The 63,851-nt window shown below is 39.7% G+C and overlaps 1 protein-coding gene across 3 annotated transcripts; it reads right to left on the bottom strand.

Moving 5' to 3' along the window:
• Positions 1-20,949: 20,949 nt before the first annotated feature.
• On the bottom strand, positions 20,950-63,071 carry CSNK1E (casein kinase 1 epsilon). 3 transcript variants are annotated; one of them, XM_026694882.2, is made up of 11 exons: positions 62,825-63,071; positions 59,331-59,418; positions 41,068-41,178; positions 40,771-40,919; positions 40,064-40,292; positions 29,529-29,699; positions 27,905-28,053; positions 26,794-26,986; positions 26,148-26,287; positions 23,930-23,995; positions 20,950-22,461 (listed from the first exon to the last, which is right to left on the bottom strand). In XM_026694882.2, exons 2-10 carry the CDS (start codon positions 59,404-59,406, stop codon positions 23,963-23,965), a joined length of 1,251 nt encoding a protein of 416 aa, XP_026550667.1. In that variant the 5' UTR covers positions 59,407-59,418; positions 62,825-63,071; the 3' UTR covers positions 20,950-22,461; positions 23,930-23,962. The 3 variants fall into 3 exon arrangements, with proteins under 3 accessions (XP_026550667.1, XP_087824439.1, XP_087824440.1); XM_087968313.1 differs by lacking the exon at positions 62,825-63,071 and adding an exon at positions 60,175-60,298; XM_087968314.1 differs by lacking the exon at positions 23,930-23,995 and having other exon boundaries at positions 22,147-22,361; positions 62,825-63,031.
• Positions 63,072-63,851: the final 780 nt, after the last annotated feature.

Below are 63,851 nucleotides of genomic sequence, written 5' to 3'. Positions count from 1 at the left end.
AAATGAATATAGAGTTAAAGACATTAAGCTTGTCAGCTGGAAAGCTAACAACCTGGGTTCAAGGCCCAAGCATTGCATAATGGGGTGAGCTCCCATTATGTGCTGCAGTTCTTGCCAATCTAGCTTTTTGAAATCATGCAAATGCAAGTAGATAAATAGGTATCACTTTGGTGGGAAGGTAACAGTGTTCCACTTGCATGAACATATAGTCGTACAGTCCATATGACTATGGAAGTGGCTTTGGACAACGCTGGCTCCCTCAGCTAAGAAATGGAGATGAACACCATCCCGAAGGACACAACTGGACAGTAGAAACCTTTACCTATATATTTAATCCTCTCTATAACAATATGAGCTATTTACAATCAAAGCAAACTGGCGGTAGTTAAAAGTCAATGGAATTCAAGATGAGCTGAATATAAGTCTCTTGTGGGTGCGAAGGGATTCAAGACTAATGATATGTTTGACTCCTCCCTTGGGTGCAGCCTGGTCATCTCCTACAGCCTCCTTCTTAGGGCTGAGAGACAGTGACTGGCCCAAAGTCACCCAGCTGGCTTTCATGGCTAGAACTCCTACTTTCCCGGTTCTGGTACCATAACCACTTCATAAAACTGGCTCTCCATTAGATGATTTAGTAAATCATATTCTGGTCACAAAATATAAAGAAAACATACTAAAAATTAGCTTGATCAATGATAACAAAATGAATCTGCCACATTGTTATTTAATAAGAGCTTCTACTCTCTGATTAAGTTATTTTAAAAATAGGATTCAGGTATTTATATACACTCTATTATTCTTGTCCTGGGGACATACAGCTGGGCACTGAAACTTCCTCCCCAGCATGTTCCATATCCTGAATGCTCTACCTGATACTCAGTTGCCGCAATTTGGGAGTCTATAATTTACAAAATACTGTTATATATCACTTCTCATAAGTATATTTATATGTGATTTATCAGTTTATTGTCACTTCTGCTATATTATGAACATTATATCTGCAAAAATATTGTACTCTATTAAAAGGAGAAACTTATAAAAAGGATAAAAAGACTGATTTACACTCATATTCAGCTGTTATACAACATATTTTTCACTGTTAGTCTCCTCTTATCAAATAAGAACAGCCACTGTTACTGTGAAGACGAACAAAATTAAGTTTTGAGGAGCACCTTGCAAGTTGTAAATTATATAAATAGAATTTGTGAATAACAGATATTTGGCATTAAAGCTGTTAAAGTCTAGTAGATAATCAAATTCAATATCAACAAATATGATATTGTTTTTGCTACTTCAGGCAAACATTTGCAGCCCACAAATAATCCTCTGAATATACGTAAGTGTTTTTTTCATACCTTTTAGAATAAAATTCCATTTTGCTCTGCAGACACAGACGTAAGCAGATTTAGCTGCTTTGAATCATTTTATAGAAATAGGCAAGATAAACAAGGAACAACTTCCGTGCAAATGTTTGAAAGTGAATCTCTTCTGCTTTTCTATTAAAAACTATCCAGGATGATCACATTCTTAAGCAGTCCTATTCTCAGTGCAGATCTCTGAAGAACTCCACTCCTACTTCCACTGGGTAAATTTTTCACCAGTGTAAATTTATTGGCAAATAACTTGATATGCATTTTGGAAATGCAGCATTAAATATCTCGTATATCAATACTCCAGCCTTTCACAAGGGCTACACCTGCCAGGTTTCCTCTGAAGCTGTATAAATTGGATTGGGTGGCTATAAGAAACAAAGAAACAAATACATATATACATAAATATTCCTTCTCATAGTTCTCCTTTTCCCTACATCTTAATCAGGGGTGTCAAACTCATGTCGTCACAGCAGCATCACATGACATATCACAACTTTTTTCCCCTTCGCTAAACTGGGTGTGGGTGTGGCCAGCACATGACACATCTGGTCTATAGGCCATGAGTTTGATCTAAATGGACCTTTTCTTCTCACATGCTACTGTCCCTTGAACAGCTTCTTTCTCTCAGTTCTCAGGTTTCCTCTGAAGCTATATAAATTGGAGTTGGGTGGTTATAACAAATTTATAAATAAATACATAAAAATAAATATTCCTTCTCATAGTCCTCTTTTTTCTCTTTCCCTAATGGACCTTTTCCCCTCCTCATATGCTACAGTCTCTTGAACATTTTTCTCTCAGTTCTACACTTAGGCTTAAAAATAAGCTTCCATTCATATGAATAATGTCTTTTTTTTTCTATCCCACGCTTATTTTTTGTATGACACAGATGAAGAGCTGATGCTGCAGACTGGAATCAAAGATTCCATAGGCCATGTTTCATTTCTGAGCAAGAGTTTCCCACACTATAACGTAACCATTTTGGCTTTCAGATCTTTTTTCTACATATTGACATTAGACAACAGGTCTATAATTATTTAGGATAATTTTTTTAAAAGTTGTAGATAAGGTTATCTACTTCCTGGTTTTCCAGTAAAGAGAATGCTTTCATATGGTAAGCATTTTTGGTACTACAAAACTTAGTAGTTCAATAATTCATTCAGATTCATCATTCATGTTAATTTATTCTTTAAGAATTCTTCAGTACTATTGTTCAGACTGGTGGGTTGTTTTTCATATTTCATAGAAATTTTAACCTCTATCCAGCCAGCTTCAGTATTATACATGTGGAGTCCTTGGTGTTCTCTGAGCTTGGTTATTTGCTTGCAGACATTTCAGTACCTAACTAGATAACATTATCAGTGCTTGTGAGTATGAGGTTTGCTTCCTGTTTATACACAGTAGTTTGCTCTGCTGTGGGGAAGTGGTTTTTTCTGTGGTAGTTCTTAGATTAGGGTATTGTTTTTACTTGATTGCTTGTCTGGTGTTAATTATCTGGGTGTCAGTTGCTGGAGAGGATGTGTTCTGGTGTTCTTGTTTCCATTTTCTTATCTTTTTGCGGTAATGAAAATTGACAAGGGTTTCCTCAATTTACACCACTTTGAAGGGGGTTAGTGGGCACAGAGGAGGGCAGGCTGCTTGGGTTTTTAAAAAGTTGTTTTCTTTCCCTTTTGTGTGGAGTTGAAAATTCCTTACTCCAATGGAATGGAAACATTATAAGTGAGTGATTTCCAATCCCTACATCCTAAGAAATATGTATTTTGGTTACATCTCTGAATCCTTTCCCTCACTTGAGGCACTGTCTATGACCATGGTCAGAGGCTTTGAGAAAAGCATCTAATTTCAGAGTAGGTGACTGAATTTCATGCTACCTTAATCATGCTTAATAGAATTTCTATTACAATCGAATAGTGGTTCAATAGCTGGGTAGCTGCATCTTGTAACAAATGCTCAGGTTTTTAATCTTTTTTTTCTGTGTTGTGGGGTAAACAATACAACTTTAATTTCTTCAAGGCCACTACTGCTTATGAGAAGTGCAATTCTGGATGAATTCTTCATTGCCACATGGAAACAATCATAATACCATTCCAATAGTTTTCTTGACATGCTTTACCTGCAAGTAAAGCTTTCTTTCTTTTTCTTTTTATTGGTTTTGTTTAATAATTTAAAATCATATGCTACTCAATCTTTGAACAATACTATTTAAAAATGTGTTAGCGGTGTGGATATGTTATATGTAAAATTTTAATAAAACAGCCAGAATACTTCTGATAATGCACATGAGGAATATTCTGCCAGCTATAGTAATTTACATATAGACAAATTGAAAAGATAATTACAAACACGCTCAGGCATGTCTCACGCACACAAGAGCCTCTTCCATGCTGGATTATCTGAGCCATATCTTCCTGCTTCCTCTGAGAAATATGTCATCAAGCTTAGCAGGTTAAGAATGTTTGTGTGCTTTTTAAATGCAAACCAGGGGTGGGATTCTACCAGTTTCCACCTATTTGCTAGAACAGGTGGTTAACATTCTAAGCAGTTTGGAGAACCAGTTAGAAGAAATTACTGGCCTAATCCTGTAAGGAAGGCAGGAAGGAAACATTCTGGTGTTGCTTACAGAAACTGCCTCTCCGTTAACCCTTATTACATTCTTGTCAGGACTAGACTTCCTGTCTCAGGAACATCTGTGGAGTTTTTTCCCCCTCCTTTGCTGGTACTTTGCTTGTGTGGAGTGACCATTTAAAATTACAATGGCACTGAAAAAAGTGACTTATGACCATTTTTCACGCTTATGACTGCTGCAGCACCCCCACAGTCATGAGAGGCCAGGCAAGGAGATGCATGCCTCGATGTGAGTGATATTGAATTGGCCACGCCCAGCCAATAACATGACCTTGTCCACCCAGTCACATGACCACCAAGCCATGACCACCACCTAAGCCATGCCCACAGAATTGGTTGTTAAAAATTTTGAATCCCACCCCTGATGCAAACCTCTTTCGTGTCTGATTAGAGAAGTCTGTATTCTTAAAGAAGGGCTCCACAAAACTCTTTGTCAGAGATATGTAAACTATGGTTAGTGAATATCTTTCATACAGCCCCTGTATGTGTTGCCTCTCCTTTTGCTTCTTCTTCTAATGCTTCCCATGCAAGTGACTGTTGTCATAAATGTCCTTCTGTTCTGCCAGGCTTAACCATGAGGCAGCCACTTCAGGGAGTGTAGAAAGTTGGTGTGACTTTTCACAGTCTATGTGAGACATAACAGCTGTGCTGATATTGCTGTGGGTCATGGTTTGTGAGATAGATCAAAATGAGCTGGGCCAACACAAAGTGCTAAGTCAAACTCAGATAAAGAATATTAGGAGTGTAGTGTGAACACAACCAGTTCTGCCAATTAAATAAACTTGGAAAAGGCTGGATTCTCACACCAAGACTTATAACATTGAGACTCATTCACAGCCTGTTCAAACATTCATTTCTGAATCCCTGAAGAGATCTACTGAGGATTAAAATGTATTCAGGTGAATGTTATTTCTGTTGTAAACAATACTGGCTGTGAATTGTTAGACCAGCACAATTAGAAAATGCCAAGCTGAAGAAGGATATTCTCAGGTTTAGCTCTTCACTTGAATAGAAGAACTAGATTTAAATCTTCAGTTGCAGCAATCATTTCCCCAAGAGAATGCTGGCTTGATGCCATTGCATTTGGTAGGATGACTGAGACAACGTATAAAAAGTTGAATATACTGGCTCATAGTTTGGACATCAGATCCTTTTCACATATACTATTGCCAAACTGGATCTCTTTTCATGTGCCTTTAATTTTTTTACCCAATATGGGACATTAATTTCTCCCTGTTAAATTCCTTTCAGTCCACTTTTTAAAGTTTCCTAGATCTTTTTTATTCTTCTCTTTGTTGAAGTACAAGCCATTCCTTCCAGCTTTGTTTCATCTGCACATTCCTTCATTTTTATCAGATCATTGATACAATGAAGGTCCCTGAGGCATTCTACTCAATACTTCTCTTCAGGTTAAAGTAGATTGTTCATCTAATTATTAGAGGGAGATAAGCTGTTTAGGATGGTGTAGCCCTATCTCTATGCCCTATGCCAGGGGTGTCAAACTCACAACCTGTGGGCTGGATGCATCGCGTGCTGGCCACGCCCCTGCCCGGAGGAAAAAAGTCCAGATACATCACAGGATGCTGCTGTGACAACTTGACTTTGACAACCCTGCCCTATGCTTTTTCTTGATCTACTAAGTAGTAATTATCAAAGAAGATGAGGTTAGTCTGGCAATAATTTGTATATGACAAACCCATGCTGACACCTGGCATGCTTAGCCAATCACATTGCTTAAATCTGTTTGAGGATATCCAGAGGTGGTATTCAGCAGGTTCTGACCAGTTCTGGAGAACTGGTAGCGGAAATTTTGAGTAGTTCAGAGAACCAGAAAATACCACTTCTGACTGGAGATTTTACAGTATCCTTCCCCTGCCACTCCCTCCAAGCCACGCCCACAGAACCGCTAGTAAAAATATTTGAATCCCATCTTGCCATCTATAAAGGTGAAGTTGAGAGATCTATAGATCCAGGTCCTCCTCCTTCTTGAAGATGGGGACAGTATTTGCTTCTTCGCTCTTGTGCAATTTTAAGTAAACCTCTGTAATAAGCTGGGATCTTTTTTTCCCCAAGTTAAAAATAGGATATCATATTGTCATTTAAAAACATTTATTAAAAATTGTTATTAACTTTCCAACTCCTGTGAAAAGCCAGGATATAAATGGCACTTTTTTGATGCAACCAATATATGGATGCTTTAAACTAAATCTGTTCCCATTGGCCAGAGCCAAATACCATTTGAGATGCTCTACCAGCAGGATGAGGTGGAAGATTTCCTGGTATACAATCCATCAGGTTGTACCATTGGAATAGGTGAACAAAATGCCTTTGTAATTGCTGTATTGGTAGAGCTCAGAGTTGATGTCATTCTTAGTCAAAGGTTTGCCAGAATGCGGATCTTGCCAATGTAGTTGTTCCAGCATCATCTTGTAATAGTGAGTGAGACCTATATTTTCCACTTAATAAAAGAAATACCATTGAAATGAATGTACGTATAATAATCACATGAATGTAAGGTTGTGTAGGTGTAAATATTAAATCAGTTTGAGAATAATTAAAATTGGGAAATACTCAGCTGGCAACAGCCTACCTCTACCCCTTTGTCCTTGGTGGGCATGCCCAGTTCAAGGTAATACAGCCTCCCTAATCAATTTGTATTCTCACCACAACTTTAGTCATCTAAATCTTTTGTTATTTATTGTATTTATTGTATTTCAGTATTTATACATTGTTTTATCAAAAAACAATCCCATGCAGTGAACATCTTTGATAAATAGCAACCCACACAGAATTATTTGGCTGAAACTGTTGACAGAATTACTGTATCTGGTTGCTATCCGGAAGCAGCATTATAAACATTCAGTTTTATGTAAGCCTCTTGCTCCAATCTCCTTTGCATGGGATCAAGTCAACATTTACTTTTATTTGAATGCTGGCAGCATATTTCTGAGTCCCTGTTCTCAGTCTCTTTCTTGTCCCTGCATCATTTTTTCATGTAAAGCTCAGTGTTGAGGATTTGCTCAAAGTTTAAGAATTTATCATACTATTTTGTTCAACTGAAGTTGATTTTTACTGTTATATTTTACACCATTGCCATAGCTGAAAGAGTAGACTGAAATACACACACACACACACACACACACACACACACACACACACACACACTTATCACTAAAGCATACTGTTGTGGATGCATACCATGGTGACAAACTGAGGCAGAGCACAGAGATGCCAATTCTTTGGAAAAGTGTTTTTATTATAAAAATATGCTGTTGTGTTACCTTTATTTAAAAAGGCCACCCATTGCTTTCAAATTTACAATGAACTTCTATAAGCTGTCAATCTTCTAAGATCTATTCAAAACTTCCGATTTATTTCACTGTTTCCTGTCTTATTATTTTTCTCTTTTATGCTTATTCCATTTATTTGATCGCTTTATCTTTCTAGCTACCTGTCTCCTGTTCTTATCCACCTGTTTCTATAGTTTACTAGAGTCTTCCCTTAGAGTTCCTTTTCTTACATTCGTATATTCATGTGTTATATTGTATTCAGCTAGCTCAGAGCCATTTTAATTCTACCCCATGTCTGGCCAGAAGAGTTGCCTGGCAATCAGCAGCCACCTCAAGAAGTCCTCTCTGGAGACAAGTGGTGGCAGATGAGTTGTCAACATGGGCTCAACTACTGTGGCATAGCACCACAAAAATAAGTGCCAAAGAGCTAAAAATGGAGGGAAAGCTGAAGCAAGGGGACAAGGAGAGGAGTGGTAAGGAGAGGAGAGCTCACCTGAGGTCAGTGATGACAATGTTCAGTCGTCTGCAGGATTTAGTGGCAAGACGTAAAGAGCTTCAGGGAGACTCTTGGTAAATCAAGTAGCTGCAGAGTTTGGATGCAGGCATCCTTGCCTAGAGTAGAAGATAAGTGTCCATAATGGATTCCCACATTAGGCTAAATAATATGACCATCTTCATGTTTTTGGTTTAGCACTACAGTGCCTCTTAAAATACCTTGTAAATTAATCCCCATTTTGAGAGGCCTGAATAGACAGAATTCATCTTTTGTTCCTAAAAAAAAATATCTTTCTATATGAACCTGATATAGGAGAAGGACTGGCGAGCCAGGGGGAGGGATAAAAAGATGGATCAACCTAGAATCATTGCATAGTCACCAATGAACTAAGTCCACTCTCCACTTTGATTGCCATTCACAGAAGATTCCTGCGCTTAGGTTTTTAGCAATAAATTAGTTAAATTGGACCTGATGCCTTTTTAATATAAGGTTCAAACAGTGAAGACTGATTGGTGCCTTTATCATTTCAATAATGGTTATTAGAAAGGCAGATTCAGTCACTGATAATTTTCTGATTTAATAGGTTTGCCAATAACATCAGAGATGGAATATCACTGAACCAATAACAATCAATATTACAAATGTGGCAGGTGATGATTTTCTTCCACTTTGTATAAACTGAGACTAAAAACAGAGGAAGCGAGTGAGTGACAGACTGTGGTGAACGAAGAGTGCGAGTGAAAGAATTTGCGATCCTGATTGAGCGTTGAATATTGGAGAACCTTAGTCGGAGCGAAGCCCGAAAACAGCGGGCAAAGCAGATACGAGTGGCGGTGAAAGCAAAAGGGCTCGTGAGATGAAAGAGGGTAAGGACGCGAGTGATCGGATAGAGAAGATAAGAGAATTGAAGGGACCTGAGTGACTGACAATAATTGGGGGGGGGGGAAAGAAAGAAAGAACAACAAATTTAATTTAAGGGAACTTCAAGAGATTTGAACTGTGGATTTTGGGGGAAATTGGAAGGACGAACTTGAGATCGGGGGAGATCTGAAGTAAGGAATTAAATAGTCTTATTACAACTTTAAATATTCCACGGACAAAACTGAATAATTTACTGGACTCTTTTTGGATTATTGGACTGGAGCTGTAGTAAGTGGAGAAGATTTATTAAAGAAAGAGACTATATGAATTTAAAGATTGATTTAAAAGATTTTTAAACAAAAGGAGAAACAGCTACAGTGGAAAGTGAGGTGAGACGGTGAAACCAGAGACATTACTTAGCAAGTCTGTGCTTCCAGTGTGCTTGGTGAAGGAATTTTGATTTAGAGACAAAGAACTGAACAACTACATTAAGACACTTTAAGCTTTTAAACTTTGCAGATTGTAATAATTATTTCTTGACACCAACTTAACCGACTTTCAAATGTGGTAAATGTAATTTATATATGATTTAATTGATACATTAGTAAATATTGAAGTTTGTATTTGGTTATAACACACACAAAAAAGGAGGTGATAATTAATTAATTGTTTAGGTATTGATACTTGATTATAGGTGTTGATTATATTGAATTAAATAATTAATTGTGACTAATTGTGATTACTACAGATTAACTAATTAATTATTGTATAGCAAGGTTGATATATTTTCATTTAGATTTGTAAGTATTTGAAATATTATCTTATAACACTATTTTGAGATTAGGGATCTTATAGCATTTATAGATATACAAATTAATAGTACTTAAATTTAAATAGAGGAATTTGATATATTATTAAGATCTACAAATCCAGGTATTTGATTTAGAAAATAGCTCTAAAATTGTTCTGGAGAATATATATATTGACAAAAGAGGTTAACCCTGTAACATATCATATTAATTAGAGTAGTGGCCATATATAGCTGATACTTCTCAATAGTGAATGCTAATTTGGGACAACATGTTTAGTATAATACAAAAACAAAAACAAATTTTACAAGTAATGACCTCTATGACTAACAACGCTTAAAACTGGAAAGAAGACCTCTTCAATACAAACAACTGTGATGCCATCACCCTTGGTGATGGCACAAAAGACAATTGAAGAAACTCTCCCTGGAGAGAAACAACCTGTCATCACGAATGCCAATATCCAATCGAACCTTCTTACTTTACAAGAATCCATGCTGAAACGTCAGGAAATAATGGTGAAAAATCATACTGAAACAAGAGCTGACACAAATGAATTAAAAGAAGAGATGGGGAACTTAAAGGCAGAAATGAAATTAGACATCTTAAAGCTGGATCAAAAAAATGTAAACAATACAGCAAGCACTAGAAAGGAATGAATCAACAACAAAGGAGGTTGAGAAAAGGAGGGAACAAATGGAAAAGAAGCTGGAAATGGTTGGTGAGCAATTAAGAAATGTGCGTAAAGAAATGGACAATTCCTTGGTATATCTGGAAATGGACAAGGCTGCAGCATATTTGAGATTCCAAAATATAACGGAATCTAAAGAAGAGGATTTGGAACAAGTGATGGGAGGAATATTAGCAGACCTATTGGAAAAAGATAAGGATGATATCCTGAAAGAGCTAGACGAAGTATACAGAGTGAGCACAAATTATGCAAGACGACATAAATATCCAAAAGAGGTCCACGTGAGATTTGCCAGAAGAAAAGTTCAGGATGTTATATATAAAATTTCTAGAGAAGAAACAATTACATATAAAGGAAAAGAAATCTTGGTGCTTAAACAAACCCCAAGAAGAGTGAGAGAGCAGAGGCGAGATTATAAATTCTTGGCGAACCAGTTAAACCAAAAAGGCATCATATTCAGATGGCTAATCCCAGAGGAAATGCTAATCACATGGGAAGAAAGAAAAATTAAAGTAGACTCCGTGGAAAAAGCCCAAGAATTCTTTTTTGGGCAGATCACAATCCGATTCAGATAGTGTGGAAAGGTAGGAAAAAACCAAGGAAAAGGTGGACTTTAAATACACAGCTAATTAAACAGAAAAAATTTATGAATAGACTTAAGGAGGAATTAGACTATTTCTTAAAAGAAAATAACAATGAGGCAACTATGAAACAGAATATTTGGGATACAATGAAGGCAATAATAAGAGGCACAACGATATCATACACCGCTAAAAGAAATAAAGAAAAATATGCCCAACAAAATACATTAGAACAAAGAATCAAAGAATTAGAAACTCAGCTACAATACACCCCAAAAGATTGTAAATTGAAAAATCAGATGATAATAACTAAACATAAATTAGATTTAATCGAACAAGAGGGAATGGTTTCAAAGTTGAATACAGCTAGACAGATATTCTTTGAACAGGCCAATAAACCAGGAAGGTAGTTGGCCTACAAACTTAAAAAAGAAAAACAAAAAAGATTGATCTACCAACTAATAGATGAAAATGGGGATGCCCAACAACGAATAGAACAGAAAAAAGAAATTGCATGTAAATTTTTTGAAGATCTTTATAAAAAGAAGGAGGTAAACGAGGACATGATAAGAAATTATTTGGGTATTACTAAAGATAAAATAATCAAGGAGGAGATGAAGGAAATGTTAACTAGAGACATTACGTGCCCCGAGTTAAAAACAGCAATAGAAAACCAAAAGAACAATAAAACCCCAGGACCTGATGGGATACCAGGGGAACCTTATAAGAAAATAGGAGAACAAATAGGACATCTCATGATGGAAGTATATAATGAGGTCCTACTTGCAGCAAGAATGCCGGATTCATGGAAGGAGACACTGATATTGTTGATCCCGAAAGAAGACTCAGACTTATGACTTATACAAAATTATGGACCAATTTCCCTGTTAAATACTGATTATAAAATATTTACCACAATTATAGCAAATAGATTAAAAAAATATTGAATGAATAAAGATATTGAATGAATAAAGATCAAAGATTCCTTCCCAATAGACAAATTAGGAATAATTTAAGAATAGTACTAAATGTTTTGGAATACTACGAAGCCCACCCGGAAAAACAAATAGCCCTTGTATTCTTGGATGCACAGAAGGCCTTTGACAACCTAAATTGGCAATTCCTAATCCAACAAGTTTACAATATGAATTTAGGCACTAAATTTGAAAACATTGTGACTACAATTTACAATTCACAAAAGGCGAATATTATAATTAATGGAGAGTACACGCGCTCAATAAAAACAGAGGAAGGAGTTAGGCAGGGATGTCCATTATCTCCCCTGCTCTTCATATTATCTTTGGAAACATTGCTTACATGAATTAGACAGAACCCAGGAATAAAAGGACTAAAAATTAAGAAAGAAGAATATAAACTCCAGTCATTTGCGGACAATATGGTTTTTTTCATAGAGGAACCAATTGAAACAGGTCAAGAACTATTGAAAGAGTTAGATCAATTTGGGAAAGTTGCGGGACTTAAAATCAATAGGGAAAAATGAAATTAATAACTAAAAATTTAACAGAAAAACAGAAATTAAAATTGGAAAGGATAATGGGATTATAAATAGTTTAAAAAGTTAAATACTTAGGAATTTGGTTGACAGCTCAATGCAAAACCCTAATGGAAAATAATTATAATAAACTACTACAGCAAGTCAAAAAAGATTTAGAGATATGGATCAAATTGCAAATCTCCTTACTAGGGAGGATTGCCACTATAAAAATGAACATTCTGCCCAAATTTATTTACTTATTCCAAACAATACCAATAAAAATACATAAAAATTACTTTGTAGAACTTAACAAGATAATCACCAAATTTATTTGGCAAGGGAAAAAACCGAGGATAAACCTAAAGGCAATGCAAGATATGAAGAGCAGGGGAGATATGGCACTCCCAAATTGGGAAATATACTATAGTGCAGCCTCCTTACTTTGGTTGAAAGAGTGGGTAAACCTATTGAATAAAAGAATCTTATTTCTAGAAGGCCATGACTTACAGAGGGGGTGGCATGCATTTTTATGGGACACTGGAAAAATCAAACAGAACTATTTCCACAGACATATAATTAGAGATTCCTTATTGGCTAATTGGAATAAAATAAAATAAAAACATTATTTAAAAATCCCAATCTGGATCTCAACGATGGAGGCGATGATACATCCAAATAATCTAGATCTTAACAAAATGATAAAATACAAAGACCTTCTTGATGTGCAAGGAACTTTAAAATCATGGCAAGATCTCCAAGAACAAGGGCTACAAGTAGACCAGTGGGCTTACCTGCAAATTCAAAATAGATATAGTCAGGATAAGAAAATTTTTGGAATTTATGCTAAGCCACAACAATTAGATAAAATCCTATTAGGCCCAGATAAAAAAATATTTAACTAAATTTTATAATTATTTATTAGAGATAGAATTAGAAGAGGAAGTAGTCAAAGGCAACATGATAGCTTGGAGTAGAAACATAGGACGTAGCATTACATTATTAGAATGGGAAAAGGTCTGGACAAGGAACAATAAAATCACAGAAACAGCAACATATAAAGAAAATGCCTATAAAATGTTTTATAGATGGCATCTCACCCTCAAGAATAGCGAAGATGTCTCCTAACATGAATCCAAATTGCTGGAAATGTAAAAAGAAACACGGAACATTCTTTCACATGTGATGGTCCTGCACTGAAACTCAAAGATACTGGCACAGAATAAAAAAAATGGTTAGAGGAAATAACGGCGGAGCAAATTGAATTAAAACCAGAATTCTTCTTACTGGGGATATTTAATAGACAAGTTTCTAAAAAAAGTCAAATATATAATACTGCACATTCTTACTGCAGCCAGAATAACCTTTGCACAGTGTTGGAAACAAGCAGATATTCCAACAGAGGAAATGATCATTCAGAAAATAACAGCCTGTGCAGAGATGGATAAATTAACCTTAGCACTTAAGGAAAAAGAAACATCAGAATATTATAGAAGCTGGGAATGCTGGTATGACTGGATAGAACAAAAATAGAAAATATATTAGTAAACACCGTAAAATGTAAAAGAGGTACCGTGTTTCTCACATAATAAGGCCGGGCCTTATTTTTTTTTGACCCCCGAAAAAACGGCTAGGACGTCTTTTTGGGGGTGACTTAATTTCCCCCCCCCTTGCATCCTCGGGTGGGTGGGCGGGCGGCGACAGCTTGGATATTCGGGAGACCTTCGGGTTCGGGCCACCGTTGCTTTCCCTTCTCCCTTGCTGCCGCGGCATTAGAGCAAAGCCGCGGCGTTTGGCGCAGCCACGTGCGGCCAGTCAGGGCTCCTCCCTGCAACCGGAGCCCTGAGGAGACACTTGGTTTCAGGCGCTCCCGTCTTCCCTTTGCTTTCGAAGGTAAAGCGAATTATTTTACAAAGCCTCCCCTGCCCGAGAGGGCAGCCCAACCCACTTGGGAGGCTAATTTCCGGGGCCTCTTCCGTTCCTCCCCGACCTCCCTACACTGCGCGCCTCTGATGCGCCGGTCCCTTCAGCCCAGCGAGCTGTTCCACCTCAAAGAAAGGCCAGGCGGGCTGCTGCAGAGCAGCGGGTCTGAGCCGCTCGCAGCGGAAACAGCCACCACCCTTAGCCCGCGCGGGAGAACGAGCGAGGTTAGCGCCCGCCAGCCCGTCCTTCCTGCCTTTGGAGGCACCTGCACCGGCGCCTCCGCGCTCGGTTTCCCCTCGGGCCCTCCTTTCGTGCGGAGGGCTGCGGGGAATGCGCTCGCCCGAGAGGATCTCTCCTCTCTCTTCCCGCAAGGTCAACGTCTGCGCTGCAGAGGAGAGGGCTGCAGCCGGTTTCTCCTGCTTGCTGAGAGGTGAGGAAGCTGCGGCTCGCCGGGTGAGATTTGAGAACGAGGGGCAGGAAGAGGCACACACACACCCGCGGCTCGCTTTCCCAGCTCTGCCCAGCATTTACGGCTCTGGCGCGGCCCTGGCAGGATGAGCGGAGGGTCCGGCGGGGAGGCGCTTGCTGCCCGCCAGGGCTGCTCCAGAGCCGTAAATGCTGGGCAGAGCTGGGAAAGCGAGCCACGGGTGTGTGTGTGCCTCTTCCTGCCCCTCATTCTCAAATCTCACCCAGGCGAGCCGCGGCTTCCTCACCTCTCAGCAAGCAGGAGGAACCGGCTGCAGCCCTCTCCTCTGCAGCGCAGACATTGACCTTGCGGGAAGAGAGAGGGAGAGATCCTCTCGGGCGAGCGCATTCCCCGCAGCCCTCCGCACGAAAGGAGGGCCCGCCGGTAGGGGAAACCGAGCCGCGGAGGGGCTCGGTGCAGGTGCCTCCAAAGGCAGGAAGGACGGGCTGGCGGGCGCTAACCTCGCTCGTTCTCCCCGCGTCGGGCTAAGGGTGGTGGCTGTTTCCGCTGCGAGCGGCTCAGACCCGCTGCTGTTGCTCTGCAGCAGCCCGCCTGGCCTTTCTTTGAGGTGGAAGAGCTCGCTGGGCTGAAGGGACCGGCGCGTCAGAGGCGCGCAGTGTAGGGAGGTCGGGGAGGAACGGAAGAGGCCCCGGAAATTAGCCTCCCACGTGGGTGGGCTGCCCTCTCGGGCAGGGGAGGCTTTGTAAAATAATTCGCTTTACCTTTGAAAGCAAAGGGAAGACGGGAGCGCCTGAAGCCAAGTGTCTCCTCAGGACTCGGTTGCAGGGAGGAGCCCTGACTGGCCGCACGTGGCTGCTCTAACGCCGCGGCAGCAAGGGAGAAGGGGCAGCAAGGGAGAAGGAAGAAGCAACGGTGGGAGGTCTCCCGATATGAAGTGCCCCACCAACGCAGGTAGCACCATATCCGGGCATGCAACAAAAGTACTTCCTAACGGCAAGCCCCCCCCCGCTTCCCCCCCCATTTCGCATGTTTAATATGGGGCTTAATTTGGGGGGAGGGGCTTAATTTGATTTTATGCCAATAAAACATGGTGGGGCTTCCTATTGGTGGAGGCCGTATTGTTGGAGAAACACGGTAGTAATTATATATTCGCAATAAGATGTATTTGTAAATATGTCACCAATATTGATAACAAACAAGGAACCATAGACTGTCAATAATAGAATTGCTAGTTTTTTTAATCGTTTTTTTTTCTTTTTCTTTCTGTGTGTTGTGTATGTGTTTGTTTGACATTTTAGTTGTATAATTAATAAGTTTAAAAAAAAAAAAAAGCTGGTTCTTCCCACAATTACTGGGATGAAGTGAGGCTAGAGTTCAGTGGTTGTCTGTAATTGTTAGGGTGTCAGGATTTGGGTTTGACTATTGGTTTTATTATGATTTTGTGAGTTGCCCAAATAATGACAAAGAGAATTCTTTTGAATGAATGAATGAGATAAACAATTTGTGATCCAGCTGTCCCAGTTTATAGTACATCACTAACAGAAAGGGAAGAAATTAATATCAATGTGTATTTTTTGCATGCCTAAAGCTATGCTAGATATTAATTAATTCAATGGGAATTCCATTACAAAGCTTTATTACATCAAAATATCTGCTGGTTTATGACCAAATAAAGATTGATTGCTATACAAACCACAAAAAGAACAGGCAAAATTACATTTTTAGAATACTACTAACATGATTTTCCTGCTACACTTTAAATTTAAGACGATTATCCTCAAAAAAGATTAGACACCCCCCCCACCCCCCCAAAAAGTTTTATCTATATTTCTATTCTCAGCAGCAAGAAACTATTTAAAAATAAATTATTGGAACAAACTACTTAAGCTTTTATTTTGGATAAATAATAGTGAAAAAGTGTGTGTGTACACATGCTTCTATGTATACAGGACTTTTGAATGAAAGGGTTTTCACTACAGACTACAGATTTTCTTATAAATATGGTATAGGAAATAGATTCTTCCTTGCCTTTTCATCCTTCCTTTTAAAGCCGTGGAGATTGTTCTCAGAAACCAACTCCAGCCCCAGGAAACTCTCTCCCCTCCTGCACATTCATATTCCAAGTCCCAATTTAGACGAGATGAGCTAGCAATAAAGGCACTGCTATTCCTCCACCAGCTGATCTGATGATGGCAGTTGGGAGTCTACAATAGGAGGGCATTGACTGTCTGTGCCACTTAAGTACAACCAGTGCTGATCCTTCTCTGCAGAGGCTCCATCTGACTAAGAGTAGCTGATTCAGGTTGGCTTCTGTGCCAATAATTGTTTTTCTTGCTATAGATTGGCAACAATGAAATCTGTACCTATAACAAGTCTTTTTTTCTCTTTTAAGAGAAAATAGTGAATTATTCTTATACTTGAAACTGGGGGATTGTTTTGCATTTTATGTGGACCAATTGTGGTCGATAAATTACTGTCCATGGTATAGCATGGAGTAAATGAATGGAGATTTATTCAAATCATAATGAAGTAATTAATAATTAAAACAAATAATAAAGTAGACTGGACTTTAATGTGATGCATGAAGCAGATTTGTTCTGTTCCAGGTCAGCTGAGCAAGAATATTTGAGGAATTCAATGGCTTGTGTATTTAACCTCTTCTAATTATTTATATAACCCAGTCCCTGTTGCAGTTTTTAAGATTGTTTTATTTTGAATCAAGTTCAATTTTCTATTTCATTACTGTGCCAATATTACATTGTACTTTCAAATTCACATAGTGATAGGTCTTAGTTTGGGTGATTTTTTAATATGCATCTTAATGTACATATAAGCATATTAATCAATTCTGTAACCCAGTAGTATAAAATGGTAAAGCACAGGGTGCCCACCGAGACAGCACTTTTCTGGTGGTCCACGTGCCCAATTAAGATCCAACCATCACAACTGCCCAGTTATCATTGGCAGAAGCAGCTGCAGCAGCTTCTTTGTAGTTTAGAATATTCACTATTGGAAGCCAGCCTCCCTTTTCAAGGAAGACCCTTTGTAGAGTCAACAGTAGCGTTACATTCAAAGTAACAGTTCTGTGGTGGGAAACAGTGGTGCAATTCTACCAGTTCGGGCCAGTTCTGGTGTACCAGTAGTGCCGAAGATTAGCGGAAAACGAACCGGTTCTGAGGAGCTTCCCACCTGGGCTTTCATACTGACCTTTATTCCCTGCTTTTGAAGCGCAGCTGCTTTGCGCGGCACAGCAGATTGCCGCGCTTCAGCTGCTGAAGTGACAGGGAGAGTGCAAGATTGCAGGAGAGTCAGAAAGCTTCGGCATGTGCGCAAAGTGTGTGCGTGTGTGCCAAGCGCACCCAAGCCACGCCCTCCAAACCGGTGGTAAACTATTTTGAAACGCACCACTGGTGGAAAAGACTGAGGGGAGGGGTTGTTTTTTTTGCTTGATTCTACCATTGTTAAGCGGCAATGACACCACTGAGGGATTGAACTGAAACATCAGATCTCAACTAGGCTCCTGCAGGAAACAACTGAACAGAGTGAAGAAATCTGGTACAGCTTTCTCAAATGTAGGAGCAACATATTGAGGCAGAAGCGGAGAAGATAGATAACCAAGGGAAGCATTATGGCCCAACAGGGTATGAAGTACCCCTCTTTCCCCCCCCTCCCAATTTAAATGGGCTACTGTGGAAGACATGGGGATTGCAGGCAGAGTGCAGCTACAGGAAAAGAACATCAATGCAGAACATTCATTTGACAATGCTATGGCCAGGGGTGGGATTCAAATTTTTAACAACCGGTTCTGTGGGCGTGGCTTAGGTGGTGGGCGTGGCTCAGTGGTCATGTGACTGGGTGGACATGGCTTGGTGGTCATGTTATTGGCTGGGCGTGGCCAACTCAATATCACTCACATCGAGGCATGCATCTCCTCGCCTGGTCTTTCATGACTGTGGGGATGCTGCAACAGTCATAAGTGTGAAAAATGGTCATAAGTCACTTTTTTCAGTGCCATTGTAACTTTGGTCACTTCACACAAGCAAAGTACCAGCAAAGGAGGAAAAAAAACTCCAGAGATGTTCCTGAGACAGGAAGTCTAGTCCTGACAAGAATGTAATAAGGGTTAACGGAGAGGCAGTTTCTATAAGCAGCACCAGAATGTTTCCTTCCTGCCTTCCTTACAGGATTAGGCCAGTAATTTCTTCTAACAACCGGTTCTCCGAACTGCTTAGAATGTTAATAACCAGTTCTAGAAAATAGGTGCGAACTGGTAGAATCCTACCCGTCTGCAATGCCTTTCATATATTAGGCCAGGGGCCTTCAAACTTGACAGCTTTAAGACTTCCTCCTCCAATCATGTTAGCTCAGGACCTCTGGGAGTTGAAGTCCACAAGTCTTAAACTTGCCAAGTTTGAAGACTCTAGTCAGAGTGAAAGACAAAGCTGCACTTAACCATGTGATATGAAGCAGGCTGAAAAGATAATCACTATTAACCGGATCTGATTGCCATGGCTGGGTGTTATTGGCCTATATTTATATAGGGTTATAAGGGAAACGACAAGTTTGTGCTGAATATTGCAGCATCTTGTTCAGACACAAGGCAGACTTTTGATCACTGGAATGTATGGTTGGTATGCTGGGATTCTTCATATGAAAATTGTCAGATACAATATGAATAGAACATTAAAAAGTGCTTTTATTCATAGGAATTAAGTATCATAGGGAGACAGGCATACATTATTTAAAATAGCCCCAATATTCCAGGCTGGAATATATTTGCGGGTTGATTTGGCTCTGCTGTATTTTTTTTTTTTAGCCTTTAGAGTAGGCAAGGTCAGGACTCAGAAGCAGAAAAAATTCCAAGAATACTTTTTATTGTTGCAGAATGGGATGAAAACATCTTGAAAGTCTGTCAAGATCCCCAAAGTGCTTTTTCAGGAGGCAATTGGCCTTTTTTTTGAAGACGTTTATCCAAGAAGCTTCTTCAGCTCTGACAGGATAGTGGGGAATGGAAGGATTTATAGAAGCTTCTTGGATGAGAAGCGAAACATTTTCAAAGAAAAAAAACAAGAAAGTCCAGTTTCCTCCTGAAAAAGCACCTTTGGGGTAACCATGACCTGGATGACTGAGAATCTCTACAGACTTTAAGCCTATCAAGAGTTTCCTCTGCCTCATTTTACATCATACAAAATCAAGGAGGGATTGATTTGCAGTATCACTCAAAGTGGGATTGATTTGAAAGTAAGTGTTGCACTACAAAGCAGTTTTCACACAAGGTACTTCTGAGCAGAGAAACCAGATGGCATTTCTGCTCGATGAAAGTCATGGCTGGTCAGTGAGAGCATGTTTTGGTGGGTGTCACATGCACCTGTGAAATTTTGAACCTTTGAATCCCTCTGAATTTCTTAACCACTTTTTAACTTTTGCTCCAATTTATTGGTTGGAGCAATGTACCTTTCGGAAGCAGATTCATTCATTCATTCATTCAACCAACCAACTAATGGAACAGCTTGCCTTCAGAAGTTGTGGGTGCCCCATCACCGGAAGTTTTGAAGAGATTGGGCAACGATTTGTCCAGAATGGTCTACTGCTTGAGGAGTGGGTTAAACTAAATGACCTCCGAGGTCCTTTCCAACTCTTTCTCTGTATTTTGAGTTCCTTTCTCACACTTTCTATTTTCTCGTGTCCTTTAATGTTTCAATGCTCTATTCTCCCTTCCGAAGATGAAATCTACATTCTTTCACGTTACTTTGCTTTTAAACTTACATTAGCTACCCAGAATCACCATTTGGGTGATCTTATAATTTAAAGTAAAAATTAACCAAAAACAAACATAACATACCAGAATTTTGGGGAAGTATATCAGAGGCAATGATTTTTTCTTACATAAACGACAGGGAGCAATTAATGCATTATTCCTAAATTACATACAATGGAATTCTGTTAGTTTAAAAATGATGCATACTCTACTGCTGAAATTCCAAAAGGTATTTTTATTTTTTATTATTTAAATTCTAAAAAGATCCCTGGCTAATGCATTCTTGGAAATATTGATTTTGAGTTAATTTGGATTGGCTTTAATGTAATCTGAAAAGAAATTTCAATTTCCAGAACCTGTGTGGTTTAGGTCCAAAACAAAGATTGCATAGTTTGAAGCATGTACAATTTGCTTTTCTCTTATTATATCAGAATCAATTAAGAAAGTGAAAGCTATATCTGCTTTATTTTTAGGTGAGCAAATGATGTACATACTCTTCTTGAGTCAATATTTTTCCTGGAACTTGGAAACAGAGCAACAGATGAGGTTGCACGTAAAATGATACTTCTTGCCTATATCACAAGGTTGACTGAAGAGAAGAGGGGAAAAAAAGGCAGAAACTTCTATCACTTTATCATTTTCTACTTTATTACTTCAAATTAACAACCACAATAAAGCTCAAAAAAGTCCAATATTTACACAGGAAAAAAGTACAAAATTCCCACCCCCCCAAAGTTCAATTTTTTGTTTTTTTTTTGTTTTTGTTTTAAAATTACAAAGTAATAAAAAGGTTTTTTTACTTAATTAAAAAAAGGAGAGAGACACAGTAAGCAGGGTAAATAAATTAGGGGAAAACAACAACAAAAAACCTGTGTTAAATAGAAGAATTAAAAAAAACAAACCCAAAAACGCCAAGGCTGTTCCACTTCCAAACATTCCAGACTGCCCAACGTTTAAAAAAAAAAAAAAAAAAACCAAGCCAAGGGCTGGAGGACAGTTGTTGATGGCTGTGATGCAGAACTAAAGACAGATTTTCTTGAATAAAACCTAAAAATTTAAAAACAAGAATGGGGCAAAAAAGTAGAAGAAATCTTCTTACTGAGGAGGGAAGATGCGTTTGTCCTTCAAAATCGATGGTACAAGGAGTAACCTCTGCAATCACTGTGGCTTCTCCTCCCGCCCCCATCATTCACATATCCCTCCCTTTCCCTCAGCTCCATCCCCTGACTCCTGCAGGAAAATAACAAAAACAAAATAATAATAATAATAAAAATAATAATAAAACTAAACACATCCAAACTGGTTGCTTGAGAGAGAGAAAGAGAGAGAGAGAGAGAGAGAGACTGCCATCCCTTGCACTAGAATCAGGGTACGTTTCTACACCCTTCACATTTGTTGCTGTCTTGCACAGCAGATATTGCTACCCACATCCACACCCTTAACACACAACTGCTGCCGTGCCAGTCCTGTTCACCTTATTGGTATGCCTATAGCATCCCACACGAATGCACACACAGGGGCAGTGGTGTCCCCAAAAGAAAGAATGCCTGAATACAAATAGCAGCCTTCGTCCACTGAGTCTCCCCTGGAGGCAGTGCCAGCTTACTAGTGCAGCCAAATTTGAAATGAATGTTAAACCACCTCCTCAAGCTCCTTGGAGCTGGAATTTTTAAAGTCTCCTGTAAACATCCTCCTCCCCACCCAAGAACCACAGAACAAAGATGTGATTAAAATTACGTTGGAAACCTTCTTTTCTTAACTAACTGGACTTGCAAAACAATATCGAATAAGGCTTCTCTTTTTTTTGTGAACGATACATATAGATCGGAAAGGGGAGCAGAAAGATCTGGGTGGTGGCCACAGCTTGCTGGCATGAGACGGGCAAGGCCTATGGAGAGGAAGCTGCACAACAGCAGCAAAGGTGTTCCTGCAAGGCTCCTGCATGAGTGACTTGTCAAAGGCAATTTGGTTCGGGAACACAGCCGATGATCTCAGGAAAGACAAGAATGCCAGCACAGGGCAGATCCTCTCCTTGTTGCTGGCGGGGGAAAAAAAAAGGTTGGCTTTTTTTGTTTGTTTTTTCCTTTTAATTTGTTTTTGTTGTTTTGTTTTTTAAAAGAAAAAATACAGTGAAGACACTAGAAAAAGAAGAAGAAAAGAACAGAGCATTAAAAAGTGGTTTCGTCTCAGAAATTCAAACACTGGATTTTCTTCTGATACATTGGCTTAGCCCTTAAATAAGTTACCCCTTATTTCATGAAGGATTCCCCATGCCCATCAATCTTTGGAGCTTTTAAGGACTAGAAACTGCACTGAAAGAAGAAAAGTAAACAGGGAAAATAATCTCACATCTGCCCTCGTGTGTTTTTCAAGCTATACACCAATCAGAATTTATGCAATATTATTTTATTTGCAAGGAGTGCAAAGTTATCTCTGAAGCTTTAAGGTATTTTCATGTTTGATTACGTTGCTTTTAAGAATCTTTTTTTACCAATTCACAGTGAATAAAGAACCAAACTGAAACCTCAGAGACAAAAGAGAAACACAAAATTGTCTAAAGTACTGTATTTACTTTGTGTGTACTAGCTATGTTTCCGGCTTCCATGATGTGAAACCCACAGCTGCATAGATCTAGATCTGCTTTTCAAAGAAAAGAACATCAAATTCTAATGTATTGGCAGTAAAATTAAATAATGGCAATTCTCCTGAGTCTATGGTGTTTTTTCTCAACCTCAGCAACTTTAAGATTCATGGACGTCTCCTAGCAGGCTAGCTGGGGAATTCTGGGAATTGAAGTCCACATATCTTAAAGATGCTGAAATTGAGAAAAACTGATCTATCCCCTGGACAAATATTCACTATCATATAAATCCTTAAAAACAAAAGTAATATTTTATTCTATTAAATCTGTACCTGATTTTCTTTCAGGAACTTGAAACAATAATATAAATTGCTCCCCCCATCAAATGACAGACCTAGTGTTATAATTTAGCCATAATCAAATGGGAATGTGGAACTCATAACCCTATCTCTAGTCCAACACCATAAACACTACAGTACAGCTCTTCAAGAAATGTTACATCGTAATTCTTCAGATTCAGGCTTTCAAGAATGTCTCTGGTGAAACAATGCCAATAGCCTGCTACTCAGGACTGAAACCTAGCGCTCACTTGGCCAGTGGGGATCAATACTTCTGTGAAATCTTATATGACTACACTTGCCCAATTCCACAGTAGTAAATTACCGTGTCACCCCATCTAACACACACTAATTGAAAGAACTGGCTGTATTATTATTGTTGTTGTTGTATTATTGTTATTATTATTATTATTATTATTATTATTATTATTATTATTATTATTATTATTATTATTATTATTATTATTATTATTATTAAAGTGTAGAACATTATGTCCCTTATTGCCAGGACAGAAAAAAACAGTCCAGTTTTCTCGTCATGGGATGAGACGACTATAAACACGACTATCCCATTTCCATTCCATTGAGATTTAAGCAGAAAATAGGTGGGCCCTGCATGAGCTACCATTCACTTGATCACATAATAATGCTGTCGTCACAGAACAGGCTGGCAAGGCAGACACTCACCTGAGCAAACACTGGTCTGGTGGAACCCATTCTTTATTTCCCCAGGTGATCAAATGGCACACTGGTCTGCAAATAAACAAGAACTGAATCGGCTGCAGAAAAGGACCATAGGAAAGGTACAGAGGGACTGCCATAGTTTCTTTTTCTCCCTTCTGAAGAGGTGATCCCATTATATTCCTTCTCCCAAAATGGATCCCTCTGTCCTCACCCTGAGAAAGATTTTCATCGATATATTAAGTTACATGGCCTGCACATGACGCATCTGACCCGAGAGCCCCCCGTTTGATATCCCTGCATTAAGTGGACAACAGGGTGAATGCATTTTTAAAAAAAATGTAGATGACTGATATTCTTGAATCTACTGGAAATCTACTTCATACTTGTGACAAGTATGATAAACACTAATCCACAAAAATAGATTATGACACCAATTCAGATACTCCTTGAGTTACAAAGGCAATTGGAATCATAATTTCTGCCGCTAAGCAATACAGTCATAAAGTGCAACATCATGGGACTGACTGTATGTCAATGAAGATTCCCAGTCATCCAGACAGAGTTGTTTGGAAGTTGAGTCATGGCAACTGGACTTCTTGTTGGTTCAAAACATTTCACTGCTTATCCAAATAGCTTCTTCAGCCTGAACAAGTTGGTTCGAAAGATCCCATATATGTCCTCCAGGGAGGTTTCATTTCTCATCTAATCTGCATAGGCTTGTTAGGTGAGTAGGCAGAGAGTTATTGGGATGTAAATGTTCCAACTGCTAAATCCTCTACCCTACTTGGGTCATTATAAGTGGCCTCCCTGGTGAACCTGTGAACTGGCCTCAATCTTAGAGATTGATGAAAGAGCAGCATAAAAAAACCCCAATGGACAAACTGTGTCTGAGGCCTCCATCTCTACTGAGGGAAGGATTTCCCATTCTGGCCTAGATGGGACTCCTTCACTCCTCTCTCAAACCATCCATCTTCCCTATCTAAAAGAGTGTTCTTTTTTTTCTAAATGAAGGTGTGCGGTTGATTCTGGTCCTGTAGTGTTGCTTTCCCTGTGCTGGGCCACCCTCTTGTGTAGAGGCTGCTTGGTTTCTCCAATTTAGAATTCTGAACACTCCTCACTGCACTGGGTGGCATACACAACATTACCCTTAGCTTTTGGTATCTGCTATTTAGGGTTGACAAGCCTCTCTCTTAGTGTGTTGGTGCATTTGAAGAACACAGATATGAGGCATTTTCCAAATATCCGTTTTAGTTTCTCCACTAAATCAGCGGTGTAAGAAATGACCAGGTTCTTCTGTCTCAGCTCTGTCTGCAATTCTTTTGTTGGATCCAGATGCTGATTTAATAAAAGCCCAATTTGGATACACACCGGTTTTAAGAATCACCAGATGCCTGTTTTTCTTTTTTCGGGCATCCCTGATGGTGGAGATGTTTTCTGTCCTGTGATGTAGTGTCCTGATGATTCCTACTTTGTGCTGAAATGGATGGTGGGAGTCAAACAGCAGATACTGGACTCTATGTATGGGTTTCCTATAGATCTCTATTTCTAGATTGCCAATGGTCCCAATCAGAACTTCGGTCTAGGAATGCCAACCTGTTGCCCTTGATGTCTTACCAAGAGTTGGTGTTACTTGATATTTGAATCCACAGTGTTTGTATGGTCTGTGAAAGCCTGCACTTCCTGGACCTTGCTTTCTACGCAGGTGACTGCACTGCTTTAATGACAGAAATCTCTGCAGTTCCTATTGAGCAAGCACCTCCTTGCAAGTTCCTGCCAGCTTCCAACAATCAAAGTCAGCAGGGAAGCTGGCAGGAAGCAAGCCGACCAGCACAAAGGTAAATGGCTGCTGCCAGATGGAAGAGTGTGTGTGAGTGATGGGGGAGGCATAGTGTGAGTGTAGGAGGTCTGCTGTGATGTCCAGAACTTGAAAGAGCCACCGTAACTACATTGTAAATTCAAATAATCACTGAATAAGTGACTGTAAACCAAGGACTACCTGTAGATACTTCTCAGAATCCAAGGAAGTTGAGGTATCACATATCAATAATATTTATTCTCCCTTTGCCTGATCAGATGAATAGTCCAGTGGGTTAGGATGGGATATACTTAAGCTTTTATTGCTGGTCTTATTGTAATAAGATATTGCTCGGATTATTTTTATCAGAAAAGATAGTACAGAAATATTTTTTTCAATGAAATAGGATCATCAAAAGAAACTCACCTGTGATGCTGAAATCCGTGACACTTCTTGCCGTCCTGTGAGGTCAGAAGAGGAGATGTTGGCAGGGGCTCCTCGGTGTAACCTCATGCTGACCTTGCGTTCCCTGTCTACCCGTGAAATTGCCCTGGGAGATGTGTTTCCTGGCAAGAAGGGAATAATTATTTATAACATTGATATTTTGAAGTTATACAAACAAGACGAAGTTGAGAGAAGAAAGAAGGAAGGAAGAAAAGAAAAAGGAAGGAAAAGTTATAGGGTGGGAACAGGGAAATGTCCATGGCATACTAAGGTCTATCGGCCCTGCGATGGTGGGCTTATTGGATTTGTACTCTGAAAAGAAGGAGAGCTCCTGCTTCTAATACTGGAAGAGAGATTGACTTGTTCTTCAACAGGTTCCATAATTGGGATTAATCTGTTCAAGTTTTGAAACTGAAATAGATTTACTCTTTATTGGCTTTAATAAGAGATTCCTTTAAAAAAATTTAAAACTTATTTATCAGAGGGATAAATTTTCCAAAATAGAAGATAGGGTCGACCAGTCAGGATTTGGGATGAAAAGAAAGTGCGGAAGTGCGGAAGAGATCAGCATGGCTGGCCATAATTCTGCTACCACTAAAGTTGTGCATGCCATTTTCTGTCCACTCACCAGACTGCTGGATGCGGGAAGTGGGTGTGGAGGCCATGGGTTCAGCGACATTGCGGAGGCGGTTAGCAGTGGCCCCAGCAGGAGGGCCAGGAGGCAGTGCCCGCGTAGCAGAACCCCGGAGCTGCCCCATCCTTTCCTCTCGTTCATGCTCTCGCCTCTCCCGGTCCATATCCTCAGGATTCCGGGCTGCTCCCTGAAACATTTAATGGCCCACAATGCTTTAATAACCGCTAAGAGGTATCAATCACTTTATGCACATGCATGAACAACTGCAACAGCAGCTGAGAAAAAAAACTAAGAAGCAAAACTCCCCAATTTCTGCCTACTGAGTCAGAGTCTATTTTGCAGAGCTTTCCCAACTTCCTCCACTTCTTAGTGGGACAAGAAGTGTGTGTCAGCCTGTAGCCATCAAGCTCTTTGCTTACAAATTCAGCTTTTGCTGCACATTAGTATTTATTCTTTCAGTTTTGCTGTCCTAAGGGAAAAGAAATCTGGGCAAGCAATATTCCGACTGAAGATTCAGAAAAATATCAGAATCCATTACTGTAGTTGTAAAACATAAAGGAGAACAGATGCACTGTTGGAATGTAACATATAGAAAATTAAACTTGTTTTGCTGTAGTAGCTATCTACTTAGAAAGCAGTAAAACGTGGGCACAGAGCTTGTGGCTAAGGGTAAATAAGAAAATATACAGGACCTTGATCTGTCTTCGGCTGTCTTTGGAGTTCCTATGCACTTAGATCTTGATGCTACTTTTTAGGCAACCACTACAGAAGCCATTATAACCAGCCCATTGAAAAGTTTATTTCACAAGGAAATCTTCTCAATTTAGAACCCCATAAATACAATACAGGATTTCATCCCATTCCCCCCACCTCCTACTAGTTGGATATTACAGGAACCAAAGTTGAACAGATTGGAGGGAATCAGGTTGAAAATACTGGCAAATATACACTACAGGGACCCCAAAACATAATCCAGCATTAAAGAGAAAAAGGCTTTATAGGCATCCTTAGCTTTCAGCCCCTCCCATCTACGTGCAGCTCCCTGGTACGCAAATAATTCTACTATACCAATCACCACCCTTTTGAAAAAATTATGGTTACTTACAAATTTGAGCATATTCCAGTCAAATACATAGTCATAGGAGAAACCCTGACGGTGGAAAAGATTGCGGAACAGCTGCCTCAGATAAGAGTAATCTGGTTTGTCATCAAACCGCAGTGAACGGCAGAAGTTGAGGTATGTAGAGAACTCAGCTGGGGCAGAAATGAGAGACGGCAACAAGGAATAATTAGCAAGAACAATTTTATTCCTCTCTGGGCCCTGTTATTTCACCACCCCCACCCTGCCTATATATAGTTTCATGCTATAGATCCCAACAGCACTAGTCCTGTTCAGAGGGCAGTGAAAGCCTTCTGTCTGCAATGCACACATTAATCCTGAGGAGTGAAGGGGGTCATCTTAGTCATCTAGATAAAATAGGAGCCTCCAAACATTTGGAGACAGAGGAAAAATTTGGAATTCTGAAAGCCCAGTGGGGACATTCCTCAAAATGGCTGCCATGATGGATGTGGCCAGTCACAAAATAACTGTTTTTAACAGCACTTAGCAATAGCACTTAGACTTATATACCACTTCACCGTGCTTTACAGCCCCCTCTAAGCAGTTTACAGAGTTAGCATATTGTCCCCAACAATCTGGGTCCTCATTTTACTGATCTCAGAAGGATGGAAGGCTGAGTCAACCTTAAGCTGGTGAGAATCAAACTGCTGAACTGCTGGCAGTTGGCAATCAGCAGAATTAGCCTGCAATACTGCATTCTAACCACTGCACCACCACGGCTTATATTAAAAGACAAACTTGGGGAGACCTGCTCTCAATTGTCCTTTCTAACCATCTCCAAATCATTTGCCTTTTTCGTAAACAGGTGGATCCCCAAACTGAGCTATAGATCCCTACAATTGTTTTTCTGTTTAGAAAAAAAAACTGGTATATGCCAGTTTGTATGTACCAGGGGTTTTAGAAAAACCTCTAGTACATACACAGACTACTGAAATATTCTTGGAATATTTGCAGTTCTCAATTGTGCTAGCTACAAAAATAGAAAAAATATGCCAGGCAAACATCAAGACATCAATGGCACATTGAGGTTTGCAGATATCATGCTAAAGGCCCAAACGATGAAACTTCATTCTGCCTTTTGATTCTTTTAAAGTTAAAATTAAGCTGGATATGCTGAAGACAGGATTAATCTATTCCAACTATTAAAATCCTCCCTGGAGTTCCCCTTTGACTCCTTGTCACTAAAAGAGGATCTAGCTATTTTGGCCATGGCTTTCTGGATCTTTTCCAAAGCTGAACCTAATTCTGTCCTCCCGCCCCCCAACCCTGCTCAAGTAATCACATTATTTATTCACGCTAATCCTTGGTCCTGTTTTCATCTTTTTCCTCCAATCCACTTATAGAGCCATCTAAACATGCAACCTTCCCTTCTAAATTCAGACAAGCTACATATAATCTGCATACCGTCTTTCTAACAGCTATTGTCCTCTATGGTTTTTTATTTCAAAAATGTACTGCTGTCCAGTGTTTTGCAAACAGAATAAAGAACTTCCACCTAAATTGATAAGATGGGCTACAAAAAACTAGACTAGGGTTGTTAAATTGGGCGTGCCTACGCACACACCACTAAAAAAAAGAACCTATAACTTGAAAATAAGGGAAATCTTACAAGGATAGCCTTTGCAGAGTACTTCGATGGGTGTCGACATCTTCTTTTCACTGATGCGCTCGTATTTCTGTCGCTTTGTGGCAGCTTTTAGACCTTGCCAAGGCAATGAGCCAAGATTGAAGTACATCAGTACGTAGCCCAAGCTCTCCAAATCATCACGACGACTTTGTTCTGGAAAAAGACAGATGCAAATACAGGCATAGCTAAAGATGTTCCAGCAACAACTCAAAACAAAGGAAAATTATTGTCATCTTGCAACAGCTCAAAACAACACTAGGGAAAGAGAAAAAGACAAACTGAAAGCTACATAATCTGCTATTTGGTGGAATTTGCCAGGAATCCAGGCATTTATTTATGCTTGCATTTAAAATGCATGTTAAATGTTCCATTGCTTCTTATGAAGTCCTGAAAAACTATGCAGGAAGTTATAAGGAAGCCTCTGAAGTTGTATCCCTTAACAGCCCAGTGTCCATAAAAAAAAACAGAAAACTAATTAAATCCTTATGAAAGATATTAAAAATATATGTGCAACATCTAGTAAAGCTGCTACAGTTTTGTAATGTCAATGTTTGTTTCCCCACAACAGAAGCTGAATTAATGATATAAACACTAATGTTTAAAAATCCAGCAGTACCCTATTGATTTCAGAGCCAGATTGCACAACATAAGTATTTAGAGTTGGTCTTATATTTTTACTTTCCACTTTAAATTCTCTCCAACATCCAGATAATGACTTTAATCATGATTACTATCCTCAAAGTAGAGACACAACGAAATACATGTTATTTCACCCTCATACATTTTGAACTTCTAACCTTTTTCATAGAGTAACCATTTTTCCATTATGTCTTCTAAAACTAAGAAATGGACCTCTAATTTAAAAGAAAATAATTATTTTATATTTAAATTGTGGGATGTGAGATGGGGTTAAAAGTAGAAATAGGGGGAAACTGATAATTAAGCAGTCAAATTCAATGAACATTTGGTCAACTATGGTGGGTTTTGACTAAAATTTAGCCCATGGGCAAAAAAAGAAAAAGAGTCTATTTTGTCAAAAAAGAAAAAAAATCTGTTTTATAATCCTGAATTTTTGGTTTGTCTGTATATTATGCCATTTTCTTATTGGGATTACATCCAGAACAGTGGAAGAAATATTCTTTAAAAATATGAGATTGTTTTCATTAATGATCATATTCTCCACAATCTGAAAAAAGGGAGATTTGTACATATGTACGCTTTTCTTTTTTTACCCACACTGTCTACTAAAAAAAATCTACTTAATGAGATTTCAATATATTTTATAACTGGACATATTTTATCCAGTTTTATTCCTATTATATGTTGGAAAGCCCACAGCCCAAGTAAGTTTTTAAATTAGTCAGTCGGGGACACTGTAATAGTATCTTTGCATCAGTGCTGAATGAGGTACTAGGATATTCTAGTTCAGGATATACCCTCTGGGTAATGTTGGGTCAGTCATTCTCAGGCTGGCTTACCATTTAAGAGTTGCTGCAAGAACAAACTGGAATAAGGAGAAAGAACCAACACATCATTCTAAGCTCCCCAGAAGAAGTTCCCCATATAAATGTTAATCCTCGACATATGGACACAAGTAAGCCCCAAATCTCCACTGCTATGCAAGGCAGTTGTTAAGTGAATCACTACAGTTGTTAAATAAATCCAGCTTTCCCAATTGACCTTGCTTGTCGGAAGCTTGCTGGAAAGATTACAAATGGCGATCACATGACCCCAGGACAACAGTGCTACTGTCATAAATACATGCTCCCTGCCTACTGCCCAAATTCTGATCACATGACCATGGGCATGCTGCAATGGTTTTAAGTCTGAAAAATAGTGCTGTCACTTTTTCCAGTGCCGTTGTAACTTCAAACGGTCACTAAATGAGTGGTTCCCAGTTAAGGACTATCTGTATATGTATTACCCAAAGCCACTATCCTAAGTGACTGTATCACAACACAAGATGCTACAAGGCAATGCCACAGGCTAAGAGGGCTATGTATTACTTAAAAATGCTTCTAAGCGCAAAGAGGCACACACAAGGATCGCTTTGTAATTCATGAAACGAAACTTGCCTTTTCCTAAGACTATGCTGCAATCCCAAGAAAAGACACTAATGCTGCCTTAAAGGAGCTGCAAACAGGTGAGATGTCAGCATCTTTCTGTGTTGAACTCTGAGCTCCTGTTTGGCCTTAATATCAAACAGATCTCTCAAACTGTCTATTTTAAAGACAGAAAAGAGGACCCAAACATTGTCTCATGCAAAATCCCAGAGGCAGAGCCATGTTTTATATTTTATTTCACATTTAACTGAATACCTTCCTGAACCCTATTTAACAAACACAGAATAAAAAGGTGACATCTATCAGAATTAGGTGTGCTGGGACAAATAGGATTTCTTAAAGCAACTCTGTCACCTCTATATAAAGGTAGGATACTGGCAATCCGTTTTAAGAGAAGGGACATCTGTGTGTTTTTTTCCACCCACCTTTGCACATTGATATGAATGCATTTTATTTGTTTGTTTGTTTATTCACTCAATTTCTGTGTTCACTCATCTCAGTCAATGACTCTGGGCGGCTTACAATTCAGAAAATAAATTATGCTTAAACATCTAAAAACATTTTAAAACAATAAAAACCACAAAACCAGTAAGTAATATTTTAAAAAATTCCATTCAACACATACAAGAGCAGGATATTGGGCCAAGAAATACAGACGCAATGTAGCCAGGAAACGCAATATAGCCAGGAAACGGGGTTATTGGTACATTCAGCGCCCCAGGCTCAGAAACATAGCAGTTTTTTAGGGTCTTACAAAGGCTACAGAGTTTGTTCCACAGAGATGGGATCACTACAGAAAAAGCTTACCTTTCCCCGCCAAAGATAAAGTAAATTAGTTTAAAATGTTCCATGTATCGTCATTTCAATGTACATTTTTCCTTTAATGTACACATCTTTGTACAAATCAAAATTCAGGTAATACAAACGGTTAATGTATCAGAGTTTTCACATTCATACTAGCGGGGCAAAGATTAACCTTTTTTCACTTGTCTGTGCTTTGGACTTTGAAGTCTCTCCTGACCTCTAACATACTTCAGGCAGATCTGCATTTTAAATTCTCTGCCATTATCTATTTGGCACTGTACTGTTACAAATAGCAAGGTCCCTGTGGTACATTAAAATAAACTAATGCATTAATTGCAGCACAATTCAGTCACAAGGTTATTTCAGTTTAATCAATGTGTTTAACAATCTGTTGATTCTGCTCTGTGAAAACAATTTCATAAAGCACAGAGCAAAATTGCAAAACTCCTTGTTTAAAAGGCAAAAAACAAAAATAAAAAATGCTAATTTCCTGAAAGATTTATGAGTATTCACACAGCTTCTGTCACTGACTTTGTCACAGCTTTATAATGAACCCAGATACAAAGCCAACCAAGAACCCATTTTTTACTGCTTCCCTCAATGCTGGAAGCCATTTTACATCATTAATAGGAACAAAACGTAGGACTGCCATCCTTATCCTTCTAGTGTTCTCCCTCATACCTGCCATCTTCTTATGCTGTGAAGACACCCAGCTCTTTGATATTTTTTTCTTTCCTTAGTCTGGATGAATGAGACAATGAAATCTGACACAAGCAGATAGCTGTCTTCCAACGTAAGTTGCCATCAAAAGGTTGGGGGATGATTTATTGCCAAGGAATAGCAGTGAGCAAAGTCTCTTATCCACAGCTTTTACGCCCATCTTTTGACTCTGTTTTCCCTAGCTTAAATCAGGCTACAAGCAAAGTGATTTGCATTTGAAGATATGAATCTGCTGTGACACTTTAGTTTTAATTCCCTGCTATCATGCCCACATTTTACTAATTCAGGGGGAAAAGCCACATATTGAGCTTCCTACAAGCTCAAGATTTTCCTGCCATCAAATGAATTCTGATCCTCAGGTTCGCCTCATCTGTTGTTCTGATCGTGCCCCTGGACATCTGTGTATTGACCCAAATGGCTCTTGCACAAAGCTACTATGTGGGCAGGCCATCAACATGACTGGGGGGGAGAGGTGTTTCACTGCAGAGTGGCAGGAGGAACAGCTCAGCTCTTGTCACTGTGAGCCTCTTCGTCATGTGTGTAAGCTGTTATTAATAACAACATACAAACATAAAGGGGACTATGCAAACATTTGCATGGCTATAACTAAGGGACTAAATCCACAGCTGCTAAAACCAAACTTTACTGCATTTTACGTTTCTCTCCCTAGCTCCCACATTCAATTCCTTTTATGAAATCTATGAAACTTATGAAAGTTCACATGGAAAGTGATTTATTTCAGCATGAAGTCCCTTATGGGTCCTGGAAAAAAATGACCAGCAGATTTAGAAAGATCCTAGCCCTCTGCTGTACAATTCAATACTGGGGGAAGTGAACAAAAGTTCTAAAAAGCAAGAAAGGAGAAATTACTAGCGTATTTTTATCCTCTTCCAGCTATTTAGACACGGCCCTGTTACAGGCCCTTTTTCTGGGCACCTTGGAGTGTGCATTTCAGATATCTTGAGCTTTGAAAGGGGCAGGGATATGCAGGAAGTCATCTTCTGAGCATGTGAAAATTGACTGGAATGTATGATTCAAGAGATGCCTTTTCATGTTGCTCCTCCCAATTCTAAAGTCTCTGGCTGAAATTCCCCTTCCAACTTTGTGCTCTAATCTTCTATCCCAGCAGATTTGATTATACTCACTCCCCGACTCTTTTCCAGACCTTAAACTTGTTGTAGGAATTCAAATAAAGTGGGGATTTTGGGTGCACAATTCAGAAAAGCAGAGACAAATACATAAAATTGCAGTCCATCCTTCTCCTCTCCCTAAAATCTTATTTTAAAACAACAGGGCAAAAGCAAAAGGAAATCCAAAGGAGTGAAAAACCAAGCACAGGTTTATCCCACATTTAGGAAGAGCAGAACGTGGCATTTTAGAAGTCTAGAATTTCATCTTCAAACATTTTTTTCCATTTTTGTCAGTGGCCTGAATAACAATATTTTGAGACATTATAGTTAATGCCTTCACTTCTTGCAAGAGTTCCTATTATTCTCTGAGGATTTATCCTCCCCAAAAGTCTCAAGACAATTTTCTTTAGGATGTTCCAATAGTATAGAATTGATCTCTACATGCAGGTCAGCTCAGGAAGACATGGGTTCTAAAGCATGACACAAATAATGTATGATTAATATGCTACATTTATCCAGGGGCTATGAAGCTGGCAGGCTATGGCAAAATGTTTTTAAAGAAGAATTTTCTAACTGATATATTTATTGTGTTTTAGACTATCAAGATCTACCACCTCCTTTCAATCGATTAAAAAATTTTTTTAAAAAAAATACTGACATTTACCTAGTCTTAGAACCTTTAATTCAAAGATTTGCCTTTCACCATTCACCAAATTCAACCCTGTGATTTTATTCCTCATCTTAGTTTGGTTTGAACAGGACAAGGTTTTTATAAAGAAAATTTGATCAGCTTATGTTAATTTTTGTTGATAGAAGAAATAAATGACATAATCTATGGATCTGAAGATTAAGAAACATGTAGGTTAAGTGAGGAACTAAATGGACGTGTAGAAAATCTAAGTTGGAAGGACAATAAGTTTGTAATTATCTATTGGAAAGAAGATTGGAAGTCACTTATATATTTCTTAAGTTTCCTTTTTTCATTTTTTTTTGGTTGGTTTGGTTCTTTCTTATGGAAACTTTTTGGTTTCTTTCTTTTTGGTTTGTCTTTTATTCTAGGGATTTTTTAAAATAAAAATAAATAACCACACTTGCCAATTACCAATCTTTAATTTAGATCTTTGGCTATAAATTTAATATAATAATTTAACAAAAAACCCAACTCTATTCCTGTATGCTAAAAATGCATTTGTTGATAATTGCTAAAGTGTTTCAAGTAAAGAAAGAATATTTATGTGTAATGAGATGAAAGACAATTTGCAACTACCAGTGTGCCGAATATTTTAAACTCAAGCTCTACAGGTAGAAAAACTGGCTGTTCTGACTTTGCTGGAAGTCTTCTGACCCCATTTCAACCTTACCAGAAATATTCTAGCCCTAAAATTGAAATGAAGGCTTGAACTGAATTGTTTCACGTTTGAGACATTTTGCACACTTATTGGTAGCCACTTTTGCCAAAAATTAGGAATAGACTCACAAATCTTACTAAGTCACAATTTGTTTTAACTATGGTATGAACAAGTCACAGGGACTAGGTTTAATAAACAGGCTAATCCAAAACTAAACATGATTTAAAAGCACACGATGTCAGCTTAATCACAGAGAAAAGAACCACATGTTAATTATGATGTTTCTCATGTTCATCTTTCTAGGCTAAAATTTTCCAAGGCTGGTGTTTCCTTAAGGATCCAGAAAGGTGGATGACAGCTTTAACTTCAACTTTTACAACTGTAACCCCCGATTTGTGTCAAAAGCAATTTTCATCTTTCCTAAGCCCAGATATCCCTATCTTGGGGCTTTTTAAATGCAAATATATTTTTCTGCCAAGTACGGCCATTGAAATCAGTTTTAAGTGTTATACTTTTTAAAACACCCCTTAGCCATTCGGAGCTCTGGATAAGTAAACAGCTGTAAAAGATGACATTATAAATTTATTAATGTGCTATATCAATCACTTGAATCCTAGATGTTCTAGATGGCTTACAATTTACAATTTAAAACAAAATACAAAATCAGTGTTAAAATGAATTGATTAAAAACAATAACCTAATTTACAGTTCTAATACTGAGAATATTAACTACAATTTGACATTATATATGGCCCATTGATTGCAACTGATCCCTAATGATCCCCTTTTCACTAGCTTCTCGAAAGTCAAAAGAATGGGTACCTTTGGAAGGCATTCTCAGTTGTTCCAGTTGTGTAGTCAGAAACTACTGGGAAAGGCTATCTAATGGATATCCAGGCCCTGCACCATGGATTATAAGTAAGTTAATATAATTCTCCTGTGGAACGATATAGCCAGGATTGCTGAAACTTAAGAACTACATCCCAAAACATCTGCAGAACACCAAGCTAGGGAAACAGCCCATAACAAAGATTTTAAAATCTGTCAGTCTAACTACATTCTTAGGAACCAAGGGCTCCCTGGAAAATATTTATGAGAAACAAATTAAAACCTAGTTTAATTTGGGTTTAATATAATATGTGAATCCATTCATTATGTTTAGTCAACCACATTTTCTTTTTGGGGATGGATTTATGTCATCCTCATAACAGATACCCAACATTATGGTGTAGTGCTGGAACCAAGCCAGGAGTTCCTTGTAGTAAAGTGTGGATTGCCCCTCTTACTAATCATCCTCCCACTGCATGCTGCCTAAGGGAGAACAGTGAACACATTTGAAGATTATATAGCTTAGGTTGCACAGAGAACAGATAAATCAAGGAGACAAGTTTGAATTCTGAGCAAATCACTTGCATTCAGGTAATGCATACTTTTTTTCCTAAGAAATTTTTTGGGGAAGCAGATCCTTGGGAAAGGAGTTTTTTTGAAGTTGGAACATCCCAGTCAAGCCCAACAATGACAACTGCAAATCTCAATCAACCTACTCTTCCCCACCTCTCCCTCCCTTCCTCTCTCTCTCTCTCAAAATATATTATGCTATCATATTTATTTATTTATATCCTATCTTTATTATTTTTATAAATAACTCAGACTTATTTATCTGATACTTCCTCCTCTTATTTTAACCACAACAACCACCCTTTGAAGTAAATAGTCCAAAGTCACCCAGCTGGCTTTCATGACTAAGAGGGCACTAGAACTCGCAGTCTCCTAGTTTCTCGCCATGACCAAACTACTAGACCAAACCGGCTTTTATTTGTGAAATCAGGCATTAAGAAAAATCAGACTAAATGTTATCACAAATGTTGGAGTGAAATGAATATTTCATTCAATTCAGTTGTAGTTAATTATAAATGCAGGGAAAAATCTAGCAGCTGGTCACTCCTGCTGCTCAGAACTTTCCAGGCAAATGAAAGTGTGTCTTAAAAATGTAATTATTTGAGATAAAGAGTGTGAAGCCCATCTCTCACACTTCTAGCCAGCTAAAAACAGAAACTTATGAGGGAAGTGCAACCTAGTATTTCTGGGCAATGTTCAAAATGCAGAGCATGTAGAACACTCACCGTCTCTCCATCCCCTCATCTATGTGTGACGTGGATAGGGTTTACAACACCCCCACCTCCCAATTCTCCAAGTAGCAACATTTCTTTTATCAGTTTCAGCACAGTCAAGTAAAGACAATTCTGTCAACTATAAGTTTTTCTGCAGCTGCAAAAAACTATTTCCGTATCCAAACTCCCAAAAAGCAACACCACATCATGTCTGTTTGTGGAATGTGGGATCAATTTTGCATGCTTTTGAAGCCATAATGGTTCCTTCTTTGATCATGCCAGTGGCCAATGCAAGTAACAATTTTATTTATTTTTATCCCAGGTTTATTATTTTTAGCAATAACTTAAAGCGGTAAACATACCTAATGTTCCTTCCCCCTCCTATTTTTAGTTATGTAGTTATTTGTTTTTTTTCCACATTCTGAAATGACCATTTCCCACAACAAAAACCCTCTGAGGTACATTGGGCTGAGAGAGAGTGACGGGCCCAAAGTCATCCAACTAGTTTTCATGCTTCAGGCGGGGCTAGAAGTCACGTCTCCCAGTTTCTAGCCTGGTGCCTTAACCACTAGACCAAACTGGTTCTCAATCTACAGTCCAGTATTACACAGTGCACAAGGTTGGTTAAAATTTGACATCTAATCATTCACCAGTCAGAACAGGAACTCTAATAATATACTGTATCATTGGTTCATATTCTGCAGTGATGTGATGAAGAATCAAGAAAAGTGATTTGGAACCTGCCTACAATTTTCACTAGATCCAGAAACTGTCTTGCTGCCTCATGGCCTAAATCAATTCAGTCCCCTTCATCTCCTAGTGGAGAGCGAAGTTTCATGGTAAGCTACCGCGCAAAGAAAATATATTTAGTTGTTGCAAGCATATTGCATCTGAACCTAGAGGTTTTTGGTTGCCATTGAAACATTCGCACATTTGTCCAATGCTTTAAAAATATCAATTCAAACAATGGGTCCTAAAATACCTAAATACACATTCACATGTTTGAATAATAAATGATTATCAGTGTTGGGTTTGTTATTTAGATCCCTTTTTACAAACCAGACAAAGGGACCTGAACTTCAGAACTCTGGAATAGAGTCAACTAACTTAAATTAATCATTCTATCAGTCTCTCTTATCTCCTAAAATTAAAGAGCCCAAACACCTGATTTTTTTTCCTTGTAAAGGCATTGTTGCATTTTATCCTCTTCTCTACATTCTTTAGCTTTTTAATCTTCATTAGGAGCAGTCAGTAAGAGTATAGAGACTATGCTGGCTGGTTTTTGAATATTAAGACTACAGTGGTAGGATGGGAATAGAAAAAAATTCTTTGATTTGCCAGCATGTTCAATTAAAATTTTAACCAGAAATTGTAATGCGTCCCTGAATAACTGGTGTTGGCGAAAAACACCTTTACAACGAAAGACAAGCCAATGAACAACTTGCCACAGTCAAATTTAATTCAAGGGACATATTCCCAAATAGCAGCCGATTCAATACAGATATGACTAAACTGTTGCCTTCTTTAAAATGCATTTAAAAAGTACTTCTGAAATGCTTCAAATAGCAAATTTGTATTTGTATAGCTTTACATATGGTGGCTGGGTTCATATACATGTAGTCCTCAATTTACAACCACTGAAAAAAGTGACTGCCGGAGACCACGAGTTCAAGTCCTGCATTCGTCATGAAATCAAACTGGATGACTTTGGGCCAGGCATACTCTCTCAGCCCAACCCACCTCACAGGGATGTTGTGGGGGGGGGGGGAAGAGGAGGAAGAGGGTGTGTTGGATAAATTAGCTGCCTCATTTGCAAAAATAATAAAGGTAGGATATAAACAAATTAACAAATAAATTCAATGGGGAAGCCAGATTCACTTAACAATCATGTTAGTAACTTAACAACTGCAATGATTCATTTAATAAAAAAATTTGGGGCTCAACTGTGGTCATAAGTTTAGGACTACCTATTACACATTACAAAGCAGCAAGATGCATTTTGCTTTGCTTCATAAATTCTGTCTCAGAAATACAACCTGAAGGAAGCCTAAGTTTCTCAAGTTGACTCTTCTTTACAATTTCTACAGAATATTTAATCAATTTCTACACGAACATCTAATCTGAAAGATAATGCAATCATTTTGCACTGTCATAGGGCAAAATAACATGCAATAAGAACAAAATACCTCAAGATTAAAGGAACAATGCTTCAATTAAATTGGTAATTAATATATCCCGCTCTATCAAAATGATAACCAATATAACGATACAGATTTTGATTTAACTGATCTCCCACCACCATATTGGATTTTCAACCATGTGGGAACATAAAATACTTACCAATCCCAAGGTGAGTGTTGATAGAGGCATAACGGGCTGTGCCGGTTAGGTTTTTGTTTTCCCGATAGGGAATGTGCTGGTGGGTACGGGCATCTCGGTACTTCTTGGCCAGACCAAAATCAATGATGTACACTAGGTTGCCTTTTTTGCCAAGTCCCATAAGGAAATTGTCCGGTTTCACATCTCGGTGGATAAAATTCTTGGAATGAATGTACTCAATACGGCTGATCTGGAAATAGATTGGGAAGAATGGAGGAAAGTGAGAGGAAGGAGAGGAAGAGAGTGCCAATAATTTTATAGCAAGGTGTACATTGTAAACTCATTAATTGGAAGACCCACTGTAACCTCAAACAAGAAATATGGGGATCTCAATACTTCCCACAGTTCAACACAAAAGTGAAGCCCTACCTACCCACAGCAGGTGAAAGTGAAACACATGCCGATTCATTTAGTCCTAAACTGGGAGCCAAAAGACAGAAATTTTCAAAGGAACAGGGAAAAGAACACAGAGAATTCGTCTTCAACTTTGGCAAGTTGTCCCAGCTGCTAGTCTACAGCACAGCACTGTTCCTTCTACAACAGCTACAACTTGCCAATGTTTTTCAGCTTTATCTGAGTGCCTCAGGTTTGGCTATTAAAGAACAAGCAATTGCTGTGAAAGGGAATCAGGAAGAGCACAAGGAACAGACAATCAAATAAGAACTTACCATCTGATCTGCCAAAAGCAGAACAGTCTTGAGACTGAATTTGCGGGAGCAGAAGTTAAAAAGGTCTTCTAGGCTGGGCCCCAGAAGTTCCATCACCATCACATTATAGTCACCCTCTGCCCCGCACCACTTAATGGAAGGTATGCCCACTAAAAAGAGATGAGAAGAGGATGTTGGCAAGGGGGAGATATGTGCACACACACATCATTCATTCATTCACAAATCTCTTTAGGCCATTCCAAAGCCTTTATGAAATACTGAAACATAATCATCAGGCTTTGAAGCCTGTGAACTTACCTCCACCTTGCATCATCTTGTAAAATTTGCTTTCGATGTGGAGCTGTGGGTGCTTGGTTTTCACACATTCCAATTTAATGGCTACTTCTTCTCCTGTGGCAATATTGGCACCTGCATATGAAGCAACAGAAAAAGAAAAAAAATCAAGCCCTTGGAATATTTGTTTAGTTTAGTTTACTTTATTGTCATTGCACCTCGTACAACGAAATCAAACACCATCTTCAGTGCACATCATGACCATGACCATGAAAATAAACACACACATCCTTCACCCTTCACACACCGGAACCGGAAACCCCCGACACCACACCAACACTGCACTATACAGCAGAATTCAAAAGAGCTACTGCCCTGGGATAGCTGTTTTTCAGCCTATCTGTCCTTGTTTTTATTATTCTGTACCGTCTTCCAGATGGTAATAGTTCAAAAAAAGGGTTCCCAGGATGAGATGGATCTTTGAGAATGTTTTGAACTTTCTTAAGGCAGCGGGAGCTATAAAGCTCTTCCAAAGAGGGGAGAACCAATGATCTTCTGGGCAATGACATTAACCCTCTGGAGTGCTTTCTTTTCTCATTCAGTTGTTGTTTTCTGAGAAGTCTCAGGTAGTATAATCTCTGCTGGGCCCTTTTGACCAGGGCTGCAATGTGGGCACCTCAGGTCAGGTCCTCTTTTAGGGTAACATCCAGAAACTTAAAACTGGCCACTTGCTCCACTCGGTCTCCACTGATAAGCAAGGGCTGGATGTCTGATCTGTTCCTTCTATAATCCACTATAAGCTCCTTGGTCTTATTAGTGTTGAGGACCAAGTTGTTGTCTCCACACCACGAAAGCAACCAGTCCTTTTTTTTTTTTTTTGCTATTTTATCTTTCCCTCAAGGAGCTTTTGGGGGAATCTTCTTCCCTATTTTACCATTCTACCAGCTCTGTAAAGTAGACTGAGTAGATGGGGCATGAGGGTCATATAACCCATATTCATGACCAGGATTTGACCTTAAGTCTTATTACCCCAACAGTACTCAATACTAAGAGAGTTTAGAATGAAACGTATCAAAATAAAAACCAATTGCACTATTCCAGCAAACATTTGATTATCACTATGTATCTGTCTTCCTGATGTGAATACATAGTCCTGTAATGTTACAGAAAAAGCTGTAAGCATGCTTTTTAAGAAATTGGCGTGACATGCCACCACAGTAAAACCATGTCAACTTTGCAAAAGTTATGAATCAGAATGTTGTAAGAAGCAGGAGTGGGGGATTGCTTTCATTTGGTTCACTTCACATACTCAGACTACTGCTAATTCCACATCCAACAGAACACAGTACATGCAGTGAACAAGACAACAACCAGCTAGCTTTTATTTCTGAAAACCACACAATCCCATGTGAGCTACCTCACCTGCCCCTTTTGGGTATCACAGTCTTCAGCTTTAGGTAATTACATTTGACAATATAAAAACCTTTACAGTTCAATCCTTTCAGAAATAAACACTGGGGGGAAAAATTAAACCACACAGAGATTACTATACAAAAGCTGCTATTATATTTCTGTTTTAATGAAGGGTTGATAGGGAGCCAAATTTAGCTGCGACCAAATCCAGAAACTGTTTTAGTGTAGTATGTAACCCTATTTTTACAAATAAAATGTTTTCCCCCACAAAGATGGGGGAAGAGTGTTGTGTTTGTGAATGTGATTTCTTTTTCCTTGTGTAAAAGATATAGCTTATATGTATGTGTATATATAAAAAATGAAAACAGGAAGCAGGACACATAAGCTGTAAGCAATTACACCACAATCTCTTTCATAATATTAGCATTGTGCAATATGTCTCAGTGGCAACCTTTTTTCTCCCCAGACACTACAGCAGAGATAGTTGGGGCCCAAAGTAAAGATTTCCATTTGTAGAATATATTCTGGAAGAACAAATGCAACACAAAACGAAAGACTGCACAAATAGCGGGATGAAGAGGAAGGGTTATACATTTTCATATTCTTTGAAATGCTGGAATTCTGACATGACACTCCAAGCTGAAGCGTAATTATGCCTATCTGGCCAGGTTAAAATATACATATTTACCATAATTTTAACATGACTTAAGATCTATCCTTGTAAAGCAGAAACAGGAGTAAACTAGCAGCAGTTATCAAAAATATTTGTATTTTTCTCCAGCTTTCCAAAACTGCAAAGATTTTTCACATCTGTGATAAGACATGAGACCACATTCTCCTTGTTTTTCCCACTCCTCTATTGTATGTTTTTTTGTTAAGAGTAACCCTGTCTTAATCCTATCCAAGCACCTTCTTCAGCATGGAAATGCAGAACGAAAAGGCTGTGGGAAGGGAACCTATTCTGTATACAGCTTCAATCAAAATGAGGAACATTTTTTTCACTTTAATTAAGATCTTATTTTTTCATACAGCAGCCTTTAAAACATACTTTTATGACCCAACTGATGGTTCTTTGAAAAAGAGGTTATCAAACATACTATAATATGACAAGTAATTTTTAAAAATGATTTTATGATCTAGTATAAAATCATTCCATCAAGCTATAGAGGGAGAGGAAATAGGAAGCAGGCTATTCCATGGGCTCAACTGCAAAGTCATAATTTTAGGATGGTGTTCTCTTTTGAATTATTTCTATTCTATCCTTAATCAAGGCAAAACTCCCAAGAACATCAGCTACACAACCGATCCTAATAAATGAGTATTTATGTTTTCTTTTTCCCTCCCCATCTGGATAGCAAGGTATTTATTTATAGACACTTATGATATATACCAACCCTCCCAAAAGCTGGGCCACACACAAAAACTTCAAAAAACAAAATGGTAACAATAACTACATCCGAATTAATCTCTAAACCTTAATCACAAAAAGGAAATCCAAAATCAAATCCAAAATAGGCACTGCTGGGACTGAAAGCACAATGGAGTAAAATGGACGTTGGTTCTTACCTGATACGCCCTTTCTCGGCGAGCCACGAGGAGCATCCAGAGAGCGGGAGGTGCTTCAGAGTCCTCTCTCACAGGCTGAGCTTCAATTGAGGAACGCTCCGCCCCCTCCACATGACTCCATGCAGCGTTCCCCAGTTTTTGCGAGGACGAGAAGAAAAAGCTATGTACTCATCCTAACCAACTATTGGATCCTTGGCCGAAACAAGATTCCCCACCAGACGGAGAAATTAGGGTGGGGCTGGATGCTCCTCGTGGCTCGCCGAGAAAGGGCGTATCAGGTAAGAACCAACGCCCATTCTCCCTCGAGCTGCTCGGAGCATCCAGAGAGTGGGACATACCAAAGCTTGGCAGTCCTACGGGAGGGACTCCGTCTGGGCCGGAAGCCCCTCCAGGTCACTGATGACCCTCTGTAGGACTCGTCTGCCAAACAAGGCCTCCGCTGAGGCATATACGTCTATTTTGTAATGCCTAATGAAGGGTGACGGGGAAGCCCAGGTGGCTGCCCGGCATATGTCAGTGATTGGGGCTTGTGTGGCCCAGGCTGCCGAAGTAGCTGCACTCCTGGTGGAATGTGCTGTTATTCCACTGGGTGCGGGCAGGGATTGTGATAGGTAGCATCTGGAGATAGTTGCTCTAATCCAGCGACTGATGGTTGAGGGGGATACTTTGAGCCCCAATGTCTTGGGCTGAAAGGAAAGGAAAAGGGATTCCGACCTTCTCAGGGGTTGTGTACGCTTAATGTAGATGCGCAAGGCCCGTCTCACATCTAAGGTGTGCCAAAGAATTTCCCTGTCCCTCGAGGGTCTGGGGCAAAAGTTTGGAAGAACTAATTCCTGCGCCCTGTGGAAGGTTGAGTTGACCTTGGGCAGGAAGGTAGGGTCGGGACGAAGGACCACCCGGTCGGCGTGAAATACGCAGAGGTCCTTTCTGACTGATAAGGCTGCGATTTCCGATACTCGCCGTGCTGATGTAATGGCCACCAGAAAAACCACCTTAAATGTTAAAAATTGAAGGGACGACTCTCTTAGAGGCTCAAACGGGTGCCTTGTGAGAGAAACGAGAACCTTATTGAGGTCCCAGGTAGGATACCTGTGAACAGTCGGGGGGCACAAGTTGGTGGCACCTCTGAGGAAGGCTCTAACCCAAGGGTGGTGGGAGAGGGAACCAAAATTGTCGCAAGAGACAACGGTTGAGTAGAGGTGGAGGGGGTGGAAGGAGGGAGGGCTGGAGGCACTGAATGTGACTCCCTGGATCGCTTATCGAATTCCTTTTCCAACGCCTTATGGCGCCTTAAGGCATCCCGGAAGGCCTTGGAAGGTTCCTTAGCCTGCCTGCGCAAATGGTAAGACTTCGATTTAGCCTTCAGAGAAGGGTGTTTAGAGGAATTGTCATCTGCCATTTTGATAAATGATAAATGTATATAGTTCACTAGAGGCGGTTGGCTCGCCTAGAGTTCGGCCTACGACAAAGGCTGGGTGATCTTTGAGCTGGCCCGCACCCCCTTTTGGAATTTTAGTATATACTATGATAACAAGAAGAAAGATAATTGAAAATAGCAGCAAGGTATATATATATATACAAGGTATTAGATATATTTTTTTTATATAAAAGTTTTTATCTGGTATTATTTGTTTTTGATTATTATTATTATTATTATTATTATTATTATTATTATTATTATTTGAAAAATATCAGAGTTAAATAAGTTGAACTAGTATAACTATACCAACAAGAAAAAAATGAAAACTGGCTAGAGTAAATGTCCGAATTTGCCAAATGAACGCCTGAGGCCTGTATCAGAGAGGCCTCTAGCAGTTGACCTCCAGACAAAAACTGGAGGGGGGGGGATACTGCTGAGCTTCGCCCCGAGTGAGGCTGCGGGAGGCCAACAACGTGCTGAACCAGTCAGGTAATAGCAGAGATAAAGGATTGAGCTCGTGACCCTAGGGGTCCGATGAGAGCTGGATCGACCGCAGCGGTTTTCAATAGTAGAAAATGGCGCCCGACCACGAGGCGGCGCCCAAAATTGCGGCCGCGAGCTGAGCGATCGTCGGGGCCTCTCAGGACGGAAGGGAGGGCTCCTCCGGCTAGCTCAGTGTGCCGAGAGGGGCCTTGCAGGAGGGAGTTAGCCCTTCCTGACAATCGGCGTTCCAGGTGGGGGGAAAACCAGCGGCGCCTCTGGGCGCGAAATAACGAGCCGCTGAGGCAGCGTGGAGGCAGAGATAACGAAACTGATGGGGGGGTTTAGCGCGAAAGCGCTGCAATCCCGCCCGCTTTGAGCCCCTAGGGGCGAGGGAAAGCTCCCCCTAGGTCGGTACCCTTTGCGCAGGGGCTAAAAGGCTAAGATCAAACCTGTTTCCTTTGATGAAATAGGAAGAAATAGGAGGAAATAGCGAGAAAGCTTGAGTCAGCCAAGGAGCCTTTCCTGCAAACAGCCTGTCTCTCCGAGGCTGAGCAAAAAACTGGGGAACGCTGCATGGAGTCACGTGGAGAGGGCAGAGCATTCCTCAATTGAAGCTCAGCCTGTGAGAGAGGACTCTGAAGCACCTCCCGCTCTCTGGATGCTCCGAGCGGCTCGAGGGAGAACAAACATAATATGGTTATGGACTTGCAGCAAATTAGGGGCTGCCCTTAATTTCTAAGTTACTACAGAAAAGCCTTCAATCTCTCCTACACCCTGTGAAGGAGGTCTTTTAATAACTTCTGTGGCCTAAATAGGCAGATTCAATTCAGGCAAATTATTGCCTGGTGAATCCCAATCCCAAGGACAATTTAGGACTTTACAAGCACTTTAAATTGGGCCTAGATTAGAATCTTACAAGGAAAGCAGTGCAATGGCTTTAGTATAGGTGTAATTTAATAGGTGGGACAGTCCTGTCAGTAATTCTGCTGCTAGCTGTAGCTTCCACATCATCTCCAAGGAACATGTTGTACTGTCTAATCAAGTGGTGATCGAAGCATGAGTTTCTGAAGTCCTGGTTGGGCTTGGCAATGGGTCCACCTAACCATGAATTCTACTGCTGCTTAGGCACGGTTGGAAGCCCAGGAAGTTCCTTAAGTCACAAAATACCTCCTCCTTCAAGGGGAGCCCAAGTCGATTCAGTGTAACTGCTGGGCCACTGTTATCAGAGTGCACAGATGTCTCCTGACCTCTAGCAATTCTCTCTTGACAGGATTTAATCTGAGACTGCTTTTGCCTGATCCAGATTCTGACAGCGTCCAAAGACCAGCCTGAGACTTCCACAGCATCACCATCTCTTTAAGCAAATACACTTTTGAACTTTACTTCCTTAGTCCTACAAAGCCACAAATCCAGCAACAGATTTTCGGTGCAGCAAAAAACATTCTTAGTTTAGGAGACCAGCATGCAGTAGCTCATGACTCTTTTAAGATACCACAGCCACACAAAAATTAGAAACTTGCATAAGAAAGGCATGAAAGAATGCAGACAGTGCCTACTGAGTTATCAAAACACAGCCCTTCCTCTGTGGTATTTCTAGCAACCAGCAAAGTACCCTTTCAATATTCTACATTGAAGGCAAGGTACATCCTTTTTCTCCCAGTCAGCAGATTGAACAATCTGTGAGAACTTCATAATTTATTTTCCCAGTGCCATTTTTAGTATCAATATGACTAACAAACTAAATGTTATCACCATGCTGAAGAAGCAGAGGAAACCTCAGTTAACTTTTCATTAATTGTTGGCCATTTCTCTATTGCTGAGCTATAGTTTTCAACCCCACTTTTTTCCTCCCCCCCAGTGACACCATCAAACCAAATAACCCACTAGAGCCGGGATGGTGAACCTATGGCACGCAGAGCCATTTGTGCGGGCACGTGAGCCCCAGGCAAACTTACCTCACTGCGCATGCGCGTGCCTCCCAACTGATTTCCGGGCCTTTTATGGCCTCCCGGAAATACTGGAAGTGACTAAACGGGCCCATTTTTCGGCCTCCAAAGGCTGCAGACGCTTCCCTCAAGCCTCTGGGAGGCCAAAAAAGGCCCAAAAATCAGCTGGGAGGCGCGCACATGTGCAGTCCAAGTTAGGGGGTGGGCGGGAGGATCATGCACATATGTGCAGGGGGGCACGGGCCCCCCACGCACATTGCCTTTTGGGTGCTGGCATGAGGACACGCGCACACGAGCATGTGCACAATTTTCTGCACAGGAGCCCAAAAAGATTAGCCACCACTGCACTAAAGAATATGAAGCTATCACTACCCATAGTCCCAGTCTTTGCTGGGTGAATCTCTAAGGCAAACAGAGCCAGTCCTTTGCCCTCTATCTAAATTGGACAAGAGGTAGCATACCTGTTGCACAGCAACCAGGCCATGTGATCATCAGGCCATGTAGCATTAACAATACAGACTGTTCTTGTCCTACTCCATAATGCTGTACCAGTTTGACATATGATTAGTACGCTCTGTTTAGAAGGGAGGCATGCTTGCTGGAGTGAGAAGAGAAGCACCACCAAAAGATTTCCAAATATAGCTTATTTCTCAAGAACAGCAAAAAACACAGCTCCTTTTCATTCAATCAGCTGAATGAATCTGGGTTCTCGGGTTCATGCTCCCCCCCCCCTTTTAGTTTAAGTTGTGCATTGACACAATTATAAGTCTTCGGTGTTTCTGAAAATGATTGTTTTGAGAAATTTACTCTTAGTGTTGTAGAAAAGCTAAGTAGGGAGCAGACAGAAAAAGACTGGAATAAAATTTCCAATAAACAAAACACCACCCATAAGGGTACCAAATAAATTAACTTCTATGACAAAGAAAGCATTTTCAATAAAAACGTACTTATGATTTCACCATCACATCATTCTAGCCATTGTCTATCTGGCTTCAGCTAGTTGCAGAATTTTAATTCAGAATCACTAATACACATGTATCAATCCGATTCTGCAGCTAAACACCCAGCTAAATACATACCAGGATTCTGGATATATATCTAGAATGTGCTATGCAGAAGATGATGCTGAAATTACAGGATACTTCCCTCCACCCCAAAAATACCATTCAACTGGGCCAAGGAACTTATGAACGTCCTATATTGTTGGACTACAATTCCCACTAGCTACATTGAAGTATGTAGCCTATGATCAAAGATTGAAGGCATAGTCTTATAACGTTAAGAAGGGATTGATTGCCAAACCTATTCTAACCTATTCCCCTAATGTGAGGTTGCAGACAACTATGTGCACTGCTAACTTCCACATTTATATCATTAGCACTATACTGCTTTGATCAATTCTCTATAAGACACACCACACCATTCAATCTGCTCCCTGCCAGATGGACTGTCATGCCCTTGTTGGAGTCTGATTCTGAGGGGGAGATTAAGCAGCTGACAGGGAGTGGCTCGGGTGGCTGTGGAAGAAATGGGAGAAGGGCACAGTCCGGCTGGGCATTCAGAGGAAGACCCAGGGCCATTCCCTTTTCATCCTAGGGCACACAGGGAGGAACGGAGAAGGAAGCAACATGGCTTACGAGAGAGAAGAAGGCCCTGATCCCTTTCATTAGTTGCAGCTGGGAGAATAGGATATAAGTGGAGCGTTCGCACACAGCTCCTTGCTGGAAGCAAAGCGAGTATTATCTTGGTCAAGGCTTATCTGAGTTTGGGCGTCCTCCCAACTGTGGGTACTGCGTTATCTTTTGAAAGTCTGCAATTTATCATCCTGGCCTGCCGTTTTAATTACTTCAGTGTGGTTTGTGTTGGTTTTTTTATTTCTAATTATCTTTACTTTGGGTTCGGACTGCATTTCTGCCCTTCATAGACTGTTTTCTGAAGAGTTTATTATCCAGCCGATGATAATTGGACATTGGGACCAAGCTGGAGGCATCAAAGGGAATTTATTCTACTTTGTGACTAACAGTAAGACAGGACAAACTCTGGCACCACCCTTTCAAAAATAAATAACTGGCAAATGACAAATGAGTTGAGATGTTTGTATTTTTCTGCAGATCGGTAAGCAAGTCAGATAGTCTTACAAAGTTTAAATTATAAAAAGATAAGCATAACAACAAAGAAGAGCCCTTTGCAATGATTCCTAAAGTAATATTTATTCTGCCATGCAATAAAGATCAAGATACCACAATTTCAGCTGTGACATTATTAAAAAAAATACGAACAGAAAGAAATCTCTGAACAAAATGTAATGATGCAATCACAGAGCAAAAGGGGAGGGGAGGGAACACACACACACACACACACAACAGCATATCACTGACCCAAGACTGAACTTTGTTCTGGGGTGCTATGATATTCCATTTTAATCACTGCCCTGAAGGCTAGGTGTATATTAATTACCATGATCTTCCATCTTAATCCTTTTTTTTTTTTTTGAGTAAGACAGAACATGCACTTACACAACTTTAATTTCCGTTTCTAGATAGTCAGCCATTATCTATTGGGCTCAACATAACGCATGCAGAAGATAGGTGTTATACTGTTGGCTATTTCTCTCTACGTCTACTCCTTTCCTTTGGGAGCTTCTGCTTCACTCCCCAGTCTTATTCCCCTCTGACTACATCTGCTAAAATCATCAGCAAACCAAAGTTAGTGCTGACATTTAAGTCATGTTGTCACTCAGCTTTAGAACTACAGCCCCAATGAGATTGGCTAGGGGGAGGGAAGCTGCAAGTACACCACAACTGATATCTGAGTCACCGTTTCAACCTCATTATCTGCAGGCTCAGGGAAAAATGGCACCCATTTAGAACAGCAATGGTTATTTTTGTGAATGGCCTTGGAATCCCACAAGTGATAAAAGTATATGAAATCTGAAGGTAGTAATTAACACATCAATAATAGTGAGAGATATGAAGTTGTGGTTGGAGGCCTCACATCTTTAAAGGAAGGGGCCATCTTTAAATTTACATCTAACCTCGTATTATCGGCTGTCTCTTACATTCATCCTTCCCATAATTTGTTATGAACTTTCCAGGTAAAGGGCTTTAAAAGATAGACATTTAAACTATGAAACAAAGCATTAAATCAATGATTTTAAATTTTAGACATTGCCTTCAATAGTTTGATGTATTTGTAAAGTGAGAATGCAGATACCAATAATTTACTTTATTACTCAGTACTGTACTGCTTTTACAACGAGATTATACACCCTATAATTTTTAGGTAAGTCATTCATGGAGAAATTTGTACATACAACTCATCTATCATCCTGCAAATTTAGCAGTGATGTCTAAGTATGACCATGTTCCCATTGTTTTCTACTTGCCTCAGCCCTTTTCTATATTGGGCATGTCTTAACTTCCTTCTCCACCATCTAAAAATGTAATGCTCCTGCATATATTATTTTAATTCAAGAAGTATGAAACAGCACCCCAGATTAGCTGGTTAGGCTGGATTGATCCTGGAAGACATGACAATAAAATAGAAAATCCATGCCCACATTGATTACATAAGCACTGAAAACAGAAATTTGATGCTCTCATAATTTTTTTTTCATGATTTAACCTGTTCATGGTATTTAGTTGTAGGTCAAATGAAGAAAAAATATTCCAATTTAAGTAAAAACCTTTTAAAAGTAGTTTTTATCAAAAATGATCCTTTATAGACATTAAATGTTAAAATGATGACTTTCTGCATACAAAGGATTAATATTCAAATACTGAATTGATTGTAATACAAGTTGGACAAATGCTATTTAACTTAGATGTTTTTCAGACACTACTGCTGATTGCATATGTATTTTGGAAAATATTTGAGGCATTGTTAAACAAGTAATATTAAAGATTTTTAGCTTGTATAAGGGAGACAGCAGAGGCAACCTTTTCAGTTTGTACTATAAATTAAATGCATTGCAGTTACAAATAAAATCTTTCCCCCTTACTGAGCTTGACTTCTGGTGATTTGGGGAAACATTCCATAGTTTGGAAATGGGTTGCCACCACCTTCTTCGAGAATGCTTTTTAGACCTTCCCGATCTAGTTCACCGAATAATCTCCAATTCAAATGCAAACTAGGCCCATCACGCTTCACTTTTTGAAATCGGCTAGGTTCATAATATAGTTACTAGAAGTTGAGCTCAAATGTATTCTTTATTTAAAATGATACAATTTTAGCATAACACTATATGGTCATTTTATTTCTGACAAAAGTACCAAATGCAGGATAGGCATGGGTTTGGGTTTTTTGTTTTTTTGTTTGCAACACCAACTCATAAACCTTTCTGGCCCATTACAAAATTTCTGCCGAGCACACTAATAAAGTCCATAAGGTGCAAGTCCAAAAGAACACGACGTACTTTAACAATTCCTTCCAAGCATCCTTCTCCCACTTCTATTAGCTTGCACTGCCTCACCACAAGCTGAATTCTCTCCTTCTGTCCTATCCCAGACCTGTGGTTCTCCATTCAGACATGTAAAGTAGCATCTTTGGTGTACAGTAGTCATAGACCTCAGCCTGCTTCCTCAACCAAAATGTATATTGTATCACATAAAGCAGGTACACATTTTAAAATATATGCTGTGTTATATAAGGCAGGTAAAGGGCTTTCAAGATGACATGTCACAACACCGTGCAGTAGCCTGAGATACATTAGAAACTGCTCCTGTTCAAAAGATGCAAATATTACTGAGTTTTTGATTAGTGATCTGAGATCTGAAAATGATAAAATAACTCCTATCCAGCATTTATCCCCTCTCATTCAAGTGTGTGGGCTGCCTGCTCCAGAACTTGTTTATTTCAAATATATGCGTAGCCAACCGGTCCGTGTGCATAGAACAGTTATAGAAAAGATGTCACCAATGTAAGTAAAAATGGTGCGCTTCACCACTGCAGAAATGCAGGTGCATAGACAAGTTAGCAGACACACAAACATCTACCAGTGTTCCACAACAGAGCCATGACATTTCTCCTTCTCCATCCCCCCCACCCCTGCCCTGTCATTTTTTGTTACTGAATGGCAAATGAAAGGGAGGACTAGAACAGATGGGTGAAGTCAGGCATAGAGACAGAATTAACAGGCCAAGAAACAAAGGGAATGGATCTTCTGCCTGAAGAAGGTATAAGCAATCAGGAACTGTCCAAGCAGATATCACCAGCATGCATTGCTAAGCTGCCTTTGGCTCATTGTCTTTTTTTTTTTAAACAGCTTAGTAGAGGAGCAACCTAGGCCTCCATGATGATGAAGTTAATGCAGAATTAAACCAACTCCTATTAAAGTCTTCCTTTGATCCAATGCTGCTTTTCCCATGCTGCCTCAGATTCTGTTGAGAACTATCCCCTCCACCACCTCTGTCATATTAGTCCACCAGTATTGCTCAAATGAGCCTAAAAACAACACATTTCACTGCTGAAAGCAAAGCCTCCACATTCCAGACATTTGTTTACAAAAGCCATTCAACAATAGAATCAAAGAATTCAAGAGAGACTTAGAAGGTGTCCAGTCCAACGGAGGCCGGTCTCACCAGTCTACCAATCCAGGATGTTTCCACTGGCATTCTTCCCCAGCAAGAGGTATGACCCAAGTTAACTTGCACGAATCAGAATCAGCGATCCAGGTTGGAATATTGAGAACACAGGCTAAATAATTTAATTATCCAGATTGTACAGATGTTAATCAACCAATATTTGACTCTTTGCCCTCTTTCAAAAACTTTGCAGTGGAACATTTATGTTCCAGTACATTTAAGTACTTATTTTATGAAATATGTTTGAGAGTACATTTTTTTTTGTACAAAGAAACACAAAATTAGAATAGTAAAAAGCAAGTTTACAGCCAGAAAACATTTTTTCAGTTATCCCATAATCAGATCAGGATGAAGCTGAAGTAATTACTGGGTGAATCTGAATCTTAGGAAAACTCAAACCTGTCTACTCAACATCAGTTTGAAGCTTTCCAGAACTCACTGCTCTTCGGGAGACCAGTAGCCTTTATGTTCTTCAAACATACAATAGGATAAGTGAGAATGAATCTAAAATAAATCAAAACAAAGACCTAAATAAAACACATTTCACCCCTGCTAACTTTATATGGAGACATTCCTGCATTTTTCTTAGCATGATATAGAAATTGTTTGCCACTGATTTATTCTGAGATGCTCTTTTGAATTCACAAACTAGCCAGCACCTAGATTTCCATTTAAGTTTTCCTCATTCAATATTAACAAGAAATTTTACATGTTTAAGTAGGAATTTATAACATTTCCTATCAAAGAGACATATTTTTCATCTTATAATGTGGGGGCATAAAATAGTTTCCCAGTTCTGGCAACTTCTATCTATAGACTTCAACTCACAGAACTGCACATCCAAAATGTTCAATGTTGAGAATTATGGGAGTTGAAGTCCACCTCATCATGCATCAGGTAGGCAGCTCTGAGTTTTATTTTGAGTTGCCCAGAGCACTTTGGTTACTGAAACGCAAAACTGCAATAAATAAAATAATTTAAAACTACCAGCAACAGGCATTCAATCTCTGTCTAAACTCAGCTTCTTACGCTGAAATGAGAAATGTAACACTACTCTCAATTCCTCTGCAGTCTAGTATACCCTTTAGCATAAGTTCAATAAAGCAGCATCCACAGGATACCTGACAGAACCATAGTGGAAGCAATAAACATAACCATTGCATTTATTGTCCCAATGGTCAACATCCAGTTTTATATTCTGTATGATACAAACCCTACATCAATAACAGCCATGTATTTATTAACATACACCATGAAGCTGAGCTTTTACCAAAAAAAGACCTACAAGTCCAATCTCCTTATGCTGCGTCACCTGTAAAGTCATGGAATCAATTATTAACCAATCCATCATCCTCCACTTAGAGACAAACAACCTACTCTCCAATAAACAATTTGGTTTCAGAAAAAAACTATCCTGTAATCTGCAACTCTTACACTGCAAAAACATATGGACGACACAACTCGACCAGGGCAAAGCAATAGACGCAATCTACATAGACTTCTGTAAAGCCTTTGATTCAGTGGTACACGACAAACTACTCCTAAAAATAAAATCCTATGGTATCTCTGGACAACTGAATAACTGGATAGAAGCATTCCTGTCAAACAGACAACAAATGGTCAAAATCGGGAGCGTCCTATCAAATTCTGTACCTGTCAATAGTGGTGTCCCCAGGGCAGTGTTCTAGGACCAACTCTCTTCATACTCTACATAAACGACCTCTGTGATCATATTAAGAGCAATTGCGTTCTCTTCGCTGATGATGTAAAGCTGTTCAATACCACAGACAATACTGCTACCCTACAAAAGATCTTGACTATGTATCTGAATGGTCAAACAAATGGCAACTTCAAATCTCAACAAATAAATGCTCTGTCTTACATATTGGCAAAAAAAATCAGAAAATAAAATACAAGCTGAATAGTCAAGATCTTGTTGATGACCCAAGCTCTGTAAAGGACCTTGGAATACTCACCTCTAATGATCTAAGTGCTAGAGCCCACTGCAACTACATAGCCAAAAGGCATTAAGAGTTGTTAACCTAATCCTACGTAGCTTTTTCTCTGGTAATATCACACTACTAACTAGCGCATACAAAACATTTGCTAGACCAATACTCGAATACAGGTTCATCAGTCTGGAACCCTCATTACGTATCTGATATTAGCACAATTGAGAAAGTCCAGAAATATTTCACAAGAAGAGTTCTCCACTCTTCTACTCGTTGTAGAATACCTTATGCCACCAGACTTGAAATTCTAGAACTAGAAAACCTTGAATTACGCCGTCTTCGGTCTGACTTAAGCATGGTTTATAAAATCATACATTGCAATGTCCTACCTGTCAATGAATACTTCAGCTTCAACCATAACAACACAAGAGCACACAATAGACACAAACTCAAAGTAAACCGCACCAAACTTGATTGCAGGAAATACGACTTCAGCAATAGAGTGGTCAATGTCTGGAATACTCTACCCGACTCTGTAGTCTCTTCCCAAACCCCAAAAACTTTAACCTTAGACTGTCTACTATTGACCTCACCCTTTCCTAAGAGGTCTGTAGGGGTGTGCATAAGCGCACCAACGTGCCTACCGTCCCTGTCCTATTGTTTCTCTTATTCTTTTATTTTTCTTATATGTACCCATTTCATGTATTCACAACTATGTATACACTTATACTTATTATCTTGTAAACAATTGGCAAATCAAATAAATAAATAAATAAAATAAAAGTCATTTAAGTTACTTTACTTAAATCAGGGCTCCCCAAGCTCCAGGCCATGGCCCAGTACTGGGCCACAGCATGTTTGAAACTGGGCTGCATGAGCAACGCAGGCAAAGCTCCACTTGTGCAAGTGGCAGGCAAACGCACATGCAAAGCTCACACACACACACACACTCACAGTGGGCTCTTGTGCTTGCACATGAAGCTCCACTCACATGAGCAAAGGATGCTTAAGTCCTCCATTCACGCGAGTGGAGCATTGTGTGTCAGCACAAGCATCCTCTGTTCAAGTGCCCTCTACTCACATAGTGCAAACACCTTCAGCTTACACATGAAGCTCCACTGGAGCTGTGCGCACATGTGCACCTGCCACTCACATTCCTCCCCCGCACCAGGTCCCCAAGGTGGAAAGGTTGGGGACCGCTGACTTAAACGACATTACTAACCCACCCACCCCTGAGAACTTTGGAAAGAAAACCATGAAACTATATGCAGAAAACCATGGTGTCTTGGATGAAATGGAACTGGAATCAGCAGCGTACAAGTATACAAGTAGCTTGACAAACATAAAAACTTCCTCCTAGCAATAAAAAAAAAAAACCTTTACTAATGTCAGTAGTATTTGGCCAAGTAATCACAGACAAAAAATCTGTACTTATTGCTTATATGATTTAGTAAATTAACAGGCCAATTGGATGGGAAAAGTGTCCAGCAAATTCAAATGTATTTAATTGAATCGATTTACATAATTTGTGCAGTTTATATCAGTTTATATCATCTCTGTGATTACATATTTATATTAATTATGCAAAGGATGTGAACTGATACAAACAACTTAAACATTAATTACCTGGATTGTTTCAGTTTGAGGATGAAGTTTGAACTAAAATTTAGTCCCGGTTAGAAGTTTGCTGAATATGGGTCAGTAAAACAATGAGGTTTTACTATATTCTCACAGTAACTAGGGGAGGTTAGAAAAAAAAATTCATAATCCAATTAGTACTATTTTAAAGTTTTTTAAACATGTAAAAGCCACTTTAGGATCAGTTTTTATAGTAGGCCAGTGTTGCAGAGTCCATCGTGATAGGGCAGACCCAGAAAAAGTCCTAATCCACTGCATAGGCTTCAATCCAAGTGCTTTCACAAAATGCTTTCCAGAGTCATTCAAAAATAAGAACAGATTAGCAAAAATAAATGGAGGAGGGACACATATTTAATGGCTCACTACTGTACCATGGCATGGCTAGTGGCAGAAGAAATAAACTGGGCCTTTGAAACAGAAGATAATCTACCTAGACACCGATTTTTAGACAAATGGAAGTTAATTTTCTAAAATAAAAAGACAAAGTAATGAAGAAATGGGAAGAAAATTCAGCAGAGGCATATGTTTTAACAGGCTCCTCACATATAAACCTACATCCAACATAGTCAAAATATCTCAGTTATGTTATATATTGTTTATTGGGTCAGATGCTTTGATATCCGTTAAGTTTATAGAGAAGTATGGGTTTTCAGAATCAAACAAAGTATGCCTAAGAGATAGGTTAGTGCAGACAAAAGGAAACATACTAACAAAGCCTGTCTTTACTGTTTATCATATTTTCTAAAATTTTGTACAACAGCTTTTTAAAAGCTCTACAGAGAATAAAATTGGCGCAACAAAACATAATATGAATTACTGTACATACAGTTGAGAAGGAAATAACCACAAGTTGCTATACTGAAGAACTTCAAAAAACAGTAAAGGTGAAGAATCTTGTAACAATGCCAGGAAGCATTGCAAGATGATAGTGTGGCTGGAGGCTGGGAAAGCCAACTACGTGCAAAGGAACCTAATGCAGAGGCATCATGTTACTGAATACTCCATATCCCTACAACCCTAAGATTGCAGCTTTCTTTCTTTTCCCGGTACTCTCCAGGTATTTTGAATTATAACTCAATTAATCTATGAAAAGTGTCTACGGCCACGCTAATAAAAAATATAGTCCAACACATAGAGAAACCATACTTAAAAAAACTTTTATTGACTTCAGCAGCATAAAGAGCAAAGATTGCTCAGACTTCACAGAAAGATTCACCTGTTTTTAAAATGGATGGTCAAGGTTCTGATATAAGTCATTTAAGGTAAATCCATAAGAGTATAAAAGCCCCTTGTTCCGCCTCCCTTTCAGACAACACAATGCAGGAAGTAAGCATGCCTAAATATCTAACTTCCTTCCTCTGATTCTGTAACGTGCTGAACAAGCAAGCAGTCTAAACCAGGGATCCCCAACCTTTTCGACGCCGCTGCCCGGTTCCGGCGTCAGCTGGCGCCGCGCCCGGTTCGGCGTCAGCTGGGCGCCGCCATCTTTTTGACGAAAATCACTTCCGGTGACGTCACGGAAGTGATTTTCATCAAAAAGCGGCGCTAACGCTTCTGGTGAGCTTTTTCGGGTAGAAATGGCTTTCTACCCGAAAAGCTCACCAACGCTGGCGCTGCCATCTTTTTGACGAAAAATTGCTTTTTTACCAAAAAGATGGCGGCGCCAGCAACCAGCGGCCCGGTAAGGCTTGTTCCCGCGGTACCGGTCCGCGGACCGGCGGTTGGGGACCCTGGTCTAAACTACACCAGACAAATAACTTCCCAAATCAACCTGCAACTAAGTTGCTACCGGGGTAGCAACCACTAATTCCCAAGTTTACTATTCTTTGTTGGTTATATGCCAGATGGTATATTCAACAGTTCCTATACTGAGAATGGGCAAATGTCCCAAACATTTTTCTATCTCATCCCCCTTTTAAAAATTTTACTATAAGCCCCAAGATTAATATGTTTTATAAGAAACAATCAATATTAGCTATCCAGAAAAAATATTATATATCTATTATTAATAAAGGAGAGTTTTCTTACCAAGTTGTTACAAGCAAGTCAAAATGATTTTACAATTTTAAAGCATGTGTATTCCAAACTATTCAACATTTAACTGCTGGTATCCTCAGATGGCAACTGGAAACCAGCAGGAACCAGGGTTTTGATCTACTCTGCTCTTATTTATGTTATGTTAATAGAAAACAACTCTTAAAGAATAGCAGCCAGCGTACATTCCATTTTCCAGGATGCCAGAGTTCCTTAGCCTGAGATAGCAATTCTATGGTAATGAGAAACTCACCCAAATAAATATCTCCAAAGGATCCACTACCAATTTTTCGTCCCAGACGATATTTGTTTCCCACTCGAAGCTCCATGATTCAGATGCGCTGGAAATCAAGCAAAAGACAGGCAGTGTAAAATTAGAGTTCATAACAAAAAGATCCAAACTCATTCTTAGATGTCTTCTATAAAAAATATTTCAATCCTTGGATATAGTGCCTTACGCTTAGGAAACTCTTTGATATAAGATATGTAGCCTTAGTTTCCTGACCTAGTGGTAAGACATTTCAGTTTAGGAATCATTGGCCTAATATCTTTTCAACAATTTGTGGGAAAAGGGTAAAAAAATAAAGAGTACAACCCAGTCCCCAAAGCAAGCTTAAATCCAAAACCATGGTCAGCTACCATCTTTTTTATTGCAGCAAACCTCACAGAAATTCTTGAAACTGATTGATACTGTAAGCCCATGTATTGGTGGTCACATGATAATATCTGGCATAAATGTCATAAAAGAAAACCTAATGATTAAGGAGGCTAGCCCATTTCAGAAAAACCATTCTAGTATACTTATATTGCAACAGCGACGGGTCCTCTAGAGTCATTCCCAATCATCGGATAAGACCAAGAAGGGATGGAAAATATAGAAATTGATTCCCCAAATATGCACATCTTCTACTCTACAATTATTCCTTCCATGCTTGCCCATAAAAAGGTCAAATTACTTCACTTCATTTTGCCACATTATTTACAATTTAGTTTGGGTCATAAATCCATATGCTTCTAAAATTTGACAACAGGCCCACTGCTGGTTTTTTTCCCAAGCATACTCATTAACATGAGATCTAGCCAAATCTGAGCCTTACCACCTCTGGTGCATATGGCAGGAACAATCTCTTTGCATAGGCCTGTACCAAATGGAGTTCTGGAGGCTCCCCAGCAATATTCCCTGATGGCCACCATCTTGTGCTTTCTCCCTGTTCAAGTAACATGGATCTGTCTGAAGGAGGGAAGGAGAGACCATGGCTCCTTTTAGAGGATGCTGCCATACAATTAATTTATGTAACGCATGTTGATTAATGCATTCTTTGCTCTTGTAGAGTAAGCTGCTTGGAAGGGGCAAATATTAAGACAAGGAGGTAATTTTGATTGACAAAGCCCATCCAAACCTAATCATAGAAAAAGACCAAGCATTTTCTCCTCCACCCCATATGGATTGTTCATAATCTATACATTTTTGACCCATCCAAGTTATTTTTCCTAAAACTATAATACAATTAACAGAAAAACTGGAAAGAGCAGTACCTAACACAAATTAATTTGGGATTGTCTGATCTCCAAAGATGAAGAGTTTTCAAGAGTTCCCTACCATTCTTTTTGAAAGCATGATCCAGAGGTAAAGCCGACAGAGTCCAGTGGCTGATCATGCTGCAAACCATAACATACAGGAACTCATGGTTCAAGTCACTGGAGGCCCATACGGCCACCACATTTTTTCAGCTAGTATGACCATGCAACTTCTTGGAAAAGCACTAACAATTTAGAAGTGGATTATCTAACACAGTTTTAGAGGAGCATTTCCAGCCAAGTCACCTCTAAACTGGTTTAAAAAAAACCAAACAGAATTATATGTTAAGAGAATTACCACTGAATTAGGAAGGAGCTGAGAGTTCACGAGCATTTCTTACCGTCAGTCACAAAGAATCTCAAGTACCTCCCTGTAGAGTAGACTTACTTTCTAGTAAGAGTGCTTTGGATTGTAATATTAAGACAGTCGTAGGAAAAGGGTTTATGAAGGCAGCCAGCACAGTTCATGGGGAAATCTAAGGTCAGTCAAAACTGGAAAAATTTGTCCCCACTCTTCTCACTCCAGTCTCAGATCTTTGCTAGAATTTGAGATTTTCTTTTTAATAAAAAGCAAGTTCTGTCTGCTTCTTCCAAAACGAAACAGCCAGTCTAATGAAGAATTCAATCTTTTCTGGGTTCATCTCTCCACCCATATGCTCTTAACAAAGCATATACTCTGCATGAATAGATGCTTATAAAATACAACTATCCCCTTTTTTCTGCTACTCAGAAAACTACCTCCAGCACACACAACCTCATGCATTATATAAATATAAATCGTATTACATAAACAATTACATTCTTCTTTCCCATATATACACAAGCCTCCACACATCTCACTACAGTGCTGAATCTACAGGTAAGCAATCCACCCACACTTTCAAACACTGATTGTAAATTAAAGTACCTCCACATTAGCCTCCTCCCTTGATTTGCTGGGAGTAAAAAATACAAATAAGATTACTACTGCCCAAACTGGGTGAGAACTAACTTAATATATAAATAATGCTACTAGGTTGGGAGTATGGAAGGCAGGTTTTTATACAGCTACAAATACAATGGAGGAGAAATGATAAATACGATGCCATCTTTTTTTTTTAAAAAAAAAATCTTAATGTGCCAGAACAAAGATCCTCGCTCTTCTCCCAGCCCCTTTGAACTGTTATCAAAAAGGAAGGAACTAAAGGCAACAAATCAACCACACGATAAATCCAACCATGAAAAGGATAAATTTAAAAACTGATAAGACCGTCTCACTTAGCTATTGGCACAACTTAGAATGAAATCATGTTCATATTATATTTATATGTTTTGGGGCCAAAATAATTGAAAGGGGGGAAAGGAAAAACAGGGCAGCAGTCCATGAGAAATAGCACAAAACTTCTATTTGCTAGACTGTACAATCCTATTGCGAGGCTCTGAATCACTACTAAGCAGCAATATTCATTTAAAAGAAATGCCGAAGAAGGGAAGGGGAGAGACGGAAGCTCCCTTGCTATCCCCCCTCCCCAATACCCAGCCTTGTGTCTATGCACAAAAGGACGTGGCTATTTACAATAACATCTCCCCTCGCACCACACACACACACACACACACACACACACCCTATTTGCCAAAGGCAGCACTTTTAGGAACACAATGCTGGTTCTCCCCTTTCCTAAAAAGCATAGACAGGGGTTGGCAAAGTGGCGGAGACTCCCGTCTCAGGGCTGGCTATTTGGAAATCACCAGATGTGGAAGCAGAATGGAAGAAAAACAATAGTCCTCCCCTCCTTCCTCTCCCCCCAAAATGGATCACGATGGCGATCTCAACTCCCCCCCACTAAATCAACTGAGAAGAATAGGATCGGGTCTCTTTCTACCTAGGGGAAGGGACAGTCGAGAGAAAGGGAAGGGGAGCCCATCCTGAAATTCAGGGGCGGAAGGGGGTGCCTACGATCCTTTGTCTTCATCCAAAAACCCGAAAACAAAACAAACATCTCCTCCCCCAGTCGCTGAGACTCACCTCCCTCCCCCGGACGACGGCTGTGGGTAAACGTCGTTCCCCTCCCCCGCTTAATCCCTCCTCTCTCAACCACACACACACACACACAAAACAAAGAGGCGGTGGGGCCGCCTTTCCCCCCGGATTTGCACCTCAAAACTTGCCCGGAGCCCCCCAATACTTACCCCGCCTAGAAGGAGCCTCCCTACCGCTGCTGCTCCTGGGGCTGTCAGGGGGCAGGGAAAGCCGGGGGGGGGGAGGATGACGGAGGATTGGGAAGGGAGGCTGATCGCCGTCGCCAGTGCTGCGCTGCTCCCGCCGCTTCCTCTTTCTCCGTGCTCTGCCTGCTCAACCGCCTCCCTCCTTCCCCTTCAGCCTCTCTCGCCCAGTGGACAGCCGGAGCGCTCGCTCATTGAGTTTCCATTGAATCTCACGGCCAAACCCACTGATGTCATCCTACAGCTCCTCGGGCCCGCCCTCAGAAATTTAAAGGGCCAGCATCTTGTTTTTGTTCCTTCTGCTTCTGGTGCCTTGTCAACAGCCGATTAATAGCGCTCGCTGACGGGTGGGCGGCGGAGGGGGGGGGAAGAGAAACAACCCACCCCCAGAAGCCCATCCCCCCCCCCCCGCCCGCTGTTTTCATCGTTACACACATGCACAAAGTTTTGCTAACAAACACTGTAATGGCAAATGCCTTGCCGATGTCACATCTGCAATGCAAAACCCTTGAACCCAGCACAAACCGCTGTGAGAGGTTTGGCAGAAGGAATGAATGGTGCTCACATTTTTCGGCTAAGGACATTAGAGGCGCTCTGCTCACTTAGTTGGGAGTAAAAACGGATGATCTTGAGACATTTTTTTTTAACGGAAATTATTATTTTACCATACCTTTCCTTAATTCTATGGCCTCTAAAGGTATATATTTCAGGCAAAAGATAGCAGAGGCTTTATAACAGTGGAGACTAAACTACCCAGGCTGGGTTTTTGTCTATGTTGTGTTTGTGTGTGAAAGTGTATAAACAGACATGCACACCTTCAATTTTTACTCCTGGCAACTGACTAGACTGGTCCCTGTTTTTTCAGAAGTCATTTGCCATTGCCTCCTTCCTAGGGTGACCGGTTCAAGGTCACCTAGCTCAGGAGTCCCCAATCCCCAGGCCATGGACTCCTGAGCTGGTACTAGTCTGTGGCCTAAACCAATCCGTACAAGCA

Source organism: Notechis scutatus, chromosome 6 (genome assembly GCF_049901735.1).
Source record: "Notechis scutatus isolate UNSWTSFEM ecotype Mainland chromosome 6, rNotScu1.2, whole genome shotgun sequence".
Taxonomy (NCBI): Eukaryota; Metazoa; Chordata; class Lepidosauria; order Squamata; family Elapidae; genus Notechis; species Notechis scutatus.
Note: the sequence above shows the minus strand (reverse complement) of the source record. Positions and strands in the feature narration are given on the sequence as shown.

Excerpts from the sequence above, each read along its gene's own strand:
- CSNK1E (XM_087968314.1), bottom strand. The coding sequence starts at position 59,406 with ATGGAGCTTCGAGTGGGAAACAAATATCGTCTGGGACGAAAAATTGGT. Across the intron at positions 40,920-41,067 it reads CAAGATGATGCAAGGTGGAG|TGGGCATACCTTCCATTAAG; the intron begins GTAAGTTCACAG and ends ATCTCTTTTTAG. Across the intron at positions 26,288-26,793 it reads TTCCCGCATCCAGCAGTCTG|GAAACACATCTCCCAGGGCA; the intron begins GTGAGTGGACAG and ends CCTTCTTGCCAG.